The sequence below is a fragment of the Prinia subflava genome, chromosome 19, assembly GCF_021018805.1.
Source record: "Prinia subflava isolate CZ2003 ecotype Zambia chromosome 19, Cam_Psub_1.2, whole genome shotgun sequence".
In the NCBI taxonomy this organism is placed as follows: Eukaryota; Metazoa; Chordata; class Aves; order Passeriformes; family Cisticolidae; genus Prinia; species Prinia subflava.
The window spans coordinates 9,281,833-9,352,112 of record NC_086265.1 but is presented as its reverse complement, the minus strand read 5'-3'; the positions used below and the strand labels follow the sequence as shown (position 1 = coordinate 9,352,112).

Genomic DNA, 70,280 nt, shown 5'->3' with positions numbered 1-70,280 from the left:
CTGGCCTGTGGGTATTTCACAGAGAGTCCCATGTTTTTCCATTAGGCTCAGCATTAGTCCCACGTTGATTTCCGTGTTCGATCCAGTGGTTTCAGCACTGCCTCCAGCTGCCAGAACTTCACCTTTAGTGAACATACATCACCATCAGTCTCCAGAGTTGTTAAAAAACCCCAGGTTTCCATGGAAATTGTTGCTGATAGTTGTCTGCATGTCTGGTTTTCCTTTTTCCATGCTCACAGTTAATGGAATAGAAAAAAGCCCCTGTATGAATCCCCATTTTTTAAAATTTCTCTCTTTGCAGTGGAAAGACAGTGATGTCTAAAAAATTGAGAAGAGGGATGGAGTCTGATTTTCACATCCAGAGCTCACAGCAGCTGCTTCTCAGGAGCTGAAGCCCCACTGAAGCTGTGGCCAGAGAGGTGCTGGTTTCCTTGCCTCGTGTAAGATGGGACAGGAAGTGCAGAGTTTTCTTTATCCATCTATACTCACCAAGGAATTTTCCTTCATTTTGCCCCTCACTCTTGAACCTGGGAGAGCAGTGCAATCTCAGATCTCCTCGGACATTTTGTCAAAGTCATAGGAAAAAGAACCCACCAAAAGCATTGCCAACTTTAACCTCCATTAGAGGAAGGCCAAATATTTTAAGAGCCTCATTTAACTTCCCATGTGTTTGTCTCTTCCCACTCCAGCCCCTCACACAGAGGCAGCTGACCCAAGGGAGAGTTTGGGTTGAGTTCCTTGCAGGAAAATGACATTTCCCCACCTCTGGAAGCTTGGAAGGGCACTGGTAGCTCTGTCCAAGATGATTTTTTCCTCATGTTCAAAGGATTCGTTTTCTAAATCACTTTCCAGCCCTTTCAGCGAACAGGAGGTTCTGAAAACACTCTGAAACTTTCTCTTCATCTTGGTGATCTGTTCTATTTCTCCTCCATCTGGACAGAGCACAGGTACTCAGCCCAGACCCTGGCCTTTGGCCGACATGGTCTTTCCAAGGAATTTTTGGACGCTCAGTGAAAAATCGATCCAAAGCTCACTCCGCAAAGGGCTTTTATTTCCATTTGAGTCCACTTCAAGGGGACTGCAGCGGGCTTAGTGATGTTATTTTTGTTCCCCTTTCCAAAAGGATAGCAGAGCCATCCAAAGTTTGGATTTAGGGAATTATTGGGCTGTTGCTGAAAGGGAAAATAGCAGGAGCTGCCTCTCTTCCCATGTGTGTCGGGAGCTGAGTCTTGACCGCCAATTGTACACCAGATTAAGTCCTCGCTGTCATTCCCTAATTCCAGCTCAGACTCCTGGCCTGGCTTCACACGGTTGGATGAGGCAGGAGTAAGAGCTGGCAGAGCCAGGTGATGCAGTTCTTCATCCAGCAGGAAGAGCAGAGCTCTGGGAGTGGCATTGGCACCTCCTGCAAGCAAGATGGGAATGTTGGCTGGGGATGGCAGGTTCAGGGAGCCAGGGCACAAGCTGGCACACCAGAGATAATTCTGGAAGCAGAGTGCCAGGTGCTTCAGGAGAGACAGAAGTAATCCTATCTACCTGCAAATTAAAAACAAAATCATCAGTCCAGGAAGGACATCTCTGCCAACTTTCCTGCAGGATCTGAGTTCTCAGAGCAGGTGCTTTGGCTTCCCACAAAGCACTTTGGAACCTCAGGGACGAGTGGATGAGCTGAAGTGTGGGAAACTGGAGAAGCCAAGGTTTTCCAGCGGGTAAGCTCCACAATGAGGCTGGGAAGAGAAAAGCAGCCTCCACCTTCACCCTCCTGTGCCAGAAGCTTTGCTGCCAACAGGGACACAGTGACACTGTGGAGGTGTGTCCCTCAGGGCTGGGGACAGGGCCACCAGGAGGGCTGGGAGCACCCTGGCAGGAAAGGCACAAAAGAGGAGGAGGCTGGAGGAGGAGAAGGAGGTGAGGCACATCCATGTGCTGCAGAGGAGAAACGTGAAGTTTGCTTTTCCAGAATGAATTCTTGGCCTCCCGAGGCTGATGTCCTGCCTCCCAAACAGCCAGGACAGGATTCCTCCCGTGGAACCAGCCACCCTTTCCATGCACAAAAACACTCCTCTTTTTTCCTTCCTCTCTGGGGCCAGAGGGGAGGAAGTCTTTAGTTCTAGATTCAAAACTGCCAATGGCTTTTCCAGGCCTGGGAGATGAGAGAGTCTCCCCAAGCAGAACACACAGCCTCTGCCATAACCTGGAATTAGACAAGAATTTCCTCTTTCAAGACCATTTCAACCACTTCCTTTTATTTTATTCGCCTGTCTTTGATCCTGGGCGGGATGCAAGAGGAAGAACAAGGCTTGGATTGTAGCAGAGATTTAGGAAGCTCAGCTCCAGACTGAAGTAATTCTGATCAAACAGCAGCTGCCTCTTTGCTGCCCCACTCAACAGTGAATTTTACCTATGGAACTCCTTCCATGTCCCACAGATTTCTGTTTTGCAGAGTAGCTGATCGTGCCTGACTCCTGGTGACATCCAGGTTGTGAACCAGCAGCTCATCCAGGCACAGCAGGATTGGAGCCAGGTCCTCGAAAGCTTTTTTGTGGTTTCTACAGCAGCCGTTCCCTTTTCCCTCATGAATTGCCTTTCCTGTTCATCTTTGAACACAAGAAAAACCAAAACCATTTCAATTTTGACTCTGGAGCAATGTTTTTCTTTCTCTCGACTCACTTGGGCCAGCGAGAAAGTTTCCACAGATTTTCCCTGATCTCTTCTTCGAAAACAGAGCAAAACAATTCATGGAAAGCAGTTCTGCAGCTGTTTGCTTTGGAGGGCAGGAGCACATGTGGGAGCAGGGTGGAAAAAGGGAATTAGATATCCTCATGTAGCTACTGAGCTCCTGGATTCACCTCTGGAAAACAGCTGAGCAGGTGCAGAACTGAATTTACTGCTGGAAAATGAAAAAGCACGGTGAGAACGAGCCACACCCAGCACAGGAACAGTTCTGGGGAAGGCATCTCTCAGAACATCAGGCTAAACTGGACGCTCAGCACATGCTCAACAGCAGAGATGGTTTGAAATTTGTTGCAGACACGCCATGATCTCATCCTATCGCATGGCCAAGGTCTGGATGTCCCCTTGAGGTCAAAACAAATGTTTGATGTTCAGTATTATGGGGTTTTGCTGGTCTGTGGGCAAAGGTTTTGGCTTCGCAGAGGCTCTTTCCTTCTCCTGAGGACCTCACCAAGTGCAGGGAAAGCAAAGAGTCCGGAAAGCCACATCTGCTGGAAAAATTCCCTGCTCCATCCTGCAGCTGGCTTGCCAGTCTCTCTGGGTACTGCTTGGGAAGGGCTTTGTCATCTGGAATGAGCAGTAGGAAAAGGCAACAGAGCCAAAGAGGGGCCGCACGTGATGGCCCAAAGGCCACCCAAAGCTCCTGCTTTCCGAACAGAAAGAGGAGTTTGTCTCTAGCATCACACATGGATGATCCATGGAACTTTCTGCTAAGGAATCCATAGATTTGTTTGGATTGGCAAAGACCTTAAAGCCCATCCCATTCCACCCCCTGCCACAGGCAAGGACACCTTCCACTGTCCCAGGCTGCTCCAAGCCCCAGTGTCCAACCTGGCCTTGGACACTGCCAGGGATGTGGCCAGGACCTGCTCACCCTGCCAGGGAACAATTCCCTCTGTATATTCTGTACAACAACCATCATTTTTCTAACACTGCTAGGTCCAGAGCTTCCTTACACCTCAAATGGAAGGGAGGCCTGGCCCAAAGGGTTCCAAAGCCTGGCTGTGCCAATGGCCCCTGTGCTGTTCCCCTCCCTGGGGCCTCAGTCCCGGCCAGTTCCACTTCTGAGGAGCACACTGACCCTCTGTCCATCCAGGACAGCAGAGAATTTGCTCTCAGTTTGCTCCAGGGGGCTCCTGGCTGTGGAAGGCCCCAGCCAGGCCTGGGGGAAGCCTGAGGCCGCCCGGGTTCCTCTTGTCCAGCTCTATCTCTCTTTCTATTTCCAGTGCACTTTCAAGTGCGGGAGGTTGTGTCTCCTTATCGCTCCCCAGCAGGGCTGCAGCACCAGGAGCAGGCAGCACGCAGCCCCTGCCAGAGCAGGAGTGAGCAAACAGGCCGAGGGGACACGGGTTTTATTGTTGCTGTGATTATTATTGTCTTGTTGTTGACTTGCTCTCTGCTTTGAAGGAATGCAACCGCCCCCAGGAGCAAATATCAGAGGAGAGGCTGTGTTTGTGTCGCTCCAGCCACTGTTTCCCATTTCTGTTTATCTTTCTGTCTCGGCCTACGAGAGGCTCTGAGCAGAAATCTGAGTCTGTGCCAGCTCGCTGTCCTCACCCAGAGCCGGAGCATTGTTTTGCACTGCTGGGGCATCCCTACCAGCACCACATGCTCCCTCTGCATTTTCTGCTGACCTGTGGAGCCTCCGGGAGCTGAAGGACACACGTTCATTAAAAAAAGCCTGGATGAGTTGCTTAAATTTGAGGCCTACATTTTAAACTGCTAAAATTAGGTGCCAAGGAGTCCCACAGCCCTGAGTGCAAGAATCCCAGATCTCTCTCAGAGGCAGAGTTCTCTCCCTGGGCTGCTTTTGGCTCAGATAAAGTTAATTTTCAGGGAAAGCATCTGTGGGGATGGGGCCACACTGCAGTCACCCTGTTCTGCCCTAGGAGAACCCTGCAAATCCTGGGACATGCAAGGTAAAGGCTCCCAGATGTATTTTGAGGGTTTAGACTCTTTTCCTGCAGGCTGGTGATTATGGTGCATGTAGGAAAATGCAGGAGCTGGATGCAGAAACAGGGGACCTCCCAGGGATACTCCCCCAGAAAAACCTCATGGCCTCTTCTCCATTTGGGCCTGCTCTTCCCAGGAGCTGACTCGAGGCAGCTTCACATGAACCAAGCCAGGGTGAGAATTTGCTGGAAAAGCCCCTTTCAGGTGGGAATGCAGAAGGTCAGGACACAGATCACAGGTGACAGTTCTCAAAAAGAGCTGCGAGCCCCAAAACACGTCCCTGTTCCCACTTACTGCATGGCATTCCCCTCCTTTCCCTGTGAGACCCCACATGCAGCTCTTTTCCTATAAAAATGTCTTAACTGCACCTTAAAAGCACATGAGACCTTCGTGGCCTTCTTGGCAGCTGTCTCCACCGCCTGACTGTGCTGCCAGGGAAGAGTTTTGTCCGGAATTCCCTTTTTTCCTGATGGTCCCGCTGATTTTGTACCTTCCCAATATGAGTATGGGCTATTGGCCATGTGGAGTCTCTTCCTAAATGGAAAAAACTTTGAAGGGGGTACCTAAACCCCTAAATGGAAGAGAACACTTTGGAAGTGGAGTTACCCCAGTTGCCCCAGTTCACGGGGCAGTGAGATCCTCCCTCACAAGCACAAACCAAGGCAGGCTCAGGCTTTTTTTGGATGGTCAAGGTGATGCCATAACTGTATCTGGCCTCAGTTCCCAGCTGATTCCCTGCTCCAGGGAAGCAATGTCCCATATTCTTCTGCTGGCTGTAGTTTTTATCCCATTGTAGCTTTAGAGCTGAAGGCATTAAAAGATTTCTGGGATTTATGAGGCAGCTTTAGGCCTTCCTCCTTTCTCTTTTGTCCTAACAGCCTGGCTTTTCAATATGACCTAAAAACCATTCTGATGTCTCACTGGATGGCTTCAGAAGTGCCCATTTTTGTGCCAAAAAGAGTGATTATTGATCAGGATTTAGAGAGCTGTCATGTTCAGGCTCTGGGGAGCAGAAGGAAGCAGCAGGTACCTGGTGTGGAGTAAGAGCAGAGGCAGAGTCCCTAAAGCTGCCAGTCTCTGCCTCACTCCCTTCTGGACACATCTCTCAAACCTCCACCTCCAAAAGTGAAATTCCAAAAGATACAACCTTATCAAAGGACAGGGAACGCAGCCCAGCCGTTCTGATTCTCCAGAGAATTCCCAATGGCATGGAAACAAATGAAGCCAGAGATTACATTACAGAAAACTCCACTGATCCATTTGAAAGGCAGTGGATACAGGGCTGCACATTCCAGACTCTCAGGCATTGCAAGCTCCAGGGATGCTCAAAATCGTTCATTTTGCCAACATTTATAAGGCATATCTTGAGGCCACTGATCACTCCCAAAAGCCAAAGTTATCAACTTCTCTTATCTGCTCCCTGTCTTTATCCAGCTGGGAAACGCTGTGTACTCATTTACCCATCCTTCAGCCACGGTCTGGTTATTCATCACATCTTAAAAAGGGGAATTCGGTGCCTTGGCCACAGTGTAAGCACTTAAAAGAGCAGGCATGGATCTCTGCATCTCCAAACAGCACCCCCTGATCCCAGCTCTTCCACCCAACACACAGGGGAGCAAAAAAAAAAAAAAAAAATAACCCAAAACTCAAGTCCAAAGGGGCCTCCTGGGAGTGAATCCCTAAAGGCAGGATTCAGGCACAGAAAATTGCTCCCTGCTGCCAGAAAGGAGGAGCAGGAATGACTCTTTTAGATAAATAATTAGATGGACAGACAGATGGAGATAGATATAGATATATTTATATTTTTACACACATGTTTATATTGAGTTGGATGCACAGAGAGAATTCTCCAAGCAGGTTTCTGCCCCACAGCTTCTTTGACCTCTTACTCTGTTTCCCCCTCTCTGAGTGAATAATCTCCCTGATGGAACCTTATCAAGTGATGTTTGACAGTCTGGGAACTCGATTGCATCCAGGAGCTTTCTGTCCTGCACCACAGCAGCAATATCTCCCAAAAACTCCTACTAAAGCCAGGCCCACTCCTCATAAATCACAGGCACACATTGGCTGTCTCTTAATCAATCTTCCCCAGGTGTTCCCTCACTCAAGCTCACCACGAGCATCTTGAGGCTTTTCCTGGAAATTCTATTATTTTTTTTTCCTAAAGCAACTGCCTGGCCATGCTCAGGGCTTTTGGATTTTCTCTTTTCTCCCTGGTAATGTCCTGCTATCAATTTGCTTTTTGCAGAAGCCTCAAGGGTCCATAGATCCAAATGTCTGATGAGTTAGAAACTTCCCTTAAAAATATCATGTTGGTATCTCTACCTCTGAGTTTGGTTGCCCACCAATCAAACAAATTAAACATATTTTATAGACACCTAAAAATATTTTATATAAATATACAAAGTCAGCCCACTTCACTTCTTTTCCCTGTCTCCACAACAGCTCCAGGGGCACTTCCCTGGTACTCAGAGAAAGCTTTTCTTCTTGAAACAGTTTTTTTTCACCAGGAAAAAAACGTGATTTCTCAACAGAATGATAATTTTTTAACTTAAATTACCTGGTCTATTTGAAGACAGTTGATAAATCACTAAAGAAGCCAAACACTTCTCTGCATTGAATCATCTTGTAATGAAAAAGATTAATTTTGTCATAGCTTCATTTCTGGAGAATTTTTTTTTTGTTTGGCTTTTAAGTGTCTCATGAAAAACACACTGTTTGTAAAACGCCTGATCCATTTCAGCTTGTAAAAGAATCATTTAAAATCAATGAAAGCATTTTTAATTTCTATTTTTGGGAAGAGCTCAGGCCTGACAAAGCCATGCAGGGCTGGCTGAGGTCCAGCCAACTGAGGGGACGGGCAGTGAAGGTCGTGGGTGCTTGGAAAACTTCCCAGAGACATCCCCCAAAATTCTCTGAGCTTCTCTGCCTAAATGCACAAGGTGATCCCAAAAATCTCCATTGCTGAGAGAGCTTTGATAGCCTTTCACAAAAAGAAATCAAGATACAATCCAAGGATGCTCCTTGCCCATCCTGCCTGGCTTTTCCCTCTCTCCTGGAGAGCCCTCACAGTGCTGGGATGTGCTGGGACATCCCTGTGGCAGGACCTGAGCTGTCCCAGCCAGGGTCACAGAGCCCTCTGGGCACAGAGGCCACATCCCAGTGACATTTGAAGTGCCTGAACACAGCCAGGGACCTTCTCCAGGGCTGCATGTGGTGTCCAGGCAGAGCCAGGAGCTTCCTGAATTCCTGTGCCGAGCTGGGACCAGCCACGTCCCTCCCTAGCTGTGTAAAGCACAATAAGTGGCACAAATTAGGGGTGAAAAACCCTTTTCTGTGTGTGTCTACTGAAGACCAAATGTTTGGGTCAAAAGCTGGAAAATTGTCCTTTCTCAGCTTGGCTGTTTTGTTTTCTGGCTGATAACAAAACCCTGCTGTGCACTGATCACATCCCTCTGCCCTTCTCTCACATGAGACCCCTGCTCTGAACCATCACCGGAGCTGCCCGAAACCCCAACAGTCTGAGCCTGCTTAGGATGTTTGAACAAAGAGGATTTCCTAGAGGAAAAAAAAAAAAAAAACCCAAACCTATAAATCCTATTTCTAAGCTGCTTTAATAGAGAGCTCAGCCCCTCTGCAGCTGAGCCTGTTGTGTCTGAAGTATCAGGCACTTGAGATAGCCCAGGGAAGTCGTGGTCCCTGCCCTTTTTATATCTATTGCCTAGTTCTGGAAAGCATCCTGTGAGGAGCCACTTGGACTTTAATAGGATGAATCATTGTTAAAACCAGCATGTGCTTGGAAATGTTTACATGAGGGGGCCTGAAATGGAGATACCACGAGGAGGAAAAAAATAAATTCAGCTGAATGCTGCGGGCAGAGCTGAAAGACACTTGTGTGGAAGGTTTCAGATCTGCTGGTTCCTTGTTTGAAATCAAAGGGTCACCTCAGGTAGAGAATTACTAAACCCAGCATTTGGGGATCTCCAGAAGTTCTTTCCCCTGCTGATAAAGGACCCCAGAACCAGCAGTGCCTGATGCAGAGGGAGGTAATTCAAAACAATCAACATTTCCTGGCACTGAGAGCCACGGGATTATTCACCTGGTAGGAATGGCTCATGGAAGGAGATAAACCCGCAATGTGAATCCTCCAGAAATCCCTGAAAAGCAGCAAGGAGCAGAAAAAGAGCAGCCTGGCAGTGCCTCCCCCTGAAGAGCATCCAAAGCACAGCTATAATACAAATCTCACTCCAGAGAGTGATATTTTCCTCTGCCACCTGCCTTTAGGAGAAATTCCCATCATCCCCAGTCATTAATCCACATTTTTCTTGCTTTATCTTTCACTCAAGGCATCACACTGGGTATCTGAGATCAATTCTAGCCTCGGGGTGAAGTTTATGGAACATTTTGAGGCTGTCTGTTGCAGCAACACGTGTTATTTTTAAACCCCACGTGCACCCAGGGTGCTGCCAGATAGGCTGGGTATGTTTGAGGGCACGGTAAGAAAAAGGCTCCTGAGGGTTGGGGGAGAGATTCCCACCAGCTCCAGCAGCTTTCAGATCAAACCCTCCAGGAGATAAACCTTAGGCCCCTCGCAGACTGCTCTGGGATCTGGGAGCTTTGCCCTTGGCTTTGAGACTTTGAACCAGGGCCAAGCGATTGCAGCTCCTGGTTTAGGGGAAAAGGAAACAGAAAGGAACTACAGGCTTAAAGGATTAGAAGGAAGAGCTAAAAATAAAGTACCAGCAATGCCAGACCCCCAAATTTACTGCTTTCCTGCAAAGAGGATGGGTTTTCCTGTTGTTTTAGTGAGGGGAATCAGCTTTCTGCGTGACTTGGAGGAGCAGGACACCGATGGAAAGCTGAGTGCTGTTACTCTCCAGGAGCACGATTGTTCCTGTTGCTCTTCCTCCCTCCTGGAACTCGTCCTCTGGCTAAACATGAAGAGCAAATGGGTCTTGGGGAGCATTTCTCAGCTACTTCAGCTGATTCCAGTGAAGGGTTGCAGCCCATCGGTGCCAAGAGATGACACAATTAAAGATATTGGGCATTTCTGCTTGTGCAGCCTGGGATGGAAGGGTCTAAACCAAAGGAATATCCCTGCCTTGGCTTTCCTGCCGTGCTGTCCATCTCCTCCTGCCTTGTCCTTCAGCTCTACATTGTCCTTCCCATCTGCTTGATCCTGTCTTGGGGCCTGGATGACCTTCCTGAGGTCCTCCAGATCCTGTGTCCCACCCAGTCCTTTTCCAGGGACCACAGCTCAGGGACAACAGGAGCAGGTGCCACCGGGACAGGCAATTGAGGCTCAATGAGGGAATTTTCTGGGAATGAAAGGAAAAGTTTGAGTGTGGCTCTCTGCTGCTCTGAGCAGACAGTTGGCTCTTGAGAGGAAGCCCAACACTCAGGCCTAAAGACTGTACACACACAGATATGTTACATATTTATCCGAGGCAGAAATTGGCCAGGAAATGGCTATAAAACACACATTTTGAATAAAAGGAGGGAGATTTATGGCTCTTTTGTGAATCTGAGTCATATCTTTCTGCATCCCCCAGGCAGGAATACTCTAATCACTAACATACCCCGAACATGGACGCACAGTGGGCCGGGAATTGCTTCCTTCTGGCCACAACTCCAGCTAAAGACGTGATAGGGATTGAGCTACTTTATCTGACAGTTGGTAAATGAATTGCCAATTCATTCTGAGCTCGGAGGGGGAGTTTTTCCCCTTGAAAAAAAGGGGTCCTTTTATATATGTCTTTGATCAGGCAGGGCCTTGACAAATTATTTTCCAAGGAATTTCTTGAGCCCTAATGCCATGAGAAGGAGAAGGGCGGGGGGGATTGGGAAAAAAAAAAAAAGTATTTGCTCTCAAAGAGAAGCTTTTATGTCTCCAAAAATCACAGCCATGTAAGGGATTTTCTGCCATTTCCCCTCATCCCCTTGGCTTCAAGGAAGAGAGGCAGGTAGCTGGAGGGTTTTTCCATCCCATGGAAAGCCAGGAGGAGGGTGGGGAGGAAGCAGTACCAGGTCTCCCAAGCTGATCCCTCCCCTGCGAGGGGGAGCTGGGTGAACTCTGGCACAGACTGAACATAAAGGTCAGGGCCATCAGTGACACTGAGAAAGAGCCCCTTCAGCACCAGCACGAGCCATGGGAGCAGGGGACAGCTCAGGGTCGTGGCACCACAGAGCTGCTCCTTGCCACGAGTGCTTTGGAAAGGTTGGGATTCAAGGGAGCATCTCCCTGCCAGGGTCACTCCAAAGTGTGAGGAGAGAGCAGCGTTTGCTTGTCTTTTACTGGAGTCTGGGGGGGGGTTTCCTGGCTTTGCCATTTTCTTCCTTTTATCCTGCCATTTAATCCCTCTCCTCCAGGCAAGGATCGTGTCCTTGATGGAATCCCAAGTGAGTTGCACAAGCCAGGTCTGGACAATGGCTGTGCTTCCTATTATCCCTCATGTACAAATCACTCATTCCCCTGTTATCCCACTCTTCTGTCCTGAGGAAGAACAGATCCCTACAGCACAGCATTCAATTAAAACATTTCTGCTACACTGAACTTCATCAGGATGGATTATGCAAAAAAATTAATTTAAAAAAACCCCATATGACTTTTTTTCTCCGACTTAACTCTGCATGGGCCCATCTATAACCTGTCTAAAACAATATTCTTGTTGTAATTCCCAGTGGCAGCCCAGCTATGGGCAGGACTGATGGATAAAACCTTCTGGCTAAGGAATAGTTGGTGCAGAGAGTTAGGAGCAGCCTAATTTCCTAAAGAAATGAGCCACTGCACTTGTCTTTTGGGATCTTCATGAGCAAAATTCAACCACCTGCAACTAAGCCCAGAAGAATTTCAGGTTGAATGTTGAGGGTCCTCAGTGAAATGCCATTGAGCATGGAGAGTTTCTCCAGCCAGTTCATTCTTTAATAGTGCCTGTTCAACTTCTCCTGGCTCTCCAGCTTCTCCAGATGAAGCCCTAATTTAGGATATTTTTAGCTACTGTCCCATCCCAGCCTGCTGCACCTCTTAGGCAAAGAGTTACTGTCCTGAAATTCTGCTGGAATTCTGTCCTCCTGGAAAGAGCAGCAGCAGGATTCAGCAAATGATCCAAGGGGGCTCCTCCCCATCCATCAATAACTGATCCAGTTGTTAAAAAGCCCTAAAAACTGCCAGGACCAGGTGAGAAAGGACATCTCACTTCCCTGTACTTTATGAACAGCTGTGTCAATGGAACAAAAATCCAAGCAAACCAACTTCGAAAATAATCCCATATCAGGCTCAGGAATGCCCCGGGGTGGTGACAATCCTGCTCAGACTCAGAGCTCCCTTCCTTGTGGGTAAAAACCTTCAAGTAATGGCACAGACTGAACCCCAGTGTTGGGAAGACAGTGGGGAAGTACTTCAGACTTCTTTATTATTTATTTATTTATTTATTTATTATTGTTATTTATTATTATTTAATATTATTATTAAATGATGAATGAGTTGACCCTTTTCAGTTCCTGACTTCCCCATGTTTTGTTCCTTCTTTGAATACTCTTTTCAGCTGAGCAAACAGTTGGGATGCTGGGGTGGCCAGGAAAATTAAAAATTGCCAAAAATTAAGCAGCTCTGATGCTTCCTCTTCTAGGAGATGCTTTACATTAAAAAAAACAATTTATGGTTTCAGGTGACTGGCTTAAAAATGGAGGGAAAAGTACAACTGCTCCTTTGTAAGTGAAGAAATGATGTCATGCAAGCCTACAAGCAGTGTTTTGGTGCTGGTTAAACACACCCTAAAAGCTCAGATACCACAGTGGTATTTACTCTCCTTTGCAAGTGTTTTTGGAGGCTTTGAAGGTCACCCAGCAGCGCAAGGTTGCCTCAACCTGGAGCTACGAGGTGGTGCTGCCTCCCTGCTTTGCAACAAAACCCCAGTGCAGGACACTTGGGAATGCCCCAGAGCAGAGTTTTATTATTTGCTCCCCACGTAGGCAGGGGCTGCAGGCAGTGCCAGCCTGGGTTTGTCATTGTCACCTCGACTGGCACCACCCCAATATCAATACTGGGGCCTGGCACCCGCCCAGGCTGTGGAGTGTCAGTGCAGAGCCGCTCTCTCCTGACTCCCTGAGCAGCTCCAGCCTGTCCCAGCAGCACACACCATCCACAGGATCTCCTGCCCTCAATTAGAAGCTCTCCAAGTCTGGATTTACCTCTCCTTCCCTGCCCAGGCAGCACCAAGCTCGGGCAGGGGAGCCAACACCGCTGGAACAGCCCCAAATTCATCATTCTGCTCATCTTTGCAACCAGGCTTCACTGGGCTTGCTTTCTCCAGGTTGTGCCCCACAAAAGCCATCCTGGGTGTTTGTGGGTCACTTTTTTTTTCTAATTAAAAGCTCTGATGAAGGAGTTGCCCCCAGACATCTCAGGTGTGCAGTGATCCAGAGATGGGAAATGCTGGGGCACTCCCCAGTCTGAGTTTCTGCTGAACATCAGGACCTGAAACTGCCTTTAACTGTGACCTCCAAGTCCAGGCTGATGAGTGAGGACTGGGTAAATAGAAAACTGAGAGCTGGCTGGGCCATCAGGTACCAAGGGGGATCTGTGGCAGCCAAAATTCCAGGTGGTGGCTGGCTACAAGCAGCATCCCTCAATGATCAGTATTGGCACAAATAGTTTGGAATAACTTCATTTATTAAGGACTGGGATGATGGGACAGGACACCCAGTTCAGGGAGTAAAACACTGGAAGACAAAACTGCTGCTCAGATGGATCCCCAAAAAACCAGAGAACTCCCCAAAGCCCAGAGGCAGAGCCCTCCCTCTGGCATGGCCAATCCCACAAACCAGCTCAGGCTGGGCTGGAAAGAGGCTCTGCAGAACAGGACCTGCAGGTCCTGGTGAGCAAATGGAGCAGGAGCCAACCACGGAGCAAAGATCAGCTGCACCCTGAGCTGGAGAAGCACAAACCCAGCCAGGAGCGGGATTTTAAAGGAGGTGTTGGAATTCCACACACCAAGAGCTGGAAAATAGAAACTGGGATTCCATCTCATTGCTTTTTCAGGAGAATGGGAAGGCCCAGGGGCAGCAAACAAATTCCTGATTCCTGGCAGTGCAGGTCTGAGGAAAAGCTGCAGTGGAATCCTGCTGCATTTGGGAGTGGGTGACAGGGCTGTCACCACGGGGACACAGGCACACACTGGGAAGGGCATTCTCCACGTGGCACCTCCCACAAAACACAGGGGCAGCAGCAGATTATTACAACAACAATCATCATCATCATCATCTGGTTTGGCCTTACACAGCAAAACCACATTTTGGATAGAGGAACCCCCCAGCCCTCAATCCCTTGCTGTTAAAGAGCTCTCCCTGCACTGCTGCAGGTGTTTGCCTCTTCCCCTCTCTCAGTTTAGGGCTGTACTTTCTGTTCATAATTCAAGCAACAAATTTTGCCCTGAGGCAGATTAGAACTCATTTCTTCAACCTCTAGCAGAAGCAAACACCCCTGAGTGGGAGCAGTGCACAGGTGACATCCACAGTGACCTGTTCCCATATTCTCACCACATCCTTTTATTTTCCTTTTACCCACTTGTGCTCAGATGTGCTCCCAACAGAAAAGCCCCTCCTCAAAACCCCGCCCTCCTCTTCCCTCTGCCTTTAACCCCTGTGGTGGGAAGGCTCATCCAGGTTCAAATGGTGCTGGTGGGAAACGCTGGGATTGTCTCCAAGGCAGTGAGGGGCTGTTCCCAGGTGTTCCCAGGAGAAGCTTGAGCCAGGATGTTCAAACCAACCCTTCTGATTGACTGTGGAAGCTGTTGTACCTTTATTTCTTGCCTTTATTTGTCTCAGGAACACTTTTAAATCCACTTTGCTGTGGTTGAGTCCTTATGGGTGCAGGGCAAATCTCCAAACCCCACAGCCAGAACCAGGCACTGAGTGTGAAGGAGTTATTTCAACCACAAAAAGGAATTAGGAGATACTGGAGCCCCTGGGTATGATGGGTTCAAGTAAAGACATCCCTCTGGAACGTCTTCAGGCTGAAAAATTTCCTAGGATATTTCAAAGGAGTAAAATCCAAATGCAAATGAAGTATTGCTCCTCTTTGGGGGTGGGAATTTATTCAAACCACTCTCTGAACATTTGCCATTCTCCTCAAACTTTGTCATTTTTATTACTCAAAAATAATGCACCAAAGGCATTGACTTTAACAGAGAAAAATACATTAAAAAGGCAAACAAACAAATTTAAAAAGAAACCCAAACAACCTCAAAACTAAATATTTTTTGACTCATGATGAGTTCTATCCACACCTCCCCAAGTCATGTTTTCTCAGCCTCACTTTTCTCTCCAGTAAAATTTCAACTTTACAGTATGTTCTAAAAACAAACAAACAAACAAAAAAAAAATCAAAAACAGGGCAGTGGGGGAAAGACTCAGAATCCTTTGAGAGCCTCAAATATTCACTGGTCTCCAGGAGCTGGAAATTTTAAGAGAAAAAACTAAACCACACTTTTGCAAATCACATGAGACCCATCATAAAATTGTCAGAGTTGGCAGCACTGTAAAATCTATGATATTGTGGGCTGGATTTATGGACAAGAATCCTAAGGCTTTGGGATATTTTTTTCCCTCAGCCCTCGAGGCACAACAGCAATTTCTGGGAGTTTGGCTCTGCCGTGGGAGCAGCCTGAGCAGTAGAAGGGTGACTTTGCCCCTTCCAAGCATTCCTGCTTGCAGGAAAAGCTTCACCAGTGCAGGTTTGGGGGAAAAGTCATCTCCCAAACCCACCCAGCATCGTGGCTGGTGAAACTCGAAATGTGGAGTGGTTGATAGGGGCAGACAAAGAGCTCTCTGTGCCTCTCAGGGCATCAAAACCCTCCCCAGGTACCAGGTACAGAGTGCAGGGAGGGTTTCAGCCCAGGGAGGCAGCTGGAAAAACAGCACTGTGACCACAGCCTGGGAATTGCTGCTCACCCTTGTAGAGGTGTTCTCAGCACAGGTTGGATTTCATGCTCTGAGGAATCGCTCAGCCTGCTCTTGTTTATTCTGCTTCATCCCTAAAGGCCTGTTTGCCTCCTGCCTGGTGATGTTCCACGGCTCCTTTCCTCACCAAATTCCCTGCTCATGGCAAGGATGGGCCTCCACTGCCTTCTCCCCCAGCTCAGCAGCTCTCCTCAGACTCTGGAGCTCCCTGTGGAGCCCAGATCCCTCCTCACATGGGGTACAGCTCTCCTGGGCTCTTGTTCCATCATCCCTGTCCCCAGGCCTGGGAGCAGCCCAGATCCAGCCCATCCCCAACACCCTCAGTGGGGTTTAAGGAAAACCACCAGAGGATTGTTTTGGGATGGTCTTCCTCAAGTTTCAGGGCTTCTTATTAAAGAATCATGGAATGGTTTGTGTTGGAAGGGACCTTAAAGCCCATCCAGTTGAATCCCTGCCATGGCAGGGACACCTTCCACCATCCCAGGCTGCTCCAAGCCCCATCCAACCTGGCCTGAGACACATCCAGGGATCCAGGGGCAGCCACAGCTTCTCTGGGCACCTGTGCCAGGGCCTGCCCAGCCTCACAGGGAAGAATTGCCAGTTTAGCTGTGAATAAGGTGAATTTTGCAACCTCTTTTGTCCAATTCCTCCACTGACAAATGTATTTTTCCCCTAATTTTGATGTTTATTGTTATTGTCAGCATTATTATTCTTGGCTAAGAAATGAATCCATAAGAAAAAAAAATCAAAGAAATCACATGAGGCTCTTTGGAACATAAAATCAGAATCAGAGGGAGAGGACAACCTCCTTCCTGACAGCTCCTGGTGTTGTTTTGGGCCTTGGGGAAAAGTGGAAGCTCGAGGTAGAACAGGCACATCCAGCCTGGGATCACCTTTTCCTTCCACATCCTGACTGCTCCCAGTCCTGTCCATGGAAATGGAATTGCCATAGGGAAATGTCACCTTGACAAACTCCATCAAAAGAGGAGGAAAAGGCTGTGTGGGGTCCTCCCAGCACCTTTTCTTTGCCTTCACCCCAGATTTTACTGCTGTGACGGGTGATGATTCTGCCACTGCTGGCCTCCCTGCTCCTCATACCAATGGCTCCACAGGGCTGTATCCTCAGGGATCTGCCTGCTTTTCCAGCCCCCAACCCATCACAGAATCTCAGCATAACCCCAAAGGGCCAAAAACCAAACCAGAGGAGCTCTGAGGAAATGAGTGGAGTTGGAAGCTCAAGGCTTTCCTCCCAAGCCTTAAGAAGTAATTTTCCATGGGAGCTTAGTTTTCCTTAATCCTCTCTGAGATGCCTGGCAGGCATTTCTTGGGATACCTCTTTACTTACAGGGTAACCACTGCCCCTGTAATTACATGGGAATCACCCGGTGGGGGTTAGATTATGACATGATCAGCACTGGGATCACGAAGCTGGGAAAGCACAACGTGGGTGACAGCTAAATAGAGTGTAACTGCTGTGTTCCTTAACTCAAAATGCAATTTGCTCATCAATCTTGGAGCACTGCATGTTCTGTGTGATTTAATGCAACCTTTGGGTGGTTCCCTGGGGGTGGCTCCATGCAGACAAAAAGCTTTGCAAGAATTGAGGTCCCAGCCATGCCCCACGTGTGGTCCCTGCCTCTCCTTCTTCCCACAAATGTTGTTGATGCCCAGACTGAGCTCCAGCATCACATTTTGGCTGTGTCTAACCCAACAGCCATGAAATGTGATTCTGTATCATTGACAGCTGGATCTGCCAGGATTTAAGGCTGTGATAACCAAAGGGATGTTTTGGTGGGATGGACAGGATATCAGCAGGGCCTGGTGGGGCAATTCCCCCTGGCGGGGCAATTTTCCACTTTTCCATTGAGGATGTGGAAAAAAGGGGGAATTTGCTTCTTCCATTGGATCTTTTCATGGAGTTTTTCCAAATAAAATTTCCTTTTCCTTCCCAGAATGAGCCCATGGATGTTGTTGATGTTTTGCATTTTTATCTGGCTCTGTATATGCAAGACTTTTTAAAAATGCCAAAATGCACTGATTTAAGTAGCTATTAATTGACAAAAAGGGGGAAAATAAGGAAAAATTAAGGAGTGGGATTTTGTAGATTTTGGGGAGCAGGAGATGGATCAAAACTTCATATGGAGAAAAAAACACTCCAAACCCAACCTGACCAAACTCTGGTGTGGAATGATCTGAGAGGGAGAAGGGGCACAGGTGCCCAAGTCCAGATTCCCTCTCCAGCCTTTTCCAGGGCCTTGCCCAGTCCTTTCCCTTGTATCATCAAAAAAAAAAAATCTTTTCTGGGCCTTTGCAGGGTGTCCCTCCGTGTCCCTGCCATGTGGAACAGGCTGGGGACACGTCCTCAGCTCCTCCCCAGGACCTGGCCGTGCTCCTCCTGAGGGGATTCTGGCTCAGGCTGGGGACACTTCATTGGCTCTCTCCATGCTCTTCCTGATGTGATCCTGCCTCAGCAGCCCCACAGATCCAACCTTGCTGCTGGGCTTCCCAACTGCAGTCTCTGGAGCCGATTTTCCCACCTGGTTTCCAGTTCCTAAAGCATCTCCCCTCCTTCCCCGAGGCTGGGACACAACCCCACAGCTCCCCTGGGCCAAACACTTCCCACCAACCTGACTGGGGCTTCCCAATGCCACCCCAGCACCCACAAAGGTCACTTAAATCTGCCTCGATGGGAAAGTGACCCCGGGAGAGCACGGCCCTGGGGGACACAGGAGCTGGGGAGCAGACAAGGCCACAGCCCCAAACCCAAGCTGAGCCCATCCCCACCTTCCCCCCTGTCATGTTGCATCTCAGCAGAAATGAATAAAAATTCAGTTATAGGCATTGTGTAGAAGCAAACAAAATCAAGTAAAATCACCCCAAACCCAAAAATACATTAAAAATAAGTGGGCACTCCCTTGCCATTGAGAGTGTGTGGTATTTATGGGCCATAAATTGGCACACAAAAATGGAAGATCTGAGCTAGGTAGGGATTATTTTTTTCTCCTTAGCTCCGTGGCTTTGGATATTTGTCTATATTCCCTCCCACATCAGAATTCCCACACATTCCCACCCCCTTCCCAGTGCTGACACGCAGGTATACCTCTTTCATTAATTAGAATTACTTTTAATTAAAAATATATGTAAATTATATAGAGTGTGCACAGCTTGGAGAGGAAAAAAAAAAAACAAAAAAGAAGAAAAGAAAGCAAACTTCCATTGCAATAAAAATTTGAACCTCTTGGAATCAGCTGCTTTTGTGACATCCTTGGAGTTATTGGAACTCCCACGTATAAATAAATAGGACCAGGAAATTTTACACCTGAAATATTCTGCAGTAGACATTTTCCTTGCACATATTTGCTTCTCCTTCTCTTTTTGCCTCCACCACTCCCAGCCTCTCATGATTACTTTCTGCCCCTTTTAAACACATTTATTTAATATCTCGCTTCACCCACCCAGACTGATATCCCTTTATATTTTTTTTTCTCTTTTTCTTTTGGAGAGGAAGCAAAGGAACACAGGAGAAAATGAAAGCCCAGGGTTGCAAACAAGCGTCATCATCATTTTGGTGAGCAAACATTTTCCTCTCAGTGTCTGCATCCTCTCCCCCCTCTCCCCCTGTGGCAGCTGGCTCAGAGCCTGGCTTTCCACACGCTGCGAAAAATCCAGCAGAACTCAAGCTGGGGATGTTTGCAAGCTTGGAAATGACCCCACGCTTCCATCAGAGACAGCTGAGGGACCGGGAAAGACCAGGAGATAGGAAGGGAAGAGGAGTGAGAGAATTACAAATGGAAAAGGAGATGAGGGGATGGTTTATGGAATGGTTCCTGGAGAGAAATTTGGGGAATTTGTAAGGAAACATAGCTCCCTGTGGGAGTAATTTCACTCTTGGTAAAATGCCTGGGTGAGGGAGGTACTGGGTTTATTTATTTGGGGATTCTCAGTACCTCTTTCTGTTGAAAAATAAAGATAACACTAATTAAAAAAAAAAAGAAACACCACTCCAAAATCCACCCTTGGTATAAAGGGCTGGTGTCTTTTTCTTTTTTTTTTTTTTTTCTGAGAAAATGGAAAGAAAAAAATATATATTATCATTTATTATATAACAATGTCAACATCAACACCACAAAAAAAAAAAAAAAAAAAAAAAAAAAAAAAAAAAAAAAAAAAAGTAACATCCTAATTGTTCTCGTTCAAGCATTCTGACCGTGGTGAGAAAGGCAGCAGGAGTTTGGTGTCCCTTGGAGAACAAAAAAGAGCAGAAGGGCAGGGGAGGATGAGGGTGGTGGCAGCAACACAAACTGGGTGGGACCGTGGAGGGACAGAAGTGTGCCGGGCTGTTGGCTTTTCTTTTGAAACAAAAGAAAACAAAAGGGGGGTCAGGGCAAGTCACGGCGAGGCCGATGGAGTCCAGCCATGGTTCAGTCAGTGTCCGTCCCTCTCGAGTGCTAGCGGTGAACATTCACTTCAAGGAGTGTCGCAAAACGCTTTGTTATCGACAGGGGGGTTGTTTTCCTTCTCCTCCTCCCGTTTCCTGGGATTTCCCCGAGGCTCTGGCGCTTCCCTGCCCCCCTGGTTAGCTGTTCTCGCTCCACTCTGGCACCATCCCCACGCCGTGCACCGAGTGGTACTGGTGGGGCGACAGGGTTCGAGGCACGCCGTGGGAATACAGGAATTCCGCCGGCTGGAGGCTGCTGGGAGGGGACTGGATGCCCGTTTGAGGTCCACACTGCCTCACGATGGGCTGGTGAGAGCTTTGGTGCTGGAACATGCTGTGGGTGTCTGCGATTTGGGGCGACGTGTGGTTGGCCACGCTGCCCAGGCGGGGCATGAGCGGCCCCGAGGTGAAGTGGGCAGAGAAATGCTGGTAGGGTAACCTGTCCATGGGCTGCATGGCAGACACTGTGCAACTGCTGTACGAGGGCACGCTGGGCCACGTGTTACAGCTGATGTCCTCCAGGCTGGGCACGGGCTCCGTGGGCGGCGCCGAGCTGGCGTACATGCAGGCCTGGCGCTGCGCCGACTCAGTCCTGTACGACGTGTTCAGTCCCTGCTGCTGCGGGTAACTGGACCTGTAGAAAGGGTCCTCGTCTGCTGGAGAGGTTTCCATGTAGGGCTTCTTGTAGGGATGCTCGGTGGTGGAACATTCCTCATCTGTCGGGAGAGAAAAGTCCTGGTAGGCACCAAGGATAACGTGCCCGTGGCTGAACCTTGCTCTCTGCGGCCCTGGTTTTACAATCTGACACTTCCCTGTCACTTCCCTGGAACTGATCTTAATCTATCCTGTGGAAACCGAGCCTTGCACTTGGCCCTCTCTGCTGGAGTGGGGCAGGGATTCGCCAGGAGCTCTGGGAGGAAAATCAAGATGCTGGAGGGATCCTGAGGTTTATCTTGCTTGGTGATCCCCCCACATGCTCCCCATCTCCTTCCTGCTGCCACTTTTACCTGAGGAACAACATCTGCCTGTGACCTCTGCACCTACCAGGGTCCCCACTGCTCCCCAGGAGGCTCAGAGCTGATGCTGTCAACTCAAATCCTTTACAACAAAACATTTCCCTGATAAAAAGAGACAAAAAAAGGAGATCACAATTAAAATCCTCCCAAGAGAGCACCAGCCATGGCACGGTTGGGACAATCAGATTTGGAGTTTGACAGCCCCAGCCTTGAGCTGTGCCAAGGCAGCTGGACACATAAATCCACACAGGGCTGTGGGCACATAAATCCAAGCAGAGCCGTGTGCTGGAGCCAAGGGGAACAAAGGAGAAAAGTAAATTTCACAGCTAGAAACAACAAGGCACATCTTGCAGAGCCCTTTGTTTCCTGCAGCATCCCAGGCCAGCAGAGGGAAGGAGATAAACAATTTAGGTGAAATCTCCAGGGTGAGGCCAAATGAATAAATGAACGTGCAGTTATTTATTCATTCACAGGGTCATCAAATGAAATCCAGCTCTGCTGGAATGGATGGCAAAATTCCCAGGGACGAGCACTTCACCAAGAGATTTTAAGGACAGCGTGGCAAGAGAAGGGGAGCTGTTCTGACATGGATTAATTTTGCTGCTGCTTCAAAAACAAGGAAAACATCCCACTTGGTTAGAGCTCTCCTGGCTGCACCCTTTGAAGATAGGTCAGATTTGAAAGAAATTTGGAACAATTTCTCTCAACCAACGTGTTTTGAGCAGTAATTTTTTTCACTCCCAAAATACAGTGGGGAAACAAACCCCGAGCAGTTGCACAGAAAGGAGGACTGAGAGCATCTGCCCCACAGGAGGCACAGAGGGTGCTGCCAGGCTGCTCCGAGGGGAATGCTCATGTCACACTCCAGGAGAGGCAGGTGGGCAGTGCAGGCACCTTTTGTTTACTCTAAACACACACATGCACATAACCCTCATTTCTCTAAAAAGCCATGAGGGCTGCAACCTCTGTGCATGTAAAATCACCCATTATTCCCACTCAGTGGTCTTCCAAGCCCAGCTGGAACAACTGCTGCTGTTCATCTTGGTCCAACAATTCCACAAAGAGCAGGTACTGGGGGACACCGTGGGGACATTCCCCACAGTGGCCTTTGGCTCTGTAACAGCATAAATTCAACTGGAAGGACACAGTCCCATTTCCTCCTTCCTGACAACATCAAAGCCTGGCTCCTTCACCTCAGCAATGCAGAGCCCAGATAATCAAGTTTCTCCCCTGCCTTCTCTGTAAATTGGGGTGGGAAGCAGGATGAGACAAATGAGCTCTTCCATCCCATTTTTAAAACCAGCTGAAACAGGAATGTGTCATCCTCCTTAATCCAGCTCAGGTCGTTTGTCTTGGAGCAGGGGGAAGGATGGAATCCCCTGAAAGCCAAAGCTGGAGGCACAGGTCTAACCCCTCTCCTGATCCCAGCTCCATGACAGGAGGTACATCTGGAGGAACAGCCTGAGCTGCAGCTTTTATGGACAGCGTAAAAAGTTTGGATTCCTGACCCACCGCTGAGTAATAAGAACACTGGGGTGGAAAAACAATGTCTTGTAAAATGCAGCATTGTTCTGCTAATAAAGTTTTCAGCATTAAACCGCATCACTCTGCTGGCACCAGAAATCATTGGCTTGGGGTTTGACTGTTTATTTTATTTTGATTTTTTTTAAATATACAACACAAACCAGTCAAACTCTGTTTTTCCGTGGTGTAAAACTGCCTGACTTACAACCTGAGCTTGCTGATTTTTCCATTCAACCCAGACATTTCACTGCCCGCCGCAGCCCAGCTGGGCAGAGCCACAGTGTCACAGAACCACTTCCAGAACCCGTCACAGGTGAAGAGGAAAAAACAGAGCCAACCAGGATCTCAGTGAAAACCTCAGAAGTGCCCTCTGTCCTTCTGTAAGCTCTCAGAATCACTCTGCTGGTCCCTCTAGAGCCAGGTTTGCTGATGTTTTATGTGGAAAGGGATTTTAAGGTGTGTAAGGGCCTTGTTCCCATCTCTGAACAAAGGATTCCAGCCTGCCCTAACAGCTTCTGCCTGTCCTCCTGCCCCTCTCCCCAGTGGCTTTCCCATCTATGGAGACTCAAAGGGTTACAGAGGGAAGAGAATGGTCCATGTGCATCCTGAGGTGGGATGGTGCAGACCAGAGAGCCTCAGCTGGTGCTGCCTGAGGGATTTACAGCTGTCCAGGCTCTCTGGCTTTGTCCCACCACTGCTCACAGAGGAGATCAGAGCCAGCACAGAGCAGCTGGAGGGCATCCCCGGGGTGTGTGGGGTGCTTTAGGGTGGAAAGGGGACATCTTCAGCGACAAAAGGAGCACAAGACAAACAGGTCACTCATGCAGTTCCAAAGGCTGCAGTTTCAATTCATCCTCACAGGCTCTGGAGCCTGGACAGTGCAGCTCAAGGCCATCATCCTGTCCCTGAAGGTCCTCTTACCTCCTCCTGTCAATGTAAGCAGGAGATAGGTAACAGCCTGCTGATGTTGGTTCCCTGACAGCAGCTCCTTGTCCTTTTCCAGGTGCCACTGAGCCCCCGGAGGAGTCGTTGGCTATCCCGGGAGATCCCCTGGCCATGCCCCACTGTTGCTGCTATTCTTAGAAGCCCAGGGTGGTGATCAGCTCTGGGGAGCAGCCCCTCGGTGCTGCACAAACCTCAGAAAGCAGCAGGAGCTGCCAAGCAGGGGAGCTGCCAGCACCAGGGAGAAGCTGCTCCCAATTGAATCCAAGGAAAACGGAGCCTGGAGAATGGGGTGGAAACTGGCTCCCTCACAAGGAATTTGATGATCTATCTAATGAAGGAGCTTGAGCGAGAGCACGAGCGCTTCCAAGATTTCCGGTATTTACTACTTCCAGCTGGGTTGTAAATACCACGCAAATGGCTTTTTAAGGGGAATTTTCCCAATTCCAAGATTTGGGCCACGTAGAATGAAATGCAAACATGGAAAGCCTCTGGACTTCAGGGTGCACTGTAAATCAGGAGAGCTCCTACCCCATACATGACACTCGGCCCCCCAGGATGGAACACAATGAAGAATGGGACACGACTCAGTTGGTTTTCAGAGCTCACCCACACTTCCAGGGCGTTACAGGAGGCTCATCCTGACTTTGTGAGCAAGACACAATGGGTGATTGTCACTGACTCTGTTGTTTTATCCAGTCTGGATTCCAGCACAGATCTGGCATGGGCCTGAAGAGCCAATACCAGGGTGCACGAGTGACAAAGGTTGTCCAAGAAGCAAAGAACAAGGCAGATTCAGTCATGATGAACATCTCTAAAGGGCAAATAAGCCCTAAAGCCTAGGACATGGATCCTGACACACAGGAGGCATTCCAGCTATTGCACTCTTTGTGATATGGCTGTGTTGTATTGAACACAACAGGGTTGGTTGTGGGACAAGCACAATCCAGCCCCCAAAAGCTGGAATCTTTTCCATGGGCAGAAAGATGCCAGCACTCCCTGCTGAGGCACAGGAGGCGCCTCTGACAGGAGAGCTGGATCAGAGAATGGGTCAGGGTGGGAACACAGTGCGTTATCTGGTCCAATCTCCCTGCTCCAGCAGGGTCATCCCAGAGCACAGGATTGTGTCCAGAAAATTCTGGAATATCTCCAGTGAGGAGGCTCCGCACCCTCCTGGGCAGCCTGACTGGTGCTTGGCCACACAAAAGAAGTCTTTCCTCATGTTCAGGTGGAATCTCCCAGGCAGGAGTTCCTGCCTGTTGTCCTGCTGCTGGACACCATGGAGCAGAGCCTGGTCCATCCCCTGGCACCTCCCTGCAGACACTGACAGGGTCCCCTCTTGGTCAAGGCTGGCCCAGCTCCCTCAGCCTTTCCTCATTAGGGATATGAAGTCACAGTGCCACAGGAGTGTGGCTGCACAGCAGGAGCTGGGTGCACCCCAGCTCCCTGAACACCTCCTGCCCACACAGAGAGTCCCTTCCTCACCCTCAGTGTCCCACAGCCACCCTGCTCTGGCCTCCACTGCATCCCTGCAGCACAGCCTGAGCCTTGGCCAACCCATCACATCTCCAAACATCAGCAGGATGAGCAGCGTGTCCTCCAAGGAGGCATCCCATGCCTGAATTTTTTTGTCCTACAGATTCTTTGAGTGAAAAAACAAAGCTGGGCGGGATGTGGGAGAAGTTGGTTCAGTCAACAGAGGTCTGTCCACACTGGCAGTGCCTGTTCTTGAGGAGAATGTGGAAAGGCATTGCTCTACCAGCACCAACCTCATCAGAGCAGGAAGGAGATGAAAGAGAAATCCTTCCCCAGGGATATGTCTAAGTTAGGGGGCTGAAGGACACGGTCCTTGCTGGTTGGAGCCAGTGGATTCTGCCACATGCCTCTTCTCCCTCAGAGTGCCAATGTGACAACTTTTATAACCTCCCCAGGGAGAGGCTGTTCCAGTTGCCTCCTGTTCAGGATCACAAGCATCCCAGAAATCTGCCAAGTGGTTGGGATTGTGTAAGGCTGGGAGGGAGCAGAGGTTTAGAGGGATGACTGTTCAGTCCACAGGATATCTGAGAGTGAGGATAATACATGGGAAAACAAGGCCCAGTATCCTAACTGGGATGTGGGGCTAAATGAAAGACACAAGGCGAGCTGCCTGCTGGTGAGGCCTTTTGGGCTTCTCCAAGCACAACAGTGGGAGAGGTGGAGAGCAACCAGAAAAAAGACAAAGCTCCAACTGCTCTTTGTGTCAGCCTAAAAATCCACATCAAGAGCTGAGGCCACTCCTTGATGAGATACAGGGTTGGATGTAGTCCACCCTCTCTAGACCAGTCACTTTGTCACATGCCATCAGCAATCCCAGCGTGGAGCTGGGATACAAGGCAGGATGATCCTTGCCATTCCCCATGCCTGGGACAGTGACCCCACACCGGGGTCACTCCCAATGCTGTGACCCTGCCCTCCCACCTGCACACCAGAAATTACCAGATTAGGAGCTCTGGGATGTGTCCTTCCTTCCTTCCTCTGCCAGGAGAGCATCACCTCCCCAAAGCAGAGGAGCCTTCAGAGATAACACCCCCTGGCAGCCCTGCTGCTCTCCCCTAATGTAATTCCATATCAGATCTCCACAATGAATCCATCTTGCCTTGACAGCTAAGAACAACACTGCCAGCCAGAGAGAACAATCCTTGTCTTAGGTCACCAGGAAAGCAGAAGTTGAACAGGGTTCCTGTGAGTTGGGTGAACACAGGCCTGTCCCTAACCGAGCCTAACCCAAGGCCTGGCTCTGGTTGAGAAGGATGCAGAGAAACATCAGGAGATGTCAAGGCTGCAAGGAGACTGCTTGGAGAACAGTGGTGGAATTCACCTGAAGATGCAGACAGCAGCTGGTCTCAAACCCCGCTGAACTGCCCTCTGCTCCCAAGAACTGTTATCCGTAACCACAGTCTTGGGAAAGGAAATAATCCACTTGAGATAAATCCTAAACTGCCTGAGGAGGAGTCAGTGCTTGGGGATTGGCTAATCAAACACAATCAATAAGATTTCCAGTCCAGAAAATGGACAGAGGGACAGCAGGAGCAAACAAACTCTTTTGAGTTCTCTGAAGTGCTGAGGCTTGATAACTGTTAGGCAGAATTGTAGGAAAGGAGGAGAACTATGAGGGAAAAGTCAGAAATGAGAGGTTGGAACAGCAAAAAAAAGAGGAATATCATACATGGGATTATTTTCCCATGTCCAACAAAGATCCTTGCTGGTGCTGAAAGGAAGTTCCATGCTCAGCAACAAGAAACCTTGGATCACGCTCTGATTTATCCGACCCAAATTGCTCATCTCTAGCGAATTTTTTTTTTCTTTTTAATTAATTTCACTTCCCCAAGAGCTGCTTGGCAGCTCAGGCTGGCTCTCTGGTTCCCATTAACTTTGTGTGCCTTTCCTCTAAGCCTTGGTGGCTGTTTTCGATTTACCGAAGGCGCAGGGAGGGGAGAGGAGGAGGCGCAGGGAGGAGAGCGGCGGCTCGGGCTGCCGGGATGCCCGACCCCGCGGGAGAAGCCGGTGGTATCGGCCAGGACGCTGCTCCCCTTTGATTAAAGCGTTTGGCGGCTTTGATAAAAGGCCCTTAACTGCTTGTGCCACTCAAGCCACGGCAGAGATAAGGAGGGGGACAGGGCCCTGCCTCAGCCTGTCCCCCGCGCCGCGGCGAGCGCCGCGCAGGCCGAGAGGGGCCGGGAGCTTTATTCCAGGGCAGATAGCCGTGTCCTCTGTGACAATAAGAGGAAGTGAGATAATTGGGGGATTGAGGGAAACCACCCATGGAGACACCACTTAGCGGGAATCCCAAAACTGGAAGGAAGCCTCTGTCGATTCCTTATCACGCCGCAACTCGGAGGCGAATGATGAATTGCCCCGTGGGGCAGGGACACGCAGCGGTCGGGGATTGTCCTGAGGCCTGGGTGACATTTGGGACAGCTTGTTTTGGTCAGCTTTGGAAAAGGGGGAAGAGGAGAGGTGAGAGCTCAGCTCCCAGGACAGAGGAGATGTAGCTCCCATTGCTCAGGAGGGATCACAGGATGGGACCTTCCATCACCAGCACCTCACACTCAGAGGGGTAAAACAGGCCACACACCCACCTCTGACCTGGGGGACACTTTGGGCGGCCACTGCGACTCCTTATTGCCTCCTTACAGCCAGCATCCCATTTCCAACCCCTGCTCTGACACACTCTACGTGAGCACAGTCAGCTGGAGGGGGCAGAAAATGCCACCTGTTTTCCACTGTTTACCTCAATCTCAGGAAAATACTTGAATTTCTCATGCTTTTTTACTTTGCATACCTGCACACAACCCACGTGCTCCTACAATATCAGGGGGATTCACCAAGGACGTGGGAGAGATTTCCACTGCCCTCCTGCCTCCTCTGCCAGCACTCCCCAGCCTTCCCCACCTTAGACTCTGTGTCTGCACATCCCAGTGCTCCAGGGGTTATGTTGCTAAAAATAATGACATGTGTCTGACTGATAGGGTGGCTCAGGGAAGCGGGAAGGGATCAGCTGTGGGGACACATTCCTGCTGCGCTCACTGCCGTGGTGCTTGCTGCCTTCTGGTTGCTTTTCCATAGAGTAAATCCTGGGAAAGGCAACAAGCCTGGCAGAAACCAGCCCCTGCCCACCCCTTCTTGCATGCAGCCCTGGAAATCCCCTATTTTTTTCCAAGTAAAACTGATTTAAAGCTGTTGCTATCTGAGTCCTATAAGTGGTGCTGCCTTGAAGCATTCCCATTGCTTTAGGAGAAGAGGGCTGAGACCACAAAGCCCTGGCTCCTGCCCAGAACAATTATCCCATCACTATCAGGGGGCTCTTCACGCCAGGACGAGCCGAGCAGTCAGTGGAAAGCCCTCACAGTTTGATCCCTAAAGCTCTGTCAAAGCAGGTCAGTGGCAGCAGAAGGGAAGGAACATGGATATCATGGGCTTCAATCCCAGACACCCCTCATTAGCCTGAGCATTTCTGCAGACAGAAAATTGTCTCCCAACTGCGAGACAGCCCTGAGTTGAAAACCGGGCAAAATGCAAACTGTCAAGGTATCTCCACTTGGAGATTAACCCTGTCTGAGGGGCTGCAGATAAGTCATCTTTATCTCCAGCACCAGCTATCTTTCCAAATGTGGATTCACGGTGGGTGAAAGGCACTGCCAGCCCTCCAAACAGCTCATTCCCAACCCAGCAGAAATGGGATTTTAGAGTTTCCCAGCCCAGCCTGGGGGAGCTGCCCACAACCCTCGTGCCTCACTCATCTTCCAGCATCACTTCTTGTGTGCTATTTTTGCCAAAGAAACAACTACTGGAGGAGGGAGACAAAGAAAAGTATTTTCTCACTGAATATCTAAAATATTCCCCTTCTTTCACTTCAATGTTTTTCCATCCACAAAGGCCGTTATCCTTGGAGCTGTCCAAGGGGAAACATCAGGAAGCAATGCTGACAGTCACGTTAGGAGGGGGAAAACACAAAGCAGGGAGCAGCCAAGCTCTGACCTTTTCTCTTGGTGCAGTGGTAGATCTGGCCGTGCTCCTGGGAGATGGGGTAGGGGTTGGCAGGAGGCAGCAGGTCCTGGGAGGTGCTGGACACCCCGTTCTCACACTGGTACTGGGAGCCCAGGTTGGAGGAGGCTGACAGGACCCTGGTCTCGCCGCTGAAGGGGCTGTGATTCGAGGACACTTTTTGTCTCACTGTGCTCCTGGGAACGACCGGGTACTCTTTACTGCAAGCAAAGAAACAAAAGAGGAACAAGTCAGCAAAGCAATCAATTAATAAATAGATCAGAGGATTAATAAATGAAGGCAGCACATTAGTGTCATGGAGTTTGTTTAGGCTTTCAGGGAAATGGAGATATCCGTCCCGGGAGGCTGCAGCTCTGTCACAATTTATCCATGCAGAATTCATTATTCCCTTTCCTTTAGTCCCCTTAAGTTCGTGCCTTTTCCACCAGCACTATTTTATACCCACACATAAAACAGATAAATGCAGTTTTAGCAAAATAAACAGTATTTCTATTTCCATATTTTAGCATTTATAAGCTGTATACTGTTTGCAATGTATTTGCAATATGCACATGCATGTAAATAAAAACATAATTTCTGCTAAGCTGACCTGGAAATTAATTAAATATTTAGGTCTACTTGTTTTTCCCTTATAGGAGTTGCCCCCATTCCTTTTGCCTGGAGTCTGTCAGCCTGCTTCTTCTGGATGGGGGATCCCTGCACCACAGACCAAGCTCAGAAAAGAGAAATAAATAAATCACCAAGATTTGATGCACACCAGAGTCTCAGCAGAGCCAGGATGGGAGGGAAAGCCTGGATTGTTCCCTTGCCCCAGATTCCCAAACCCAGGGTTGAAGTCGGGATGCTTTGCTGGAAATCCCCTCTCCTCAAAGACCCTACGGTATTTTTTGAAGACATTTCTCCAAACACATTTGCAATGTGGCAACCCCAAAAATAATTCCTGCTCTGCAGGGAGAGCTGAAGCTGAATAGGGGGTCTCAGACACTTCAGGTGAGGTAAAAGTCTCCTCCTGAACACAAAGACTTGCTAAAACACACAAAGATCAGGTAGTACAGCACCCCAGAGTGTCACCAGGCTCAGAGCAGCCACAAAGTGCTGATCCCAACACAAGTTTTCTCCTCTGAGTCTTGGACCAAGCTGGCTTTGAGGTACCCCCTCACCTGTCTGAAATCATCGTGCTGGAGCAAGGACAGCTCCTTCAGTGCCATCCCCAGGCTCACGTGGCCACTTCTGCACAGAGGAGGAGCCCTGAACCCCCAGTGACCCCCTCAGGGAGGACCCATCACCGTAGAACTCAGAACTTATTTACAAAATTTAACAACAGCAATCACATAAACCTATCCCAGCAGGGAGCTTTCATCCAAACCACTGCTGTGGTGGCTGCCAGAAACATCAGCAACCAAGCTGGAATGGAAGGAAAATTCACCCAGGAGCTCAAACCCAAAGAAATGTGGCTCTGGTTGGGCCATGAAAGCTTTCCCAGTCCCAGGAACTGGGGGCTTGCCAAGGAGAGCTGAGCTGACATAAATCTTTGGTATCTTCTAAAGCAACAATCATCTCAAAATATTTCTATTTTTCCCAAGCCTACTCAATATATAGAGTGCACACCTCTATATGTTTTTAAAGACTTAAGGACAAACTAAAATGGATCAGATTTTTTTTTCTAGAAGTCATTATTCCTAAAGTAGCAGTTCTAATCCTGGCTATAGTTTAATAGAATGAAAGGTTTTTGGTTTCTGTCATATCCAGAAATTTTGCTGTCCAAAAAACCCCTCAAAAAACAAAAAAACAAAAACAAACAAACAAAAAAAACCTGTAGCAAAGTAAGAAGGGGTGGGGGGGAAGTATTAAAGCTTGACTTAAGCAATGTAGGAAATTGTCCACATGGCAAGGATGAGGTTGTTGATGCTCCTGGGCCAGAACGTTAGTTTTACTTGGGGTATTAATAGGCTACTTCCATTTTTGCATTAAAAATTGCAAAACTAAGAGAATTTTTTAAAAAAAAGTTGATTGGGAAAAGAAATTAAAAGAAAAAACCTGTCCCTGGTCTTTTTAAAGTCTGTTGGAGGCTAATAATGAATATTCAGTCACTATATTAAAATAGCAGTGGGAACAGCGAGGAGCAGCACAAGCTGCTGTGTAATATTTTGATTTTTGTTAAAACTTGCGGAAAGAAATAATGGATAATGTCCAAGACCATGGGTGCTGAAGTCTGGACTCTGTTCTTTCCTCCCACCTGGCCAAAGGTTTCCCAAATCCACAGGGTTGGACAGGAGCTCTGCAGAACTTTCCCAACAGCACCCACATCCCACTTCAAATTCATCATGTAACTCCCACCCTACAGACCAGGCCTGACAAGTGAATCCCTCCTGCCATTCCAAATCCCAAACCCCACCTCTGCCAGGTGGAATTACAAACTCAGTCTCATTTTTCTCTCATGACCACTTCCCCTTTCCCTGGCCAAGTGACACTCTCACCACGACAGACTCTAGAGTTTTGTAAGATCACTTCTGCCACAAACTCGTGGCCAGCAAAGAATTCAAAGGAGCAAATTCAGGATGGTTTTGCAATCTCAGAACCAGAAACCTTGTTGGCCACTGCAAATTAATAATAACAACTGGAAAATTATAAATAGAGACATGCACAGAGCAGCATCCAGTTCACTTTCTTGCTTATTACTACACTCTAAGAGAATAATAATTTCCCATATATTTTCGTGTGCAAACCTGAATTTTCCTGATGTACCAGCCAAGGCATAGTAAATGCAGCTGCCAGACAAAAACGTGGTTGAAAACCTCTTCAAAAATGCACAGTTTAGAATCAGGAAGCTCCTGCATTGAAGCATCCAAACCCTACTGGACCTAAACAAGTTATTTTAGAAGATGTTCCTGATATTTCTGCCACAAAGCATTGGATGCCTCAAGGCTTTCCAGAGCTGCTGTAGCTCATGGCAACAAGGCTTCAAAAGACTTATTAAATATCAGATCCCAAGGATCTGTTGGAGGCCAAGGTGAAGCATGACACAAGAAAAGGATTTCCTTCCCATGTTTTTACAGCAGCCTTGGAAAACCCTGAACTGTCTGAATCTTGTTCACAGTATCAAGTCTTAGTCTAAAACCTGACCCAAGGTTGAACACAAGGATTCCCCTCCATCCTTTCCAAATTTCCAGGAGATTTTAGCTTCTCCTTGGGCAGTCCCAACAAAAGGACAAACATTTGTCACCCTATCAGTGCTGTCCCCTTTGCCCAGCACAGAATTGACCCCAAATTCCAGGTATGCAAACACAACTTTGGGGTTTATAGTTCCCAGGCTACCAATTGCTGTCCTTCCTGCTGAGGCTCAAGAGGAGAGAAGTGGAAGTCAACCATAACAGAGACAGCAGAAGGAGAAGGGGAAAAAAAAAGTGCCTGGAATAAACAGATCATCTCCCAGGAAAAAAAAACAAACCCCATTGTCAATGTGCATTCATTACAGCTGATCTCCAGCATATTGAAATAAAATTGAACCCCTCTCAAGAGGCTGTCTGGAAGTGGATAAAGTACAGCAGGAAAGGACGTGGTAGGAGAGGAATTACTGAGTACCTGCTGCAGCCTCAGCCTGTGACTGAACACGACCCCTCTCTGCTCGGGGACCACGGAGCAGCCCCACAGAGAGCAACACCCCAGGCTGGATGTACAGAAATCCAAATGTCCCCTGAGGAACGTGGGGGTCTGTTCACTGCCCCTTTCTCCTCCAACACAGCCAGTGTCCTGAGCTTCCTGCCAGGACCTGAGGGAGTCCAATATCCCTGGACTGGGTGTGTGCATGGGGATCTCAGGCAGCCGAGCAAGGCCCAGAGCTGGTGCTGCGCTGGGGTAGGGCCAATCCCAGATCAATCCAGGCTGGGGATGAAAGATGGAGCAGCCCTGGTGAGAAGGGATTGGGGGTGCTGGTGGGTGAGAGCTGGACATGCCCCAGCACCCAAAAAACCTCCCATGCCCTGGGCTGCCTCCCCAGTGTCATGGGCAGCAGGGCAGGGGAGGGTTCTGCCCCTCTGCCCCACTCTGGCCCAGCCCAGCACAGGGAGGGTCTGGAGCTGCTGGAGAGAGTCCAGAGGAAGCACCAGGATTGGAGGGGTAGGGCAGCTCTGCTGGGAGGAAAGGCTGGCAGAACTGGGATTGGAATTTGTCTCTCTGAAAGAGAAGGTTTCAGGGTGACCTACAAGAAAGCTGGACAGAGAATTTACAAGGGCCTGGAGTGACAGAAAAAGGGAAAATGGCTTCACACTGACAGAATAGGTTTAGATTGGATATTAGAAAAAACTCCATCCCTGGGAGGGTGGGCAGACCCTGGCACAGGGTGCCCAGAGCAGCTGGGGCTGCCCCTGGATCCCTGGCAGTGCCCAAGGCCAAGCTGGACAGGGCTAGGAGCAGCCTGGGATGGTGGAAGGTGTCCCTGCCATGGCAGGGGTGGAATGGGATGAGCTTTAAGGTCCCTTCATCCCATCCCATGACAATCCTGTGGTCTGTTAGCAGCTCCTGTGGGCAGTGCAGCCCAAAGCCATCACTGCAACCAACCCAAGAACCAGCAGTGGAAAGAACCAGATGGAGACCCAGAGCTCTCATTAGCAGAAAAATAAAAAGAGAAATTTCTCCAGAAAAAGGTGTTGGAGTAAGAGGAACACAAGAGGAGCTGGACAATGGCTGTGGGCCAGAGGCAGCACTTCATCCCTTTGTGCTGGGCTGAGCTTCTGCTGATCAAATCCTGCTGCTCAGATGCCCCAAAGGAAGGTCAGTGACAGAAACTGCAGCTACCCTGCATTTCTCGAGTGGCTTTCTCACTTCAGAAAAGCTGTGAACAAGTGAGGTCTGCCCAGCTTCCTTTTGGATTTCATCTGAATTCTGTCAAATTCTATAGAACACATTTCAAGCCTGCAGCTTCAACTGGGACCAGGAAAATTTCCTGGGGGGTGTGTGCTGGAGGAAAACATCCTCTCCCCAGGAGATGCTACAATGCCAAGTCTCACACTGAAAACGTTTCAGACAGAGGGCGACTCCTGGGAGGTTTCAGTGACAGAACCTGGAAATGAAGAGGATTAAAGATGCAATGAGAAGACACAAGAAGGACGAGGTTGTTTGCAGCAATGTGCACGAGTCAGCCTGGTGCCTCCCAGTCCAACAGGATGGTGGGATACCAGGGAACACCAGGGGCTCATCCATTCCCTCTGCTGGCACCCCAAAATGCACTGTCACCTCTGTCACACTGGCTCTGACTCATGGAACTCATTCTGTGTCCTCTGTGTCTGGCCCTGTCTCTGTTCTCAATGACACACGGGAATCTTTGGAATAATTCCTTTGGAGCCAAGAAGATTGCTGTGGATAAATGCCAGAGGCAGCAAACTGGCTCGTGATCCTTGACGGAGAAAGTACAGCCACAACGTCAGACTGCGCTGTCACTCTCCCCTGTCACGTGGGTAATTCTGGATTTTTTAGTCACTTTTCAAGGGCTCAGAGTACCCATCGGGGAAGCCAAGAGCCACCAGATTGCAAAGAGAAGGGTAAACAAACAATCTTTTGGGGTCAATTTGCCAGCTGAGCTAATCTCTAGCAATAAAACAGAGGAGCATTTTATAATGGCATCATCACCCCTCTCAAAAGCCTCCCCAATAGAAGCTTCAAGGGTGGAACTGCATTAATTTACAAAATTAATTAAATTATAAAATAACCAGGGCCTTCCAGACTTCCAGAAGCTCTTCAGCCCCCATAAGAACCACCACAGACAATGGGAGCTGCAGATGAGCAGCAAGAATTGGTTACAGGGTTGACCAGAATTGCTCCCTCACAGTGCTCCACAAATGTAGTAAAACTCGCATCCCTCTATGCATTTTCCTTTCTTTTCAATATTTTTGGGGGTTTTTCCCCTAATCAATAAAACAAAAAACTCTATTTCATGCTCAGAAATGTGAAAACTTTGAAAAACCTTCTCTTCCCAGAGGGTCCATTCTGCCAAAGAAGCTGCTGCAGGCACCTCTTGTGCTTCAGAAAAGAAAGGCAGTGGGAGGAAAATGAACATTCACTGGAGTTTGGATCTCTCTGGAGCTCGTGGCTCCTCTTTTTCAATGAAATCCTTTGCTGCTCAAAGGCTTCACATCACTCCTGAATTAAGTTCTACCTGGACAGACTTACAAACTTTTCTTTTTTTTTTCTGGGAAATAAGAGGAAAAAAACCAATATGGGAGGCGTTGGAAAGGAGAAAGCCTTGGAGAGGGATGGACTCGAAGCCATGGTGAATGTCAGCTCAGCAGTTTCTGGCACAAAAGGCTGTTATAAAAATGTGGGGGTTTTGCAGCTACTTTTTCGTAAGGAAGAAATAGCCCTAAACATGCATCTCAAGATATTCTCTAAGGGCATAAATGGACATCATTCCCCTAAAACCAGGATGGACTGACTGGTGTATCACTGGGAAACAACGTCATAAACATATATTTATATATTAAAAAATATAATATACAAGTTTAATTACATTTTAATATATATTTATATGTTAAATCTATATAAACCCACAAAAGGCAAGGCATAGTTCTGCAACATTTTCGGTGCTGAATGGTTCTTTATCTCATAGACACAACCTTTTTTTTATAGCTATAATTTATTTATACATATAACTGATTTTATATATGGTTTTATATATTTTCATATATAATTTTGGATATATTCATATATCTACATAAAAAACCCACAAAGGTGGGCACATATTTGCAATCTTGAATGGGTCTTTATTTTACTATAATCATCTTATCCTTAAAAAAAATGCCACCTTTGTAAAGGCACACAGCCATTCCTCTGCTAAGTTATTAAAATGAACATCAGAAATTATCCAGTAAAGGCAGAGATTTTAACCCTTCCAGCCCTGCCAGGCCTAAGTGGGTGTATTTATATATTCCAAGTGTTTCTGTTCCCTGGATCATTGACCGCAGCCCCTGCATAAAAATGCCACTCAATTTTTAGCACGGGCTCAGCGTGGCTTGATGCTCTTCACATGGCACCGAGCCCTTCCTAAGAGCCCTCCCTGTTCCACCTCCTCCCTGCTGCTCCAAAAATCCCCCCTGCCGTGAGTCCAAACCCTCAAGCCTTTCCAGTGACTGTAATGAAAGGGTGGTTTGGCAGCAAAAAAAGAAATATTGAGGGGGGGACACATCATCACTCAAGTTCCAGTAGAAGCTGGGAGACTGGCACGGGGTGGGGGGAGCTATTTCAAGGGGTAGTGCCACCATAAATAAAGAAATATTGACAGATCCTGCCAGGATCTGTTGGAAAGGGCAGGCAGGGAACACAGGGCACATTCAGGACCACAGAGATGATTTCGATGGAGCAGATTGAGTGTCACATATACCTTTTTTATAGGCCTACCTTGGCTTTTCTGGGGCTGAGTCTGAACATGTTTGTACACAGGAGGACGTTTGCCCAGTTTGAGGTGGGCTCGGGGTGTTTTTGCAGGGCTGCAGGAATTATTTGGTGCCTGGCAGCGCGGTTCTCCTGGCTACGGAGAGCCACGCTCAGGTCATCAACTACAACAACCAGAAGTGACCACCTACAGCTGGCTCCTGGGTGGGCAGGGGGAAAAACCCTCCCACCTGAAGGTCCCAGAGCAGGTCCCTCCAGCAGGAGCCAGAGAATGAAGGATCCCAGTGGCTCCTCCCCTCCTGGAAAATGCTCTGCTGACAATCTCCATCTGTCTTAGTTAGAACCGTGGGTATGGCACCATTCCTGCAAAACATTTGCACCAGGAAGCAGCTTGACACATGGAGAAAGTTCCAAGTGAAGGGAAAAGCATGAAGGTAATTACCAGCAGGACCTGACATTTAGAAAAGGACATTAAACAGGATTTTCAAACAAGGTTTAGGCTTGGTTTCCAGCTTAAGTACTTGCAGCCAAACCCGAGATTCGAAAAGGTCTCCTCAGCCACCTGGCCCTGGAGATCCCAACAATTTCTAACCTTTCCTTCTTCAGCCTGGAACCACCACACCTCTGCTCCTGCTCTGCACATCCAGAACCGAGCAGGCAAACACCCCCCTCCTGCCAAAACCCCTCCAAAGCCAGCAACAACAGAGCACAGGACTCTCCACCACCATCTCCAGAGGCAGCTGGAGCAGGCTTAAAAACCCACTCCCAGAACAAGGCTGGGAGCTTTGTCTTTCAAGGGCTGTCACCTGGGAGAAAGGAACACTCGGGAAATCTTCCACAGTAGCCTGGTGGCCACAGCTTCTCCCAGCTAGTCCAAGATTTTAATAGGTCCAAGACTAAATGCAGCCTCAGAGAGGAGAGTTTGGTACAGAGCTGAAGGCTGCTCTGGATGGGGACAGGTCTGAAGAAATGCAAAGCATTGCACAAGCAAGGTCCTGCCTCTGCCACACAGCAATTAAGGAATTCCCCTGGAGCAGAAGGTCCAGGATTTTCACCCCACATCCTGGGAATATTTCAACAACCTGGTGTAGAACACCCATGCAGATACTGAGGCAGGAGTGGCACCATGTCCTGGCTCAGGCCAAGCCAAGAGGGACGTGCCAGACAAAGCCCAGGTGGCTCTGGTGACCCTGGGAGGGTCCCCAGGAGGGTGGCACACGGTACCTCTGCATCCTGGACATCCTGTGGAGCTCCATGTCATCGCTGCCGCGGAAGCCTTTGGCAAAGGGGTTGTTCTCAATCTTCAGCTGGGTGATCTGGAAAGGAGGAAACGCAGCGGGGTCATCGCCAGTCCAAGGGAGAGAGGGGACAGCGGTCATTAAACCCGAGGCAGGTGGGGTGGGAGGGAAAACAGCCTGCAGGAACTCCAGTCATCCCTCAGCTCAGGCACTGGCCACTCCAGATGGGCCTTTCCCTGGAATGCTCCACAGGAAAAATATCTCCTGTCAACAGTCTCTCGCTTCTCCCAGGCTTGTCCCACAGCTAACACGTGGGACTGCTCACACACTTTTCTCTCTGGAGAAAATCTGCTTTCTGAGAGTTCTTACTTTCACTCTGCTGTTGGGACAGAAAGGCCTTCACTGCTCAGGGGAGCAGGGATGGATGTTGGCTCTGGACAAATCCCAACGCCTATTTTCTCATCAATAAACTCAAACCTCATTTTCAATTTTTTTCTCATCAAAAAATCAAACTTCACCTCCCAAATCCTGCATCCTCTCTCCCAGCCCAGCAAATCTCACCTTTTGGGTGTTTCAGACCAACTAAATGTGCTCTGGGTGCTCTGCATCTGCCATCCTGCCCCACACCCGGAGCACTGCACGGACTCCTTATCTAAATCACTTTGAGGGCAACTTCACCAGTGACCATCAAACCCTGGGGGATTTTTTGTCTCCCCATTAACTCCAGTTTGCTCACTATGTGAGGTACCTTGAGAATGTGAAGTTTAGCCAGATGAATCCCCTCAGACTAAACTCTGGTCCTGTTAAAACATCTACATTTAACACTTAAAGCAGCTGCTGGACAGACCATGCCCTTACCCAAAGGGACTGTGCTGCTCCAAGAGGTTCAATCCCTCCTGCACTACTTCTCCTGAGGGTTTTGGTGAGCAGGGCTTCTCATTTCAGCCAGTATTAATTGTGGACCAGCAACACCCTCAGCTGCCCTGTGGATTTTGTCAGAACTCACTCTGCCATGCCAACTCTGATGCAAACGCTTTGGTGCCTTGGCAGAACAGGACTGAGCCTGGATCAGGTGTGTTATTGCTGCAAAGCCTCAACATTTGGGCAGAAGAGGGGAAAGTTCCCTTTTTTCTCTCTTTTCTCCATTGCTGCCTGGCAGTCTGAGCTCTCAGCAAGGAATCAGGAGAGATGCTTGCCCAGGAGGAAAGACAACGCCGTGTTTGCCTCTGGAGGAGCTTCACGCTCTCACCACGTTTTATGGAAACCCCGTCCTTTCTTCCCATTGAAAGTTGGCCAAGGGGAAGGAAAGAGCTCAGGATGAACGGAGGGAGAACAGAGAGAGGTTCATGTTCACCGAGTCGAGCACAAACAACCGGGCCCAACTCCCTGCCAAAATCCGAAGAGGAAAATCTGGCTCGCCCAGTGTCAATAGCAAGCCTCGCCAGGTGTATGCACAACCAGATTATTTTGCTCTTTCCTTGTCTTTTTGCATATTTTTTTTTCCAAGGGCCGTTTGTTTATTTGCCATTTTTGCCTCATTCAGCCCCAAATTTCTCACAGAGCCCCCCACCACACTTACACGTATCTCCACGAGTATTCCCATTAAATCAGGACCATACTTCAGCACATAAACAAGCCCTTGGCACTTTTTTTATCCCTCATTTCAGGTTTCAAAGAGAAGGGTAAACAAACAATCTTTTGGGGTCAGTTTGCCAGTTGAGCCATTCTCTAGCAATAAAACAGGGGTGCATTTTGTAATTAAAAGCCCCGAATTATTACAGAACCAGCTGTGTACTTTGCAAAGCAACTGCCTATCGGTTTGAAGGTGGTGACTCTTCTAGAATGAATAATAGGCATTATTCAACATTCTGAATGCTCCTGAAGCCCTGTAAATGTAGGAGTTGTCCTCCCTCGCCGACCCCAATGGCAATATTTGCTCACATAAGCGAGGTCCTTCAGCGAGTGAGGATTTACAGGATTGGCACCGGCGCACAAAGGCACAAAGGGCCGGATTCATCCCAACCTGACCGAAGGTTTTAACCAAGGCGCCTGCCCTGGGAGCCTCGGCTCCCTGCTGGAATCCAGGGAGGGAGATGGGGACTGCCAGGGGGCTCTGGGGTGGGTGGCAGTGCCTTCACAGGTCCCCAGTGCACTCTGCTCGCTGCAGGAGCAGCCAGCAGTGCTCCAGCCCCTCGTTTAAGCGCCTCAGCTGAATGCTCCGTTTGATTCCTCAAGCTTTTAATCACCCACAAAACAGCAGCCAAAATATCAAAATGGGACTTCGATATTGCAAATCTGTTGGTTTAGGAGTAGAGAAGTCCCCTAACCCACATGAGGAACACGCTTACAAGCAAAGGTGTTGATGCTGGTGGCCAAAAGCCCCAAGAGAATCACAGCCAACTTCAGCTTCCTTAAAATTATGGATCTGCTGGATTGAAGGCATCTAAAAACCAGGGACTACAGGTTTAGAATTAATTCTCAGACCTTTGCTGTACTCCAGATGGATTGGAGTCTTCCAGAACAAAGTTTCCTGAGGTGACAACTCATGGCATCAGCCACCACAAAGCCAGGAGAGCCCAAGCCAGATCTAACAAAACCGTACACAAGAAACTAGAAAATAGAGAAAAAGTTGGTGAATCCCTGCTTTAGCAAACAACCTGTGGAAGATATTTCATTTGGCTGCTTTTTGCCTGACTTCCAAACTATTTTAGAGGTGGAAAAGCAAACACAGGGGTAAATAACCTTCTTCTGGATCAGCTTTGCCACAGCAAAACCGAGTTTAATTGACTATAACTCACAGAGGGGCACGGGGGAAAGAAAAGCTGTCAGAAAGTCAAATGACAATTACCTCATGAAAAATAAACCAAAATACAACGTCCTGCGAGGTCATTAAGCCAGAGTGCCCAGGGCTGAATTGTACAGCACAGGTTCAATAAAACTGAGGGGCTTTGTTTGCATATTTGTTACTGAGGGGAAGCGACGGCAAAGCCTCGCCGGTTCCCGAAGCTGCCACAGACCCGTGGAGAGCAGGGCTTTGCAGGGTGGAGCCTCCCAGATTCCCACTTTTCAGGGCTTGTCTGACCTATGGGTTCATCTTCACTTTAATGGGAAGTGACAGTTCCCAATGGAATTGGGAATCCCAAAGGAATCCCTGGGCCGCTCCCCTGTGCTCCTTTCTCTGGGCTAATTGGCCACAAAGCTCTTCTGCTGAGACCTTCCCAACAGCATCATTAGCTCCAGAGGGACAGAATTCAGCTTTGCATAGAGTTAGGTTGAGGAAAAATGCTTTACTTCTTTTTCCTCCTCCACAGACATGTATTTATATGGGATTTGTGCCTAAGGTCTCATGAATATCACTATGCCCAAAATCAAAACTGCCATTTTGTATTCTTTTTTTATCAAGAACTTGCTATGATAGATTTTTTCTCAATTACTCCTCACTTTAGAAGTTGGAACAAAGTTAAAACTTTGTTAGAGGTGTGTCCTAGGATGACTAAACCAAGACAGGTGATATGTTCCACACCAGGTGCTCTGGGCTCTATTTTATTTACTTATTTTGCTATCAACTTCTTCCTTTTAAGCACTTAAGGGAAAACACCACACCCTGACCTCTTTGGACTCTTCTGAAACTAAGAAAAGTTGGGCATTCTGGAAAAGGACTTCATGTTCTGCAAGGAATGGGAATCCTTAATTTCTGAGCTCTCTCTCTCAGATCTCCACTTGGAGAACTGAAAACTGATTGGGGGGAAAAAATAAATCCCAATTTAGTGATGAAGAGTGCAAGTGATCACCCTTGAGAGGTGCAGAGCACCCATGGGCCTCGCCCCTGTTCTCCCTGGCTGCAGGTGGCCGTGGTCCTGCTCAGGGGGGCACAGAGGGACCAGGGCCAGCTGTGCCACCACTGGGGCTGGCAGTGCTGGGAGCCACGGGAGGCTGCCCTGGGGCTGCAGAGCACAGAGAGTTTTTCTTTCAGGCTCTCACTCTCTCCTTGGTGGAAACCAAGGCAGGATGGAGGAGGAAGCCAAACCAGAGGAGTGGGAAGGAGAGAAATAGATGAAGACAAGGTGGCTGCTGAGCCCACGAGATCTGGGCCAAGCAGAGCAGCTGGATGGGAGCTGGGACTGGGAGCCCGAGGTGAAGGCCAGGAGAAGGGAGGAGAGCGGGGAGCTGCTGGCAGAGGGGAGGAGATGCTGGACCAGTGAAGGAAATGGGAGGGACTGGGAGGCTGGTTGGAGGTGCTGGGGTGAGACAGAGGGGCTCATTGAGGAGGCTGCTGGCTGAAACGCCACACAAGGACAAGGGTGGGAAGAGAGACCTGGCACAGGGTTCTGGAGGAAGGAGATGGGTCTGCAGGAGGGAAGGACGCTGGATCCAGAGGGTGTCTTTGCCAAGCTTGAGGAGAGGGGCTGCTCTGAGGACCTAAAGGGCCCAGGGGCTCAGGGCTGGCAGGGAGCAGGGACAAGACTGGTGACAGAAGGAGACAAGGTTGGTTCAGCCACAGCTGTGGAGGGCACAAGACCTCTGGAAGGAAGCACTGTCCCACCAAGGCCTGGAACAGCTCTAAGGATCTGAGAGCAGAGATGTGAGGAGCCCCAGAGAGGGCCGGGGGGAGAGGAGAGGCTCACTGCCCTCCTCACGTGCCCCAGGGCTGCACAGAAGCCACCAGGGCTGGTGATGAAGAGGAGATTCTTGGTCTCACCCTGCTTAACCCCAGGGAGCTCTGTCTCTCTCAGTGCTCAGGGACCCCTCTTTGGAGAGGAGTCTGCCCTGGGAAAGGACAGGGGCTGTCCCCCCTTGGAGATGGAGAAACACAGGGACAATGACCCCAGGAGGAGCAGGGAGAACTTGGGGGGCTGCACAGAGGAATCCCGAGATGCCAGCCAGGCCACTGGAGTGGTAGAGGTGGCCACCTACAACCTCAGACAAGGAGCATGGAGCTCTCAGGAGAACACGCCCCAGGCCCAAGGACCTGCCCAGCTCCAGCCCTCAAACACCGTGACAAGAAGCCACATGCTCAGAGGGGACAGGCAGCTCTCCAGAATTCCCCAGGATGGAGCACCACTGACTCACTAGCACGATTTTAGCACTGGCTCTTTTTAGGGGAAGGATGAGCCTCTCTGTTCAGAAATCCCACCAGAAATCTGGGGGTGAATCCAGCCTTCAGCCCTGCTCTGCTGCCCTGCTTCACCCTGGTGCACGCAGCATTTCTGGGTGCCTGTAGCATCCCACCTGAGGCTAACCTTTCCTTAAAAGAATTTGGGCTACCAAGAATGTTAAATAACTTAGGGTGGGGGGAAAAAAATCAGCATAAAACCGGATATCCTGAGGGGGGGAACCAATATAAAGTCCAAGTCCAGCTAAGGGGGAAAATAGGTTGTAAAAATTAATGAGAATAATTGTTGTGAATTCTTGCTTTTGAAAGAACCCTCGTGAGGGCAGAACCTTAATTATTTCTGTCTATTAGGTTCATTTCCTGGTCCTAAGCAGAGAGCTCATACCCAATAAATACAACCATGTAACACAATGCTTTAAGCTACAGCAGAGCAGTGCTTAACTGCAGGGGAAGTTAATATTGGGGAATCAACCTGATTGCAAGCACCCATTGTGTAAAAGGCAAGGAAATGAAATGTGCATGTGACCTTTTTTAACACCTCGGAATTTCTGGGGTGTTTCTAAGGGTAGCAGAGAGGCGGGAGGTGACCAATGGAGCTGCTGACAACCGCCCTGAAAACTTCACCAAAACTCTCCTCATAGCTTAAGCCTCTTTTTGGGGAGTAGAGCTGAGGAGAGGGAGATCCCAGGGTGCTTAAATATCTTTTCAGGCTGTCTGAAATATCAGGGGAAATAAGCACAAGCCCTACATTGGGATTGCAGCTGTGCTCTTGAAATAAATTGACCTATCTGGAAGCAGGCACGTATTTCTATAAGCTGTGCAAGCACGGCCTCAAATGCATTTTGGGGTGAGTCACACAATTAATTCTGTAATAGAACTCAGCTATAACAGAGCTCTTGAAAGCTAAACCCCATGCAGGAATGAATTTGTGTGTGTAAAATACATGGGTGTGTAAAACTCTGTGTGAAATATGTCAGAGGCTGGGTGGGGTGGATGGGAAGGATTGTAGGAGCCACAGGTGAGGGGTGAGAGGGAAAAATGGGAAAAAATCAGCAGTGCACAGACAGAAAGACCTGGGGATGCCCCACACATCGAGGGGCTGCCAGCCTTTATGGCAGGGGAAATGCAGCCTGTGTTGCAAGAGGAAAATCTGATTTTCCAAGCAACCTCTCAGCTGTGAACGCTGAGCTCAGATTTCTGCTGGTGGAAAAGACCCCAACTCAGTGTCTCCCACCTCAGCTGGAGGATATTTCTCCTCAGCATTTGCATCAACCTCAATATCATTCCCCATCTGCCCTGGGATGAGCTACAAATTTTCCTCCCTTCCCTGCAGGGAGATGCCATTTAGGGAAGATCATTCCTGGTTTATTTTTTTGACTCTATCTTTCCCAATTGGGAATTTATCTTGGGGCTACAGCCACTCTTCCTCTGTTTTCCCCCGATTCCAAGCAGCACAGGGAGGCAGAGGGATGTCAGAGTGTGTAAAACGTGTCAGGAAGGTGTGAAATGTGCCCTGGTGGGTGCAAGTGTCTGCTGGGCTGAGGGTGTGTGTGTCTGTGGGGTTCCTGCCCGTGGCAGATGCGCAGATGTCGTTTCTTATCACGCAGATGTTGCTGATTTACAGTCAAATATTCCTGCTCCTCCTAGCATGGCAGTTTTCCCAAACTACTGTACTTGCATGTTCCTGCTTTGCTTTCGTTTTATTTGCATGATCGTTTCTTTTCCTATAAAACAGCCCCGTTTTTCTTCAAAGGAGAGCAGTTCCATTCACGTGTTTTCTCCTCGGGAAATGCCTTTAAAGCAGGCAGTGTGTCCTGTTTTATTAACTCCCACTTCTATTAATATTATATTCTTTCTCCAAATCCATCAAGCATAAGTTAAACTTGATTTTATAGCATCCACAGTGGAGTTATAATTTAAGGCATAATTTGGCAAGGGCTCAGTTTGGATTCGGTTTGCTTGTCCCGGCCGTGCCAGCAGCTCCTATTTTAAAGGGCAGGGAAGTATTTTCCTTTCTCCCTGGCTATGGTGGAGCACTCTTCCTTCTCCAGCCCAGCTCTGCTCTCTGCCTCTTGCTGGCCAGCTGATGGAGGGAGGAAATGCAGTTGTTTCACACAGGTTTAGGAACCTGCATTTCCAGGAAAGCATCCAGGATTTCTCTGGGGTGCTAAATGACTTTTCTCTGTTTGAGAAACAACTATTCCATCGGGTACAAAGGAGCCACCCTACCTGCCGGTAAGTACAAGTGTTTTTTATGTGATTAAGAAAGGAATTTGCGTTTTTTTAATTGAGTTTTCATGGGGCTGTGCCCTAGAGAGGCTCTGTGGGCAGTGGCAAGAGACAGCTGGTGAAAGACATCCCTGATTCATCATCTGTGGAGAACCACCCTGTCCTCAACCCTCAGCCTTCCTCCTCCTCCTCCTCCTCCCCTGCTGGGTGGGGAAGCCCAAACCAAGCAGGGAAGGAGCTCCTCAGAGAGGGGCAGCGACAGCACGCCAAGAAAACCCTTATTCCGCCCAAGCCTTTTCTATTTGTGCAGAAGACAAACCCGCGCCGTTGTTTTCGTGCTCTGAAGGGGGAGCTGAGCCTCCCTTTCCTGCCCGGGCCCCCCGGCCCGCAGCCCCCCGTGGGCAGCCGGGTTATCAGCGCCCGGCCCGAGGGGAGCGCCCGGCTCCCTCCTCCAGATTAGCAGCCTTTGACCCGCGGGGAGGGGGGAGATAAAGAGAACTTCCTCGGTTGGTCGTCTCCATGTGAGCAAAGCATCCTGGTGAGCTCATTCCCCCTCCCCGAGCTGGGCTGGGATGCTTTGTGTGGCCAGGAATAACAGAGGGGATGGGATGGAGATGGGAGGAAAGGGGAAGGGAGAAGGGAGGAAGAAAAAGGGCGAGGGAGGGGAAAGGAAAAGAAGAAAGGACAAGGGGACAAGGAGAGGAAAAAGGGGACAAGGAGAGAGAGAAAGGGGAAGAGAAAGGAGAAGGAAGGAAAGGAAAAGGACAAGGGGGAAAGCAGGAGAGAAGGAAGGGGACAAGTAGAAGAAAAAGGAGAGGAAAAAGGAGGTGGAAAGGAGAATGGAGGAAAGAAAAAGGAGAAGGAAGGAAGGAAGGAAAGGAAAAGGGAAAGGAAAGAGGGAAGGAAAGGAAAAGGGGAGGGAAGGAGGGAAGGAAAGGAAAAGGGGAAGGAAGGAGGGAAGGAAAGGAAAAGGGGAAGGAAGGAGGGAAGGAAAGGAAAAGGGGAAGGAAGGAGGGAAGGAAAGGAAAAGGGGAGGGAAGGAGGGAAGGAAAGGAAAAGGGGAGGGAAGGAGGGAAGGAAAGGAAAAGGGGAGGAAAGGAGGGAAGGAAAGGAAAAGGGGAGGGAAGGAAGGAAGGAAGGAAGGAAGGAAGGAAGGAAGGAAAGGGGAGGGAAGGAAGGAAGGAAAGGAAAAGGGGAGGGAAGGAAGGAAGGAAAGGAAAAGGGGAGGGAAGGAAGGAAGGAAGGAAAGGAAAAGGGGAGGGAAGGAAGGAAGGAAAGGAAAGGAAAAGGGGAGGGAAGGAAGGAAGGAAAGGAAAAGGGGAGGGAAGGAAGGAAGGAAGGAAAGGAAAAGGGGAGGGAAGGAAGGAAGGAAAGGAAAAGGGGAGGGAAGGAAGGAAGGAAAGGAAAAGGGGAGGGAAGGAGAGAAGGAAAGGAAAAGGGGAGGGAAGGAGTGGAAAGAAAAAGGAGAAAGAAAAAGGAGAAAGAAAAAGAAGGGGTGAAAGAAGAAGTACTGAGGGAGGAGGGGCTGAGTCCCTCCGGAGGAGCAGGGGAAGGAGCGGGATGCGGTTCGCCGGGGCGGGGGCCGGCCCAGCCTCACCTTGTGGTTTTGGTAGGAGGTGACGGCGATGAAGGCGGTCTCCGGGAAGACGTGGGTGCAGAAGGCGGTGTTCTTGGAGCCGAAGCCGTTGTTCTCGTCCGCTTTCACAATGTGAAGCCGGGGCTGGTATTTGTGCATGGAGTTCAGGATGATCTGGGAAGGGAAGAAGGAGAATTCCTGTGGGAATGTAGGGGGCACAGCGCGGCGCATTCCCCCCCTTCCCAGGGGAGGAGAAGGGCAGAGACCAGCAGGAACCCGCAGCCCCTTCCCCAAAATCTTCGCCCTTTTCAGGACTCCATCGAAGGAAGGGGCAGGGGGACGGGTCTCTCCCAGGAGAGCCCAGCAGGGCCCGGAGGTGCTCTCAAGGGGGGCTCCTCACCTGCTGCCCCCTCCCACACAAACCCTGAGGGGACAGAGCTGCTCCCCCAACTCCGGGGGAAAATAGGGGGGCCCGGGCATCTCAACACCGCCTTCCCATCCCAGGGGGGCAAAGAGTGAAGAAAGGGCGAGGGAAGAGAGCTGGCGGGACTCGGGGATTTAGGGACATCTCTCCCGCCAGCCACCCGCAGCGGAGGGGAAGGGAATGACAGTGGCGGAGCCGGGAGGGGCTGAGGCGCTGTGCTCCAGATAAAATCGGGTCCTGCCCTGCTCGGTACCGGGTTAATCTCGGGGGAGGATGGGGGGCGGCGGCGGGGGCCGCTCGGGCCCGATAATGACTGCCGGACCCTGGCGACAGCGAGACTCAGCGCGTCCCGCCGCCGCCTCCCCCGTCCCGGGGGTTTAAGCAAATTGCTTTGACATCCAGGAAAGTCGTAGACATCAACGGTGAACGATCTAATGGTTTTTAATTTCATTACAGCGACTCTAATTGAGAGGCTCCTGGCGCAGCTCCTCCTCTGAAGTCCCTCATTGTCCCCTCAGCGTCTTCGGTTTGTTTAGAGGGACTTTTTCCCCGGAGCCGCCTGTTCCCAGCGGGGATGCCTGGCCCCTTCCCCCCGGGCCGGATCCCCCCCTTCTCCCCAAAAGCACCCCGGGGGTGGGATGGGTTCCCCCGGCTGCGCTGCTCCCCTCCCTCTTCCTTTCAGGAAAAGTCCTGATCCCCGGGAAGCGGCCTTTGCAAACCCCTTTGCCACCAGCTCAAGACAGAATTAAAATAAAATCCGAATTATAAAAAGAAAAAGGGAAATCAGCCCCCACAAATGGAGGCGCGAGGGAGAGCTTGTGAAAGGACGCTCGGCATTGGGGTGGGCTGGGGACTCTGCTGGCTCCTCTCCCCTAAACCCCTCTCACTTCTTGGCTACCACGTGGGCGAGGATTTAATGGCACAAAATTTATCTTTAAAAAGCGAAGAAAAAAAAAAAGAGAGCTTGGAAAAAATGAAACTGAAGTGTTGAAACGAGACTGGAGAAAAATCCGCTCTTGGAAAGGGCTGACGGGATCCGGAGTCACATACTCATTCAATTATATATATATATATAAAATATATATATTATTCATACATGCACATATATATTTGCTCAGAGGAACTCGCATCTTTGGAGACCTTCGAAAGAGGGCTGTTCCTGGCTGCAGAATTCACACAAATTTTCACGGCCCCACGAGTCTCACAAAGACCTTTTTAATGCCCAAGAAGTTCTAGCGGGACTTAAATTTTACTAATTGTCTTTAATTATTGTTACTTTTTTTTTTTTTTTTTTTTTTTTTTTCTCTTCCCTAATCGAGGAATCCACATCGTTTTAGGTCCCATTTCCTCCGCCGATTATGCCTGATTGATTTTACCTGTTAGGCAAATTCCCGGAGGCAGCGGGCGGATTTTAACGATGTGGGACTGCCCGTGCGATTAAAATCAGGTACCAAATACTCGCTCAGGCCAGAAGAGTTTCACCCACTCGCGAACCCCAGGCACGGGGGTCTGCAGTCAATTCCCACCAAGCAACCCGGGTTTATGCTTCTATTTTTGGGGGGTCCTCAGTGGGGTTGACCCTCTCTCTCAGGCGTGAAAATAACACCCCAGCCCCCCTGGGTTTGAGGGTGGGTGACACTGGCACGGCCTTGGTGGCGGGGGACACCCCCGGTGGGTGCAGAGGCACTTACATGTCCGAAGGGGTCGAGGTGGTTGTTGGTGAGTTTGAGCTTCTGGAAGGAAACCAGCTGCCTCATCCAGTGCGCGCCGGTGGCCGGGGAATCGGGGTGCACGTACAGCCTGCCGGGCATGGCCGGCTCCGCCTTGCCTGTCACCGACCTGCGTGGGGACACGGGGCTGAGCTCCGGGCCCCGGAGACGAGCTCCGGCCCCTGGGCACGGCCCGCGGGCTCCTGCTGCCCGTCCATCCCTTCCTGAGTTCTCCCGCGGGCTCCTGCTCCCTGTCCAAGCCCTCTCTTGGGCTCCCTCCCACTCAGGTACCCCGTTCCTGGGGAGAACAGGCATTTCCAGCCCCGCTGGCTCGGGAATTACTGAGCTCCTTGGCACCTTTCCCGTCGGAGATGGCTCTCGCCGCTGGCCCGTTTAACCCCATCCTTCCCCCAGTTAACGCCCCTCGAGCCAGGAGTGAAGAAGCAATCCTTAAATTGCCCGGAGATCTTCCCTTCCCTGATATTATTAAACCATCAGCTCCACAACAGCAAATAATCTCATGATCAAGCAGAATTCGTTAATTTCGACAGAATTTCTGTGGGTTTTCCCCGGTTTTTTGATGCGTTTCTCTCCCAGGGGCTGGGGGAACACCCCACTGCGCTCCGGTGAGGCTCCCGCAGCCCGTGGAAATTCCAAAATTTCCATTTCGCACGGAAACAGAAGGGCGAGCTGCTGATGGAAGGATTCCTCCCACCCGGGCAGCCCAGAGGTCTCATCCCTCTGCCCCACTCGTGCCTACCATTTATTGTCCGCGAATTTGTATCTGTGGTCGTCCGCCGGTACAATGTCCATCAACAGGATGTACTTCGTCTTGGGGTTGAGCCCCGTGACCTTCACTTTGTAGCTGGGGAACATTCGCCTGTTGAATAAATAAATAAATGAAAGTATAAAAGCAGGGGAAGTTTGCCCAGGTGGTTTTGCGTGTTGTGCGAGCAGGGGGTGTTGGGAGGGGGTCACTTAACAAAAGGACAAGGCCACATTCCCGGGTGGATCTTCCCAACCCTTGGGATGTGCCAAAAGTTTGGCTGGTGCTGGGTCTCGTCCGAGGCGAACCGGGGGATTTATCCAAGCAAAATCGGAATTTCGAGGCTGGCGGGTTTGTTTATTCACCTCCTCCTGCGTCCGCTCGCCTATTCGTATTTTTACTAATTATCTCTTTCACCAAGGTTTGGAATCTCTGTTTTTTGGACAAATCTGAGCGTGAGAACTTTTGGGAGCAATTTAGTCTTCTCCCTCCATAAACCGCTGGAACAGGAGAAGAAATTTGCCAAAAAAAAAATTCTAAAATAAAAGTTATAATATAGATACTTCTATTAAAAATTATATTTCTATATCTTTCTTTAAATGTATATGCTTGTAGAAATACGTTCTCATATATTGCATATATAGAAATATAAACATTTTAAAATACATTTATATGAACACCTTGAGGTTCTAGGGACAGATATGGAGGAAAAATCCTGCTCGCACTCAGGTGTAAGAGAAAATCCGTGCGCAGCCGAGAGATCACCAAACACACCTGACAAATCCTTGGAAACCCTCGGATACACAGAACGCAGGGGCTTTTCGAAATATTTTCCATTACTGCAAGGCAGGCACTTAAACCACTGCTGTTATTTTAGTTCGAGCTTTCCAAATATTTAAAAATAAAGCAGATGAAAATGGAGCCCTGGACTTAGAACACGCATAAACAACAAAAAAATATTTTAAAAAAGCCCCACACCTCTAAAAATACCGCGCTCTTCTCCGAGCCTCGGGATCTTATCGCTGCCGTGGGGCACCTGGGCTGGGTTTTAATTCGGTAAAAAGTTGAAGGGGGGCAAAAAGCACCCAAGGAAGGAAGCGGGCGCTGAACTTTGGGTTTTTAAGGGAGAAGAAACCAAATTCCACCTGGAGATGAATCTTTGTCTCCATCGAAAACACCTGAGCAGCGGGACCAGGGATTCCTCCAACAATAAACACGGGCAATGATATCAGTGAGGAAACCCAGCCCGCATCTCCCCTCGAGCCCCTGCCTGTAAATGTCTGTTTTATTGCTCTCCGGACGAGATCTCTGTCCACAGCGATTTTTGTTTGAAATTTCTGCAAGGTGGTTTCTGTCTCCCTTCGAGAGTTGGATTTTTTTTCTTTGTCCCTGTGAACCGGGTTTTTTTTTGGGAGTTCCCAACACCGGCTTCATCCCGCGTCCCCTTGGCCACAAACCCCTTCCAAACCCATTTTTTGCAGCAGCGAGGCTCAGGGGAAGGCGAGATCTATTCGCTAAAACTTCATCCAACCAGCTCGGTATTTATATTTCCCCTCCCTCTTCAGGCAAATTTTGGAAGACCACAACAAATACCAGATGAAGAAGCAAAATGAAAGTTTGCCCTGTTGACTGTGTCCCTACAACCCAAACTATTCCTACACTTGGAGGCTTTCCCCCCTTTTTCTCCAAGGACTCTAATCAAAAATCACAACGAAAAATCCTCCCTCGGGCTGCCCCCAATTTGTTGATAGGACTGGAGAGACTCTTTTACTGCGCCTCGCTGGCCGCTCCTCAATTTCACAACCCTCCACCACATTAATACCCAGGATAATGTTAAACCCCCTCAAAAATACCCGCGTCCGCATATAAATATCCGCGGATCAGGTTTACACAGCCCACCATGGAATCGATTAGGACCCCAATAAAGTTGGATTTGCAGGGCTGCGTATTTTTCCGCACACCCACGCAGATAAAGACCCGCATAGAAACACACCCACATGATATTTATTTGCATCTATCTCTGCATCTCAACAGCTTTGTTATCTCTCTATAAACAGTAGCTTAAGACCTCAGAGACTTTTAAAAGGGGTGACTTGGCTGGGCTGGGAATATTCACCTCAGAGTGAGCAAAAAGAAATAAAAATCTCTGTAAAACGGCATAAAACTTTGTGGGGTGGGGAAGGGGGAGGAAAGCAGAAGAGCCAAACTGCAATAATAATAATAATAATAATAATAATAATAATAATAATAATAATAATAATAATAATAATAATGGTCCACAGAGCTGCTCTAAACAAAGTTTGCTTTTTGGCCAAGTGGTTGCAACTCGCTCTCGCCTGGAAAGTTTCCAAAGGCCTGAAGTCGGAATTAATGACCCAACTGTTCTGGTTAAGAAAGAAGCCAGAAGAAACAATTTCTGCCGCGGCTCTCCGAGCAGGGAGGGCTGTGCACGGCCGGGCAGTGGCACACACACACACACACACACAGAGGTGACAGTCCCCGTGCCAGGGAGTGCCCGCTGCCCCCCGTCCGGGCAGGTGTGTCCCCCCGGCCCCCGGGAGGGCACCGCGGAGCCTCCCCTGCTCTTACCTCCCGGCCTTGGTGATGATCATCTCCGTGCCCACCTCGTGGAACTTCAGCCACAGCTCGCGTTCGTGCAAAAACACCTTGATGCCCTCCATGCCCTGCGGAGCGGGGAGGCACGGAGCGTCAGCCCCGGGAGGAGCGGGGACAGCCCCGGGAGGAGCGGGGACAGCTTCATCGGAGCGAGGACAGCCTCACCAGAGCGGGTCCAGCCCTGAGCAGAGCGGGGACAGCCCCGAGAGGAGCAGGGACAGCCTCACCAGAGCGGGGACAGCCCCAGCAGAGCGGGGACAGCCCCACCGGAGCGGCCGGGCCCCTCACGGCCCCGCTGGGAAGCTGGCAGGGCACAGGCCGGGCTCAGCGGGCCGGAGCTCGGGGCATTCCCGGGAAAGCCCCGCCGCAGAGGCGGCCGGAGGGTGTTCCAGGCCGGAGCGGGCGATGCTGCTCGGGGCAGGCCTGGAGCGGGCTCCTGCGCGGTTCGTGGGGCCGGAGGCGATGTCAGGGAACTCCCGGAGCCGGCTCCAACTGCATCCTCCCAGAGAAATTCCCCGGAGCTCCGGCCCAGCTGCTCCCAGAGCCAACCGGAGGAGATTTACACCCTCCCACGAGTGATTCACACCCCCCGGGTGCTCTCTGCAGGCTAGAGCGGAGTGGGGTGTCACCCTGCTCCCCTCGCCCCTGGTTTTCTCTTTCCCACCCAAGAGCTGCGAGCCCTGCGGTCGGGGCAACGCCACCGTGGGGACAACACACCCCTCTGCCCGGGCCGGAGGCACAGGGGACACCCCAGCCGCACCAAGCACTCCTCCCCTCACTAAAAACGGAGCCGAGGCGCCCGTCTGACTTCGGGGCTCGCGTTCCAAGCACCCCCGGTGCCCACCCTGGCCCTGCCGAGCCTTCCCCGCACCCCGTGGGCATCGGGGGGTGCCTGCCAGGAGACAAGTGTGGGGGGACCCCGCAGAGGGTGGGGATGGCGGGGCGATCCCCTCTCCCCGCATTTCTCCTCCAGCGCCGGGAGCTCCCAGGACGGGAAGGAGCCGAGGGGCGGCTCGGAGCAGCGAGGGCCCGCACGGAGCCCACGCGTGTCCCGGCACAGGGGTCGAGGGCTGAGGGAGGGCTGAGGGACACCCCAAGGTCCCCGTGTCGCCCTGGGGGTGCCCACGCGTGACAGCCGCTGCCAGCCGCGAGTGCCCGCTGGGGGTGTGGGGGCAGCTGTGCCCGCCCGGGTGCCCAAGGGGTGCAGATAGGTCTGGGTATGTGTAAAATCCACACATTTCTCTGTATATAAAGGTATCTCCACTCTGTGGGTGCTGGCCCGAGCATTTTCCCGCTCAGCCGAGGGCACCCGTGGGTGCGGGGGTGCCGCTGCAGGGTGGGTGCCCCTCGCTGCCATCTCGGGTCCTGCTCCCCGCCCGCTCCTCCTCACCCCCAAAACTCGCAGGGGCGCATCCCCGCAGCTTTAGCGCTGGAGCATGACCCTCAATAACACCCAAACAGTGTCACCCACGGGCGGGCGAGGCTTCGCCCTCGCGTGGGGCCTAAAACAACCCGGCCACCCAACCGGGGCGGGGAAAAACCTGGGGAAAAGCGGGAAACGACCGAACGGAGCCGTGACGGGCTGGAGGCGCGGTGCTCACCTGCTGGGTGAAGGCTGCCTGAGGTGAGGTGGGTGCCTTGCTGCTGGCGCCCAGCGCCGCGTCCTGCTTGGCCTCCGCCTGCAGCTCCTTGGCCTCGGGGTCCGCGGGCGTGCCGGGCAGCCCGAAGCCTTCCTCGCCATCCGCCATGTTACGCGCTGCCTCGGCCGGGTCCCCCTGCGCTGCAGGCACACGTCGGGAGAGAGCACAGACAGCGGAGGCACGATCAGTGGAAAAAATAAAATAAAGATATTTATCGCTCGGGATGGCCCCGAGCGAGCGCTGCCCCCACCGTCCCGCCACTCACTTCAGCTGCCCACGGAGGGAGCGAGGCCCTTTAACTTTGGGAGAGGGAGAAATAAAGACTTTTATTTATTATCGCAGCCCGCAAGGGATGATAGGATTCGGGGGGGGCTCGGGGGGGTGGGAGGGGAAGGGGGAGGCGGTATTATTGAATGCATCTTTTGGATAAAGGTAAACAGCGCTTTTTAGGGCTGCCGGCAGCACGCGGGGAGCCCGGGGGGCTGCGGGACGAGCAGCTCACAGCACAAATGATTTTGGAGCTCGGGGGATTCGAGGTGGGGGCTCCAAAGCCTCCTCCGAGGCTTTGCCGCCTCCAGTTCCTCCGGGCTCGCTGCGGCCCGGGGGGTTTGAAGCCTCAACTTTGCTCCCAGGGAAGTGGAGGCTTTCACCCAGCTCCAGTTTCGAGCAAGAAAACACCGCTGACACACGAGGCCGCTTCTAGCACCCGGTTCCCAAGGAAAATTCAGCTTCTTGCACCTCTTATAAAAAATTAAACATTTTTAAACCTATTCTCCTATTAACCCGGACAGTTACAAGAAAAGCAAAGGATGAAGGAGAAAATTAAAATATAAAACTGCAAATAAATCAACCGGACAAACGCTGTGCGAGGTAACGAGTACTCGGGCTGGAACTGGGGCTGGAGTGAACCAAGCCATAACATTTAGGTTGAGACTGCACCAGCAGAGAAAACGAGCCTAAAAATTACATGGTTTATATCTGATGCGAGTAACCGCAGCGAGTTTTAAAAGCTGTATTTGGAGTTAGCTTTAAAGGCTCTATCAGGAATGGTAAAAGTTTCATAGCAACATTAAAAAAACCCAAGAATATAAAAGCAATTGAATTATCTGTTAAGTTTTTATTGTTCTTAAGGAGTTCAGAGTTTTAGCTGCTTTAAAACAAAAATAATTCTTGCGTGTTTTGAAAAAGGGGATTCAGTTTTGAAAGGCCAACCATATGGAGGCAATATTGGGTTTAAATACATGAGAACGTTTTTAAATGAGTTCTTCGCCCCGCAACGATATTTGAAAGCTGTTAAAAATCAAGCAGAGAGAGCGAAAAAAAAAAAAAAAAAAAAAAAAAGAGGCAATTCTCCTTTAAAAACGAAGGAAAATTGCGAGTGGAAAGGAGGGGACAGAAAATGATCTTCCCGCTGGTGGTGGGTAACGCTCGCACGGACGGATATATAATTTAAAAGTACAAAACGCGAGGGGACTCCGGGTCCGCACCTCTGGAGCTGCAGCTGGCGCAGACACGGCCCGTGCCCGTCCCTCCCTCCTTCCCTCCCTTCCCAAAGGTTCCGCTCCCGGCTCCCGCCGCGGACCCAAGGGCGAAGGGAAAACGCTGCGAGCGCGGAAAGTGCGCGGGAGCCGCTGCGGGAGCGGCCGCGCCGGGCCCGGGCCCAGCCCGTGGGGGCAGAGCCGCAGCTCCAGGGACCATTTAAGGCTTTTCTCTTCCCCTCCTCCTCCTCCTCTTTTTTTTTTTTTTCTTTTCCTTTTTTTTTTTTTTTTCCCTCCCCTGGACTGTTGTGGTGTCTTGTTTGTTTGGGTTTTTCTTTTCCTTGGGAAGTGGCGCTTATGCGTTTTTAAATCGATTTCCCTCCAGCTTGGAGCTACGATTCCCCCGGAGCTGGGGACGTTAGGGAGTAGAGCGAGGGAAAATAATAATAAAAATCCCTAAAGCGTGTTTATTAAAACAAAGAGGGACCCAGCCATGGCAGCGCAGCCCAGCCCAGCGAAGCCTCCTCGATGCTCTCCGCGCCCAGACACAATTAAGCAGATACAAAAATAACCATAATTTTAAAAACAGAGGGTGTGACGACAAAAAATAACCCCACAACTAAGAACATTTGGCCATCCGTGGCTTCTAATTTCTTTCTCTTTTTTTCCCCTTAAAAGAGCTTCTGAGAAGAAATGGAGCTTGACAGAACCAGGCCGCGGTGGCTGGATGAAAAATGCATCTCGCTTTGCTAAAGTAGCTCCGAGTGGATTTGCGGGAGGAAGAAACACAAGGGGGGGAAATTAAAAAATAAAATAAAATACGATAAAATCACCACCCTCTGCTTTTGTTCCGGCTTCGCCCCGGCCCCCCCGGCCCAGCCCAGCCGCAGCGAGCGCGGAGGCAGCGCCGGGCGGAGCAGCCCCCGCTCCGTGCCCGGCTCCCCGCGGCTCCCGAGGCCTCGCAGCTCCCGGAGCTCCCGGAGCCCCCGGGCGGCTCCGCCGCGCTCCCGCGCCCGCACACACGGAGGACAGACCCCGACGGACAGACATGGCAATGGAAGAGCCGTACCTTGCTCGGTGAATTCCATGCAATCAATGCATCTCCACATATATAATGTGTGGGTCTATGTCCCCCGTTTGCAATGGAAATTACAATGGGATCAGGCTTCTCGTGTGCATATTTCCTTTTATTTATTTATATTTGCGGATCAGCATGTGAAAACCCAGCCTGGAAGAAAAAAATCTATCCAGTGCAAGCCTGCTTCTCCCTGTCTCTCTCTCTCTGCCTCTCTCCTGCTCTCTCCAAACACTTCCAGGTTGTCAGACGCGCTAGAAAGGATCCTGAGACCAAGATAAAGCCCCCGCCCCCACCCTTTTCTCAGCCTGCTCTGATGCACTTCTCCTCAGCCCAATCTTGCTGTTGCCCACCTAAGAATAATATAAAAATTAAAAATAGTAATTAAAAAAAAAAAAAAAAAGCGAGAGGGCGAAAGAGAGGAAAAAGAAAACAGCACCCTCTTGGGAAAAAATAATTAAAAAAGAAAAAAAAAAAAGTTTCTCTCGGCTGGTGAGCCCCGCTCCTCCGGGCAGGTTCGCGGCGCTGCCGCTGTGCGCGGAGCCGGGCGCGCAGCGCGGAGGAGCCGAGCGCAGCGCGGAGGTGACGTGGGCTCGTCCAGCTCCGTCCGCCAAGTGCCGGGACCCACTGTCCAACCAGCTGGGATCCTGCTCCGGAGAGACTCCCTCTCCCACAGCCCTCCCTCCCGCCCCCTCCCCCCCAAACCTCCTTTTCCAGCCTATTTTTCTGGCCGGCAAACAAGAACAAGGCACAAAGACAATCATCAAACTCCCCAGCAACCCTCCCCCTCTCCTTTACCTCCTTCCCCGCTCCCTCCCTCCTTCCCTCCCTCCCTCCTCCATCCATCTCTCCCAACCAAAGAGAAAATTCAGCGTCTGGGAATATCCTGCCCCCCCTTCTAAAATAAATCGCTGGCTCCTCTAACTTTGCACCACCCCCTGTTCCCCCCTCCCGCCCTCAAAGGCAGCCCAGGGGTGCGGATTTTTAATTAATGGATTCAAACACAGCTCTAAATTTGCTGGTGCTCACAGAGGCCTTTTATTGAGGGGTGGGGGTTGTTCCCCTAAAATGGCTTTTCCTGATGAGTTCACCCCCCCACAGACGGCGGCGGAGTGGGACCGAGAGCCGCGGGGAGTGAGCCGGGGCTGTGCCCCTCGTCCCCGCTTGCTGCCGCATCCAGGCTCCTTCCCCTGCCCTTTCCCATCCTCTTCCTCACCCCTGGCCGCGCTGCCACGGCCGAGGGCCGCAGCCCCCCGGAGCTCAAATAATCAAGCCGTCAGCGAGGAGCGGGGCTGGGGGTTTATCTGCATCTTCCTTCGCTCGCTCTCTCTCTTTTTTTTTTTAATGTATTATTGAGAGGGTAAAGTTGAATAGGTCAGCGCAGGGTAAACAGCCTCCCTGTCGCATTCTGCAGGCTGAAGAGAACCAGATTGGCGAGGCGGATTTTTGATAAGACTCGGAATAAATGGCATGGTTCAGATCTGGTCTGCCCACCCTCCTCCTCCTCCTCCTCCTGCTGCTGCCCCCACCCTCTGCTCGCCGCTCTGTCCCGGCCCCCCACCCATCCAAAAAAAAAAAAAAAATCTTTCACTCTTTTCTGCCTCTCAGTCAATTTTTAATTTTTTTTTTTTTTTTGGCGTTTCGAGGAAGTTTTCAGCAAATCCACCCTCGCTCCCCGCTCTCGCAGGGCGCGATAACACCGGAGCCCTCTGAAAGTTTGAGGTGAGGAAGGGGAAAGTCTGGGGGAGAGCGGCTCTTGGGGAGGGGGGCGCAGTTCGGCATCTCCCAAACCCTTCCCATGTGCGCGCCAGCCCCAGCAGCTACTTGAGGAGAAACAGCCAACAGTAAACGCGTGCAAATAAAATAATAAAATAATAAAATTACTGCACTTGTAGCCGCAGAGAATAAGCCAGAGAATGCTACTTAAACAAACAGAGCGGAGCTTGTCCAATATTTCATTATTTTTCGAGGGGAAAGGAGCCGTGGAGCCCTTCCAAACACAAATAAACGAGGCAGCGGAGCGGGCGCTCCGTGCCCCGCGGGGAAGGCGGCGGCCCCAGCCCCGGCCCGGGGCGAGCGGGCAGCGGCGGCTCCTCGGAGCCCTTCCCGTGGCCCGGGCCCTGCTCCGAGAGGTGAAAATCGGGGGGAAAAGCGGGGAAAAGGGAACGGAGCGGGCGGGCAGGGCGGTGCGGGGGAGCCGCGGGGAGCGCGGCCGGCCCCGCGTGCTGCGAGCATCCCCGGAAGGAGAGCCGGGTCTGCCCGCAAAAAAGAAGCGAAAGCAACGAGGAGAAAAAGGTTTCTCGAGGCTGTGAGCGAGAGAGAGCTCGAGCTTCCCTCCCCTCGGCGGAAAGAAAGAAATCCCTGAAGTTGGGAAGAGCGAACCCGAGCACGGCCGCTGCCTAGAAAAGCACTCACCTCTCCAGTGCCAAACTAGCTCTCAAACACCTTGAAGACAAGTTGAAAACGATGCAAATAAATCGAATTTATTTCCGTCTGCAGGTTGGGGAGGGGGGAGGAGTGGATAAGAAGGGAAAGCAAAAAAAAAAAAAAGAAAAAAAAAAAGAGCAGCTAAGGGAAAAAAAGGGATGGCAAATTCAGGCTCCCCCAGGAGTGGAAGGGCAGGGCGAGGAGCCCTCCAGCTCGAAGCCGATTTGTGGTCTCAGACAAATTAAATATTACTGTTTATTACCAGCCATACTCCGATAAAATAAAGAGAGTTCAAGGCGATAGCTGCTATCTCACGAGCTTTGCTCCTATAGGACACGGAGACGTCACCAACCACGCAACTGGCCTGTTCTGTCATGGTTGACTGCAGCAGTAATGGAAGGTTAATTTGTATTATTCTCCTCTTTTTAAAGCTCTATCAGGGAGATTCCTGCCTTTTTTCTTTTCTTTTTTCTTTTCTTTTTTTTTTTTTTTTTAATCCATTCGGTGAAATGCAAAATATACCGTGGCTGGGTGTGCGCGACCTCTGTATGATGTATGAATATACATTTAAATATAGATATTCACAAGGCAGACTCATACATGCGGGTGTGAGGGGGTTTATAGCGTATATGAGCAGGCACGGAGCCGCTGGAAACGTCAGGAAAACCCACCCATCCTCGGAGCAGGAAAGGGGGAAAGTAGGAGCAAAACTCCCGCTTCACCACAAGTTAAATAACCCAACGGGATTGGAGTTATTCAGCTGAATTTCTTTTTCTAAACAAATAATTCTGTTGGGGTGAGCAGGGAGCTTGTCCAATGAACGCTCAGGCGCCTCTGGAAGCAAGCACGCTGGGCTATATATAGTAAATGATAACCTGGTTATTTGCACGGATTCAAGTGTGCTTCGGGAACCAATGATTTGCTCTGATTAAATAAAAAAAATAGGAGAAAAAGAGGAAAGAAAAAAAAAGTAGTAAGTATTTGCCAAATGAGATAGACAAGGGAAAAAAAATCAAAACCCTCCAGATCCCTCCAATTGCAACAGTGGCCGCAGAGATGCCGCTGGCGCTGCCCTGTGCCCCAGCTCTCTCTTAATCTGGAGGAATTTTGGGGTGCACACGTGGTCACAACAGGAAGATTTCACATAAATTAAAAAAACATAAAAAAAAAAAGGGGGGGGGGGAAGTACATACACAAGAGGTAAAAAAGATGCTAAAGCGGTTTCTTTTTCCTCCAACAGAAAAAGAGATGAGGAGAAATAGGGAGTGAGGAAATAAAGAGCAACACCTGAGGAAGAGCGAGGAGCTGCTGCAGGGTGCCGAGGTGAGTGTCCCCAGCGGGCACCCCTGGGGCTGGGGCAGCAGCCCCCCAGTCCCGAGCCCTGCCCGCACCGCCCTGCCCTCCCCGGGCCTCGCTCTGCAGCTCCCGCGGAGCCAGGCCAGTGGGAAAAGCACCAGCAAGGATGGCGGAAAAAAAATGAAATTAAAGGGGTTAGGGAGGGACAGCCCCCCCTAACCCTGATGAACCCCATTTGCTGGATCTGGCTGTGCTTGTCAGCTCGGAGTCCTCCCAAAAATCCGGGCTGGAGGAGAAAAACCCCCGAGAGCAGGGAGAAAACCCACCGAGGGTGATTGTCCAGCTGGCACCCACCGCCCGAAGTGCTGGCGCTGCCCGAGCAGGATGGAACCTCGCCCCAAATGAGAACTGAAATATTCTCCCCCGCAGCCGGCATCATCCCCTGGTGTCCCCTGAGGTCCCCCCGCAGCCCCTGAGGCCGCTGCAGCCCAGGGACGGGAATCGCTTCCCGCTGCCCGCCCGGAGAGCGCTCGCCCTCGGCCTCCGAGCCTGGAGCAGCCCCGGCCCCGCTGCTGCGGGGAACGCGGGACCCACCCGGGAGCGGGGAGGGCTCCGAGAGCCGGCACGGGCGGGAATGCGGATAAAGACGCGCATAAATGCGTGTATTTAGGTACAGATGTGCAGAGATGAGTGCGGACACCCCGCTCGCAAACACGCCCACACGCGCGATGCCTCTGCGCCCAAGCCTTTAAGCAATTTTTATATCTCATGTATTCCATGCATTATTTATTTGATGTCTTTGGACTAAACGCGCAGTGTGACCGCACGAGTGCTGAGATGCGGGAGACCCACGCGGATAACGGTGGCTCTTTGCACACGGAGATATCCACGGGCACAGCACAAACCCCGCGTGTGCGTGGACGTGCAGGTGCTGAGATCCCCACAAACACTCGCCCAACAGCGTTTCCTCCAGCTCGAGCCACCGCTGCCACATCCGCTGCAGGTTTTATACGGATATTTCCGTGTTACTCGGGGTTTAAAGACGGATTTTGGGGCGCACACAGGCCTGAATCTGCCCCCACCCTCCTCACGGCTCGATGGGAGTGAGTGCAACTCTGCGCACCCGCAGAAAGCGGGCGAGTGGATCAGCGTGGATGCACCGCCTATGCACCACACTCTCCCTATATATATATTTATATATTCCACACAAATACAAATCCCCCCGCTCGCATCCTCCGGCAGCCGCGGCCCCAGGCCCCGTGGAGCACTTACCTCCGTGGGGGTGGCGGCTGCGCGGCCGCCCCCCGCCCGAGCTCTGCGCGGCCCTGCCCAGCTCCATCCCTGGTTTTCAGCTCCTCGCCGGAGGCTCCGGGAGCGCAGGACCCGGCCCGAGCAGCAGCGCCCGGCCCCGGCGCCTGGGGCCGCGGGGAGCGCCGGCTTTGGGGCCCGGCATGGCCGGAGCGCTGCCCGGCGCCTCTGCCCTGCCGGGTGTCCCCGGAGCTTTCTCCGTGCGGGATCTCCCCGGGAGGGCCGGAGGGAGGGGGATGGCCGGGGTGCGGGCTCGCCGTGGGGTCGAGGTGTCAGCAGTAAGAAATAGTGCCGAGCGTGAACTCACTCTCCCCCGGCCCGCCCTCCACACTCCTTTAAAATCACTTTTTGGGTCGGCTTAACCAAACCGAAGAGGTTTTTGCATTTCTCTCGCGGCTTCTCGGCAGCCACCCTGCCCAGGGACGGAGCAGCGAGGCCGCCCGGCTTCTAAAATAAAGATACATCAGCATTTGTGGCTTCCCAACGCTCTTTTTTTTCCCTCCCTCCCATATTTTCAGAGAAAATCAGCTCCCTCCTAGCAGGGCTTATTATTTTTCCTTTCCATTTTTAGATAATTTACTTTCCCTCTCGGACCAGTTCTCTCTTTGCTTTTATTTTCCTTTTGTTGGCCGCTTTTTGCTTTGGCGAAATACGCACCTGGGAGCAAACAAGTGTTTAAAATAATCCTCCTCTCTGAAAGCATTTTTGTCCATTCACTTATTGTTTTTTGGGTTTTTTAAAATGTGTGCTGGTTTTTTCCTCCCAATTGTTTCCTGGTTTTTTTTTTCCTTCAGTCATGGGGGCAGGGACTGACTACATTGATCTGAGAGTTGATATCAACAAAATATTTGTATAAAACTCCTGCCAATACAGTCCTGTCGTGTCATTATTTCCATTACAAAATCCCGCATTCAGTGCTGGAGAATTGCTTTAGACGAGCCTTCGGGGGTAGATACCTGGGTCGAGCTTTTTTTCTCTCTCTTTTTATTTTTTTTATTTTTATTTTTTTAATTACAGGTGAACAGCGTTTTTCTTTTAAAGTTTGTGGTTTCGGGTGCTTTGTATTTGGTTTTTGTTGGTTTGTTGGGGGCTTTTTTCCCGCCCTTCTGGCTACCTTAAAAAAAAAAGAAGTTTGCAATTAAAACTCTTTTCCCCTCCCCGCAGCCCATTAATTTCCCAGGCGAGCTGCAGGCTTGAAAATAATGACGAAAATGAAAAAGAAGGAACGGGGCAGAGGCAGGGCTTGGCGCTGCCCCTCCGCGCCTCCCACGCGTGGGGGTGAAGATCCCTTTTCCTCCTGGACTCCAAGCAGAGCGTGAGGATCCCAAAATCGATCCCGGAGCACCCCTGGAGCCAAAGGGATCCATTCTCTTTTCCCTGTTCCCCCCCCCCCCCCCCCCCCGAGGCATCTCCCAGGGAGGAGAGTCCAGGGACAAGGGGTCCACCCCTCCCCAATTTTCCCCAGCGCTGCCCAGGATAAGAGGGGATTGGGCTGCGTTTCCCTTCCCGCCCGTGGTCAGGGGGGGGATTTTGGGGCACCCATGGGATCCCCGCTCCGTTCCCCATCCAGGCGGTGCCTCCAGGAGAGGGGCGCGTTCCCCACCCGCCAGGGCCTCCCTGATCTGCCCTTCCCAACCAGGGCGCCCATCAGGGCCTGATCTCGGCCCCGAGCAGAAAATAAAGCAGGAGAAGCCTTCGCTGTCCTCGCTCCCTGGGAAGAAACTCAGTGGGGGCAAGAGGGGAAATCCTCAGAGCCTCTCCCTCAGAGAGGGCTCACCGTGGCCTTGAGGGGAAGCGGGGGTGGCGAAAGGAGCCCGATCCCGAAGGGTTTGGACCAAGCGCTGCTCAAAGGCCTCGCAGCAGCACCTGGAATGTTCCTCCCTTCCCTCGCCCTCCCGCTGGAGCCCCGGCTCTCCTGGGGAGAGGAGCCCTGGCCGGGGGGACACCCCGGACATCCCCACACTTCCCTCATCCCTGCGGGCTTTCTTCCTCCCTTCCTCTCCAACTTATTTTTCTTTCCCTCTTTCCTCCTTTCCAAGCCCTCTCTCCTCTTTTATTCCCCATTTTCCGTTTCTCTCTCCTTTTCTCTCGCCCGGTCGCTTTTCTTCCCCTGCCCTCAATAACGCTGAGCGACAGCGCGGCCCGGCCGCTCTGCTACACCCAGATTATCCTTTGTGTTCCCGGCTATGCACGAATTTCGGGAGCGGGACAGGCTCCCAGGGAGGCGGGGATGGCTGTGGGCCCCCAGCACGGGAACTGCGCTAACTCGGCTTTGGACGGGTGTCACGGGCATCCTAAAATCCATTTTTGTCTGTGCGGGAAAACACAGATTAAATCAATAACCCAAAGAGTTCTTGAGATTTCTTTTTTGGGCGTCTTCAGGAAACGTTAAATACCAAAAAATTATCACAGGAGGAATAGAAAAGAAAAAAAATAATGAGCATTTCCCCTCTTGTTCCAGGGCTGGGTGAGGTCCCAAAATGTAACTTTTAGGGCCCTGAGCACCCGAGCGCAGAACAGAAATCGGTTTTGGAGGGGCAGAGCCCCGCGGGTCGTCAGCGATGTTTGGGAGCACTGGGATGCCCCATCCTGCCCCCCGAAGTGCCAGGGAGTTGATTCTGAGGGTAGCAGGTATCTCCCCTGGAGAGTTTTTCCGCACAAACGGAGGTGGAATTTGGGGCTGAATATTTGGGTGGTGCCGGTACTCGGTGTTGTAAACCTGATTTTTTTTTAACAAGCCCACGTGTGCTTCCATCCTTACAATCCTATAGATTTATACCCGTTCCATGGATATCAACAGTTCCCGTTGGATACGTGCTTCCTTGTCCTGCGGTTTTAGGCACGAAAAATTCCTGCTTTCACCGCACTGGAGAAAATCTCAGGAGCTCGTTTCATTCCCGCCTGGGATTTTTGGGGGGCAGCCAGGCGTGTTTACCTGCGCCGTGTGTATTTGCCAGACTGCTGCCACAGGGGCCGAGGGTCAACGCCTTCGCCAGCTCATTTTGGGTTGAAAATCGTTCATTTCCAACGAAAAATTCTTTTGAGGGGAAAGGAGCGCTCGAATCTCTGACAAAAAAAGCTCCCTGGGAGCCCGGGTGGGACCCGCGGAGCCGAGCCCGGGTCCCCCCGCAGGCACAGGAGCCACCACCCTCCCCGCTCCGGGGGCCCGAGGAGCCGCCGCGCAAGACAATGTCTATTTTCTGTCATTAATAACTCGTTTCTTCCCTAAAAAAAAAAAAAATCTCGTTTGGATCCAAGATTGTTTTTATGATTCAGTCGGACAAGACGGAACACATGTTAGTTTAAGCAGGTTCATGAAATAGCTGTAAATCAAATAAAGTTTACGAGTTTAGCAGGAAATACTGAAAAGATGAGGGGGAGGGAAAAGAAAATCCGCCGAGGCCGAGAGCAGCAGGCTGAAATAGTCGGTGGAGTTTTGTCCTGCTCTGTGTTTCTCTCTGTTCTCTTGTGCATCTTGCCGATTAAAGGCCTCGAGACCCCGTGTTGGCGCCAAGTGGCATGTTATTAATCAGTTATCCCGAGGTTCAGTCCACAGAAGAGAGAAATTTAATCACCAGAAACCAGACCCGACATAAAAGAGAAATCTAAAATCAATTCCCTCCCGTCGTCCCGTCTCCCCCTCCCCTTCCCCACCTCCGAAGCGAGCAGAACGAGCAGGAGCAATCAAGATCGCGCTCCCTCTCCCTCTTAATTGCGGCGGGACAACCGCAAATTTCTCCGAGCTTTACCCCGTAAAGAATTTGGGGGGATAAAAAAAAATTTAAAAACGACAGGGAAAAAAAATCTCAAAAACCCGCAACAAGTTTGTCCTTGATCTCGCTATAAAAACGTGATGGGGGAGAAATATCCCAGGAGGAGCTTTTATAAGGGAACCGGGGGGTGTGGGACGGGGGATGTGGGTGGAAATCACCTTTATCGCCGGGGAAATGATCTTTGAAGGCTCCCGGGCCTGGCGGGGAGGGGTCCCCTCACCCCAGGTGCCCCCCAGGCTCTGCCTCCTTCCCCCAGCCCGGGTTTCACTGCAGGACGGGAATTCGGAGGGAAGGGGGGGTGTCTGTCCCCAAAGCTGCGTGTCCCCCCCGGGAGCTGAAGGCTCTTCTGCACACAGCGATGCTCTCCCCACCACACCTTCCTGCCACGGCCTTTTGGGGTGGGAATCGCCAGGTTTGGGTTGGGACAGGAAAATCCTCGGCCCTCCGTGCCGGCCCGGGACAGGGCAGCGGGGCCGGTGCCATCCTCGGGGAGGGACCGGAGCTGACAGCAGGGCAGAAAGGATCAACAAAACCCATTCCCTCCCCCAAAAATGAGCCTGCTCGGGGTCCAGGGAAAACGAGGACCGATGGGGATCGGCCCTGCAGCTTCCACGCGTGTTTCCGTGGGAGCCACCCCGTCCCCGTTCCCTCCCGGCTGCGGGGTCGCGCCTGTCCCCCGGGTTGCCTGAAGGGCACACGAAGGAGCTGCGAGCCCGGCGGCCGCCCCGGGGCTATATTTGGAAAAGAATTTGGAAGCCCTTCCAGCAAATCTGTGCGAAAGGTACCGGGCCCCTTCCCCGAGACCCCGAGGGTCGCCCTACGCCCCGTGGCACCGCAGCTGGCAGCGCCTCGCTCCTCTCCATCCGCGGGTTTATTCCTCGAAAGAGAAACCGCTCCACAAAAACCCCAGCTCGGAGTTTTGCCTGCCCAAGCCCCAAGAGAGGCGACTTCACCCCACGCCAGCCAAGGCTCTCACTTTGTGCCAGCCACATTTGCTTGTTCTGACCTAAAAAAAAATTAAAATAGTAGCAGGAGAGAGTCCTGCGGGCCTGGCTCTGGGGAGGATGAGGGGCGAAGGGGGAACAGCTGCCTCTCTGCCCTCTTTCCAACCCAGCAAAACTGCTTGGCTTTTTTTTTTAACGAAAACCATATTTTCCCCGCATTTTTCACTTCCCCAACAGCCTCTCAAAAACCTCGAAAGCAGCGCTGTGAGCTGGGTTGCCTGATGGGTTTCTTTTCCCCCCTCCACGCTCTATCTGCTCGTTTTCCTACAGCCCAAACAGCCTGGAAACCACAGAAAAAATAATCAAAGTGCAGCATGTTTTCCCACAGTAGGAATTCGTGTTAGCACTCTCTCCACGTCTTGATCCTCCGTTTGCGTGCGGGGATGCGGGCGGAGATGCCTCAGATGCACAGGCGCGGGTGCGGGAAGAGATTTTGGGGTGTCCAGAACACCCCCCAGCCCCACGCGCGTGGGGGGCCTCGGGGGGAGGGTGGGTCGCCGTGGATCTGAGTGTTTCCATGGAAATACGGGAATGTCAGAGGGGAGCCAGCTCCTGCCCACCCAGGAGCCCGCGGCTCCCTCCGTGCCCGTGGGTGCCCCTTCCCCACTCGGCCTCTCTGCCACCGGCCGAGCCCCCCCACCGCGGCATCCCGCCGGGAAAAAAGGGGGAAAAGAAGAGGAAAAAGGAAGATTTGAATTCCCCACTCGGGGCAAGGAGAGCTGGTGGGCTCCGGGGTGGGGAGAGGAGAGGGGAGAGGGCTCGTTCTCCGGCAGAAAAGGGTTTCCCAAACCCCTCTGCCTGTCAAGCCCATCCCAAACTCCTCCTCTGTCTGCGGAGCGGCTCCGCTCCCCCCTCCCGGCTCCCGCAGCTGGGCGGCGTAGGTAGCTCCAGATAAGTGAAAGTGGTATTTTTATAGGCTGATAAAAGGGACTTATCTCGGCTTTCCCGAATCTGACAAAGATTCCCTAATTGGTCATTTGCCCACAGCAGCCTTCCCCACCCGGGGCCTTGTCTGACGCTATTTTCAGCCTCCATCGGGGGTGTCGCGCCCCCGGGACCCCCTCGGCTGCCGCTTCCCGGCCTCTTCCCTTCCCAAATCCAGCTTCTCCTCGCTCCCACTCTCCTGCACGGGAGGGGAAGGCAGGGGCAGTCCCGCATCCCGAGGGATGGCAGAGCCAGTCCCCGAATCCCAGTGCATTCCCAGGCACTGCCCGCCCAGGGTGGCGCATCCCCCTGGCCACCCTCCGTGCCTCGGCACAGCCACAATCTGATTATTCGGCCTGTTAGCGACACCAAATACATTTTATCAGCTGGGAAAAACCCCCTATCGCACGCACAGGCACATCCGAGCAGACAACAGCTCTGTGCAGACAGAAACCGGGTGATGGTGCCGAGTTCTGCACCAAACCTTCCTCCTCCGACCTCCAGCTGCCAGGATTAGCTGGGAATGGAATCCCTGGGATTAAATGCAAGCGGCAAAGCAGAGAGACCCCTCCTCTAGCACAGCTTCCCAAGCAGCCCAGGACCCCTCGAGACAGGCGACAACCGCCTCGGCACCAGACTCTGCTCCACACAGCAGCTGAGATTTTTTTTCTTTTTTTTTTCCCTTCCAATGCATTTTAGCAACCAGGCTATTAAAAAAAAGACAAAACAAAACCACACCACAAAAAACACCCAAACACAAAAAGCAACAAAAATCCATACCACGACAAAACCCCCAGAAAAACCAAAACGAGGAGGAGGAAATGCATTTCTGAAGACCCAGAGCTTGCAGCCAGCCTTGAAGCCAGCCGGGAAGTCACCCACTAAACTTATTTCTCATTTTCCTTTTTTTTTTTTATTCCTCTGTGGAAGGGGGAAGGGGCTCTGGGATTAACGGCCCATCTGACCTAGCAGCGGTGCCGGGACATGAATCAAACACAATCAAAGGCCGCGGTGTCAGCATTAGCTTGACCCCTACCACTGGCTCGGGCTCGGGGCTCGGCGGGGCCGGTTCTGGCCAGAGCAGGGTGAACCCTGCCCAGGGTTATTGGTGCCAGCCCCGGGCTCTGCCAGGCCTTGGGGGTGCCACCATCTCACCCAGTGGGGTGCAGGGCCCGAGGGGATGTAGCCAGCTCTGCCCCGCTCTTGAGCAAAAGCAGATCCCCCCCCAAAACCACCCACTCCAAACTGCGGAGAAGAGGAAGGGAGGTGTGGGCTTAGAGGGGTTTTCAGTGATTTTAGGGGGGGTTCTGTTTCTTTGTTTTTCTTCTCACGTTTTTTCTCCTTTCTATGACTATTTTGGTCTGATTTCCCTCGAGTGGGTCTGGCAGGAGCAGCTTGGCATGGCACAGCCCCATGGGAAATGGCCAAATCTCAGTCCCATCCCGGGGAGTTGGGACTCATCCCAGACAAGGCCTCCAGACCCGGCCCTGAGGCTCAGTAGGTGCTGAAAAACTCAGGAAAGGAGCTTTAATAAATTCCTAATGCTCCGTGTCATCTTCAGGCAGAGGATGGCACCTGAGCACACCCTATAATATCCTTTTCTCATCACAGAAAGGAGGAAAGAGGAGCACATCAATTATTCCTAAATGAGATCTCCAGCAGGAGAGTGGTTTGTCTGTAGGAGCTGACTTTGACAGGGGTGTTTCAGGGAAAAGATCTTGTTATTTTTCTTTTCAGTGAACCTTCCCCACGCTCAAAAAGGACACAAAAATCAGCAAGGGACCATCAGCAGGGAAAGCTGCTCTACCTGGCTCTGCAGGAGCAGGCTCCAAAGGGGACGGACCTGCTCCTGTCACAGTTTCAAGTTCACCTTCCATTTAAATGTCATTTTTAATGGAAATGCTGCAAGATCCCCTTCTCTCCACCAAGCCCAGCACGGGCTATTTTTATTTCTTGTGCACTTTTTAACTTAACACTGACTTGTGCTTTTAACCTGCTCTTTCCAAATACACAGAAATAAAATCCTCCTACTAAAAAAAAAAAAAAAAAAATAGATGCCAACACTCTCTCCACATCACTTGTCTCTCCAGCTTTACCAGGTGGGCTGGCATTAAATCTTGTTGCTGTGTTTTCTGCAGCTGCTGGGTGAGAGAGGGCTGGTTTGGGAATCCCCAGTGAGAGCTGGGCCTGCTGGACCTGCTGACACTCGTGGCTCTCTCCAGGCACAAGAGCAGAGCCTGCAGAAAGGCTCCCAGCAAAGCCTGACAGCTCAGCACGCTCAGAAATCAGCCTGAGGGGGATTCAGAGCGGGATGTCCATCCAGAGATTTGGGCCAGGCTTGAGCAGCCCTGCCTTGGGTGTCACTGCTGGACAGTCAGGGGTGCTGGGAACACCGGGCTGCTCCCAGCCCCCCCTGGGCCAAAGCTTTCCTGCCACTGGGTTTCAGTGGAGATCGGATTCCAGAGCACAGCCCCTGCCCCAGCTGCCTGTGAGACACCTCCTGTGGCCACAGGCTCCTCAGAACAGAGCCCAGAGTCACTGGGATGGAGCAGGAGGGACAGGTCTCCCCATGGCAAACACCGCAGCTGCAGGGCCAGCACCTCACCCTAAGGAAATCCCCCAGCCAGGATCATCCTGCCCCGAATTTTTGTCCACAGCTTCACCTACAGACCTGAAAATATCAGTGTTCTGCCTGTGTCACCAGTGTGGTGACACAGTTGTGGGAAAACACCAAGATTTGGTGTCTGCTTCAGTTTTAGAGGGGTGAAAATCCCCACATTTCAGACAGTTTGGGAATGCCTGGGTGTAAGAGCTGCTGCTCATCCCAGTCAGCAGATTCCCAAAGGGATCAGTGGGGGCTGTGCACGAGTGTCCCTATTGCACGGGTGTCCTCAGGGCAGCAGCACATCCCACACTTCCAGAATTTCCCAAATCAGAATCCAGGCATGGGAGCCCCGATTCCCTTCCTAGGAAAGGTAAAAGTTCAGGGTCTCTGACAGAAAATTCCAACACCTCTGTGTGATTTTGGACCCCTTTTTTAAAAAATTGTGAACCTGTCTGTAAAATGACAGAGTAGCCTGATGTCTTTTGTGATGCCATTTGATTTGCTTTGAGATTTCATGGTGGGCTCGTCCTCTATGGAAATAAGGAATTTCAGCATCACACAGCTCTGCAAAAGGACGGGAAGAGAGC

At 50.9% G+C, this 70,280-nt stretch overlaps 1 protein-coding gene across 1 annotated transcript; it reads right to left on the bottom strand.

Annotated features, from left to right (window-relative positions):
* Nucleotides 1–18,035: 18,035 nt before the first annotated feature.
* On the bottom strand, nucleotides 18,036–53,926 carry TBX5 (T-box transcription factor 5). Its single transcript, XM_063416174.1, has 8 exons — nucleotides 53,765–53,926; nucleotides 52,137–52,231; nucleotides 49,542–49,661; nucleotides 48,764–48,911; nucleotides 46,670–46,822; nucleotides 37,717–37,808; nucleotides 29,083–29,309; nucleotides 18,036–20,799 (listed from the first exon to the last, which is right to left on the bottom strand). Exons 1-8 carry the CDS (start codon nucleotides 53,909–53,911, stop codon nucleotides 20,222–20,224), a joined length of 1,560 nt encoding a protein of 519 aa, XP_063272244.1. The 5' UTR covers nucleotides 53,912–53,926; the 3' UTR covers nucleotides 18,036–20,221.
* Nucleotides 53,927–70,280: the final 16,354 nt, after the last annotated feature.

Excerpts from the sequence above, each read along its gene's own strand:
- TBX5 (XM_063416174.1), bottom strand. The coding sequence starts at position 53,911 with ATGGCGGATGGCGAGGAAGGCTTCGGGCTGCCCGGCACGCCCGCGGAC. Across the intron at positions 49,662-52,136 it reads ATCATCACCAAGGCCGGGAG|GCGAATGTTCCCCAGCTACA; the intron begins GTAAGAGCAGGG and ends TTTATTCAACAG. Across the intron at positions 48,912-49,541 it reads AAATTCGCGGACAATAAATG|GTCGGTGACAGGCAAGGCGG; the intron begins GTAGGCACGAGT and ends GTCCCCACGCAG.